Source organism: Sycon ciliatum, chromosome 4 (assembly GCF_964019385.1).
Source record: "Sycon ciliatum chromosome 4, ocSycCili1.1, whole genome shotgun sequence".
Lineage (NCBI taxonomy): Eukaryota > Metazoa > Porifera > Calcarea > Leucosolenida > Sycettidae > Sycon > Sycon ciliatum.
Window position 1 is genome coordinate 21588455 of NC_088646.1, and position 70464 is coordinate 21658918.

Sequence of the window (70464 nt, forward strand, 5' to 3'; positions counted from 1 at the left end):
AATTTGATCATTGATTTTCTGGCTTGCATCATTCTGCCAACTCACACTTTCAGAGAAAGGAGCAGTAAGCTGGTGGCCTAATTTCTTTAAAAAATACTTCGAAATTCTCCGTGAATTTCAAACGTGAAATTGCTCCAAACAAGTCCTTTTCGAAAATTGAGCTTAGTGACAGATCAAATACCTTAGAATCCCGCACAAGCTCATATGGGCGTCTGATTCAAAATGGCCATCGGATGGGCCTCTGTGTGGGCATGGGCCTGTGCGCTAATAGAGACACAGCAACGTAGTACTGCTAACATGCGCCTGCGCATTCTGCCAACAAGATAGGAAAATGGACTGCAACATGATGTAAGCCCACAGACCTGTATGCCGACACATAATTGTGTACGACCGATGTGTAGACATAGACTTGTACGTGGCTGGGCTTACCCGCGAGATTCAACAACGGCAAAGGTACTAATTGTTCTTTATCTCCCGAAGAGGCGCCGTCACTTCCGGTCTCGACTGTGTACGCATATCATAATGTGTGTATGTATGTGTGTACATGTGTTTAATGTGCAGTGGTGTCATTGCCGGTATCGACTACGCAGCAACGGAGTGCCGCAGTGGAACCAGGAAGTGCGTCGGAAAGTAAGTACTACACTGGATGTCTACAGTATAGGATGCTCACGGTCTAAAACACACCTGTCGTCGTCTGGATGTTGAGTCTGGGTCTGTTGGTTCTCGGACTGGGTGCAATACACCAGTCATCCCTTTTAATGATTTAGTCAATATTACTCCCAGTCAAACAAAGTCACATTTCAACGTGTTTTGTCTTAGCTGGTCACCAGCAGATGACGTATTACAGTGCTGCTTAAAATGAAATCCGATCACATGAGTCAGGTTTGCGTCCTGCGCGAGTTCCCATCCCAGTGTTTGCAGGTCTAGAGATACACAGCGCCCGACGTTCCACTTGACTCTCGCGATCAGATCTCTAAGTTGTGCTGCTGCACTGGTGAACGATGTGCATCATCAGTTTATGTGTAAATAATAGAATATGGTCACTGTTGATTGATAGTTAGCTTTTTAAACGGTTGAGTGGTGCACATGTATCGTATCGTTCTCGGAACTACACAAATCGATTCAGCGGCCAGCAGATTCTGAACGTCTCATCTTCAGCCTTCCTTCTCAAAATGATGCTTCAAGTCACACGGAATTTTTCAGTACAAATCCCAATGTACATAATAGGTAGTAGGGTACACACTTCTCATCCTGATGGAGGTGCATGAATTCAGAATAAGGGATGATGATTATTATTAGAGCATTGCATCTTCCTCGGACCAACATCATTCTACTCAGCAACCAGAAGACGACAAGCAGCGGAAATTTAATCCCCGTAGATATGCAAAGGACATTACTTTAGTAGCGGCTGGCACTAGCCAGGGTCCACAATGCTTCAGTTTTGCAGAATGCCACACAACCATACACCAACTGCTGCTCGGTTTCCGAGATGCCTCAAGCATGGTTTCATGTTGTTTCTTGTACTCGCAGCATGTCCCTTGGTGGTGGATTCGACTCTGCTGTCAACGCTGCCACCGATGCTTCTGTTGATGCTGTAAGTACTTAGATACTGCTGTCACCGGCGTATGCGGGGGCTAAGGCTAGAAGGCAGGGTTTTAAGACACGTCTTGATGAAGTTCTGTACATTATAAGCTAAAGCCTAATACGTTATGGCCAAAAAGAATTAGCTTTGTACAGTTATAATAGTATATGATGGTGTGAGCTTTGATGTCTACACAACTCCGTAATGTTACTATTAGGTTGTGTCATTATAGGTACACGTCGAATGTTTCAGTATGTACATGTAGTTTTGCCTCCTCAGTATGCAATATTCATTGTGACTCGGTTTGCCTCACTGCATCACGTCCTGCGCCACCTTACAGTTACTTGGCGTCAGCAAATGACTAAAATAACGAGTTGTTTGAACTTTCGTGTGTGTGTGCGTGTGTGTGTGCGTGTGCGTGTGTGTGTTCAGGGTGTGTTCATGGCTGTTGCCGCCGGAAACAGCTACGGTGCCAATGCCTGCAACTACTCCCCAGCCTCTTCCAACAAGGCGTAAGTGGACAACGTTGATACACAGCATGTGGACACATATCCAAATGTTTTTAGTGCATATCAGCGCCAGTGTGGTTGCATTGACTGATTCCCCAGAGGTAGTGATTATCCCGATGCCACTCAATTTGAAAATCACACAATTTGGCAGTGTCACGGGCAGGTATTATCACTACAGCAAGCCCGATAGCCTACCTACAGAACGTCTTCCCTGTGTCCACTTTAGCTAATTGTCCGCTTGTCTATTGGTCATCCCAAAATTTTGATTTTGTATTAAAGGTGATTTAAAGTGTATGTCGACTTTTCTTATAATAATCATTGTAGGCAAAAATCACACACTTACGCATCTATGCCAACCGTAGCTGCCCTTGTGCCTATCAGTATGTAGTATAAACGTGTGCTTACGGCTTTTTGAATTTCTCGTGTGTCATTACAGCACCACTGTTGGATCGACTGACAACACCGACGCCCGCAGCGTGTTCAGCAACATTGGAAACTGCATCGAGGTCTTTGCCCCCGTAAGTCCAGTACATTTGCCCGGCTCCTGTTTCACTTACTTCGAAGTACAATCAACCTTGTGAATACTAGTAACCGCCCTGGATCGGACATGAGAGAAGGGTTGGTGTTGTGTTCAGGACTTGTTGTTACTTGTGAGGTTGAACGTGTGCAGGTTACTAGGTCTATCGATAGCATTGGTAGTCACGAGTTGTTTCTCTACCCGAGGCTGGTAACCATAAGGTTGTAGTAGGTAGTCCTGCCCTCCTCAGGACATGCCTATGTCCAGTTTCAGCGCCATATTCTGCACCACTGTTGCTATGGCAGCAGCGGTACCTACCTCCGTGGAGCAACATTTTCGAATAGGTTCAAACATACTCATATCTAGAAGAAGAAAAAGAATGAATATTATAGCTATGAACACGCTCAGCTGACCTTTCGTCAGTGCTGCATGCACCCACCACCAGCATCACTGACGCCTAACGTTATTTTCTTGTGATGTGCGTGTTTCTACAGGGTACCTCCATCACCTCCGCATGGTACACATCTGACACTGCCACCAACACCATCTCTGGTGAGTACTCCTGGTTGCAGAGCTCTAGCTTACGAGAGTTGCCTGCCAACGGCCTACATCTCTCGAATCCATATAATTATTAGTGCGAAACTATGCACATGAACTGGCTTGTTTGAAACTACTTCCGAGTATGTCACACCGTGTTTGAGAAGGGTCTCAAAAGCACAGCACACAGTAAAGTCACGTATGGGGAAAGACCATGAATTCACGCATGCACAATCTCGTGAATGCATTGTGAGTAGTAATATCACAACTACTCCGTACTTCGGAAGTACTATGTATGCGACGTCAGACTAACATGTTAACACATTACGGCGCCAGGCGTAACAGCTTGTGCAAGTAATACTCTTAGATATGGGTGTGTGAGTGTGTGTGTGTGTGTGTGTGTGTGTGTGTGTGTGTGTGTGTGTGTGTGTGTGTGTGTGTTTGTGTGTGCATGCAAACATGTGCTATCATTATTTTGTTGATTTCTGACAAGTCCTATTACAACATCCTTTCCAACATACCTCTGCTATGTTCTATGTTTTGTTGTTTAGGTACCTCCATGGCCTCTCCTCATGTTGTAAGTACAGCTAGTTGATCAGTAACCATGTGCCGGTGTGAAGCAAGATGTTGCAACTGGCCATTACGTCTAAATCTTGAACACCTACTCAGTGTGTCGATTGCAGCAGAAGCCAGATGGTTGTGTCCATGTGCATGTCTTCTTGTGCAGGACTGGGGATTGTCTAAAAGGAACTTGAAAGTACAGGAAAATATAATCGTGCAATCCCCCTCCCCTGTTGATATCCTACCTTGGAAGCCACAGTTCAGTATAATACATCACACTCAGGCGCGTGCTCGGCGATGGGCACAGGGGGCACGTGCACCCCCCAAAAATTTTCAATCTGGGTAATTGCAATTGTAATGTATGCAAATGTGCTCTAAAATTCAAGAAAGGTTGCAAACAAATTGCAGAAAATTGCCGGGGGGGGGGGCTCCCCTCGGCTCCCGTGCACCCCCCTAGTTGGGGGGCCGAGCACGCCCCTGACACTACGGTATTGAATTGACGCCTGCGCTACTGCAGACAATGGAGGCATTTCTACATGTACATGTAGATGGAGCTGTACCCAATCCAGCACGTCTAAATATATTTTTGCATTGGTGTCCACCAGACTGCACTTGACTGTCCTGGATTTATTCCCACTGTATGCCAAGAAAGGAGCTGGTACGTGATGGCCGGGAATACAACCCCCCGACAACCCCCGACGACACAATGGTATTTTACAGTATTACGTTGGCAGGCTTTGCATTTGCTCAGTGCGAATATTCTGTGTGTGTGTGTGTGTATGTGTGTGTATGTATGTGTGTGTGTGTGTGTGTGTGTGTGTGTGTGTGTGTGTGTGTGTGTGTGTGTGTGTGTGTGTGTGTGTGTGTGTGCATGTAGGCTGGCGTCGGTGCCCGTGTCTTCAGCGCCAACCCAACCCTGACTGCCCCAGGTGTCGAGGCTGAGGTTCAGCGCATGTAAGTAATTCTTTGATCAACATTTAAAAAAACTGTCATTCCTTCCTACCTGCCTGCCAGAATTTACACTTCGTGGAATGGCAACGGTTGGTTTCCACCCCAGTTGGAGATCATGTGGACTACATTATAAACGTCCATGGCAAGGTTTTCGTTGATGTTTTAAACTTGTTTTCTTTTGTATTTTTCTCCTCCAGTGCCGCCGTCAACAAGATCTCCAACGTTGGTAGCGGCTCACCTAACCTGTTGGTGCAGGGAACCTGTGATCTCCAGCCCCCACCAAACATGTAAACATCTCTTTCGAAAGATCATATTCTTTATGTTCGTAAACATGCTTGAATGTCCTCTCTCACTCTCCCACTACTTTCTCAGTAATATAATTATGTGGTTGATCCTTGTTCTTTTTCTTTTTTAAATTAGTCACACCCTGCGTGGATTCTTATTTTAAAATACATGTAGAAATATTATGACATCCTCTGAAACTCATCTGCATTATTTGTGACAGAAATTACGTATTCAAGGATATAATATTGTCATGTAATTTTTAGTACTGTACGAAGAATCGGGATGACTGTAGACAATTGGTGGCTATCACTTTTCCCAAGAGTACATGGGGGTTATGTACTCTTGCTTTCCCTGAGACGTCTTGTTTGCACCTGGCTGTATGAAATCTCTGGCGGACAGGTCACAAGTTTTCGCATTCCATGATGGCAGCATTTGGAACCTACCCAATGTACTGGAAACTTCACAAAAGCCATTGTGGATAGGATACTACTTGGTCCAAAGAGTACAGCATAACACAATATTTCATCATGTACCCCCCCCCCCCCCCCACACACACACAGGGTCATTCAGCCATAAGAACTACAATCATGTAGATGATACTGCATACATGGACAGATGAGAAAGGTTGAAGCAGCCCACAACTATTGTGTTGTTCACTCGATCAGTTCTCAGCACCAAGTCCGTGCCAGCCTTCATTGATCACACTGTTTACACCTAAAGCTGTTAGTAACCAATTGTAACCCGGCAGAAGGAATGTATAATGCCAAGACGATCTCCAACAGTCCACCGCCTCCCTCCAAGGGTCCCTCAACAGTCTTGAGGAGTGGGGCCGCAAGTGGCGCATCTGTTTTGAGCCAGCCAAGACACAGCGCATGACTCTACATCGCAAGCACGTCCCCCCTGCACTCCACCAGTCACCTTTGGAGGTGAAGCACTCCAGGAGACAGATACCCTGAAGCTGCTGGGAGTCATGCTCGACCCTACTCTCTCCTACACGCACACTCGCAGTGTTGCACTGCGCGCCTCCCAAAGGCTGGGTTTCCTACAAAAGGCAGCACCCATCCTGGACGACCATGGTCGAGTGACGGTCTACAAGGGATTCCGGTGCGACCCCTACTTGAATATACCCCACTGGCCTGGTCGAGCGCAGCCGCAACTAACATGGCCCAGCTGGACAAGGCTCACTCGCAACGTGCCCTGCATTTCCTGGGACCTGGAACCATCCTCCAAAGTCTTCAGCTTCGTCGGATGGTGGCAGCCCTGTCATACTTGTTCAAGCTGCACTACATTCCAGGGCCTCCCCAGGTAAAGGCCATGCTGCTACCAACCAAGCCCCCTGCCGTAGCTAGCATGTGCACACGGCAAAAACGTCAGACGCACCATGGCCATGCCTTTCAGCTGAAGTGGACACCCCCTCGCACAGCCCCTGACTACCTCCTGCGATCCTTCCCCTTCTTCGCCATCACACCCTGGAACAACCTGCCTGCGGACCTCCTGCTTCACGAGCCTCATTCAAGACGCCTCCAAACCTTCAAGGTCAACGTATGTAAGGATCTAATCCGAAAGAGATGGCTGTGGTCCACACAGTACCTGTCACGATGATATTGAGACCCATTTAGTATTTACCTCTCTACTAGTACTTGCTGTTATGATTATTGTTCTCTTTCTTCATTTTCCCTTCTGGTTTAGTCATTACACGTATTTATATTATTTGGTGCAATACTAGCGCCCCTTTCTCGCACCAAATTATTATTTTTGCTACCTGACCATGCAACCCCCCCTTTTTTCGATGCCAGGTTGCAACGCTAACGCCGAGACCCCTGGTCGGTCGAGTTGCTCCCTGTACATCGGCACGTCGTCCCTACATCCCCTGTGTCTTGTCTTGTGTTTGTCTCCACATGTCTCTTTGTAGGGCTGTGTTCCCAATAAAATAAAAAATAAAAAGAGTACATAACCCCCAGGGGTTATGTATGTGTACTCTTTAAAAAATAATACGAATACCCGGGTATGCGCAATGCTTTTAAAACTCACTTTCTCCAGGGGTGTGTACTGCGGGTGGTGATTGGAAAGGAGTGGGTCGTTAGATGCTCGGTTGTACACACAGAGGAACGCCCAGCGTCGGTCTAATACTAGTAATAGGCCTGCTATTCTCATTGCTTTTGTGCAGTAGTAAGCTGTGGAAGAACAGTGCATCGCCCGGCTCCATTTCCACCTACACCTCATCCAGTCTCTGCAATCGGGAGGGAGAATAAGCACAAGGTCCAATCTAACAATCATAGTGTCCAATATTCCCAAGCGGCAGGGCCATTTTGGCAACTACGCTACCTCTTTCGTTCGAGGCACTTAAAAAAGTCTTTTACAGTCTTTGTTTGGAGATGACTCAGTCACTGAGTGTTGTGCAATAAAACTCAAGAAAAGAACAGGTTTCAGGAGATCCCCCAGATAGGCGTTAGCCTTTGGGTAATCCTGAAATAAAGATTATTATACTTCAGTACACTGGCTACTCACAATCAACACTTGCATACCTCAAAGCTCTTCCACTACAGTCAGTAGTGCTTTCATTGCCTTCTCATCAGGCGGAGTACAGGCAAACCCGTGACCAATTCGGCGGCCAAGCACATGATTATTACGATGTATAATGCCATCAAGACAACCATCAAGACAAGTCACAACCATCAAGACATCCATCAAGACAACCATGGTACCAGGAACAGAAGTGCGGTGGATGATCCGAAACCATGTCGCCAGTAGCCGCTCACTCAACCGATACCCGAGACGCCGCGCTGACGATACTTCCGCAACTCTTCCAATGAAGTCCTGATCTCGGGTGGTGTCTCGGATATCTGTACAGTAGTCAGTGGATATTATCGTCTTGCGCAAACTGGTCTCGATGGACAGCTAACTACTACCATCAACATGAAGCTGCTTGTGCTCCTCGCCCTGCTCCCATGTGTCCTGGGAAGAGGTGAGTGACTAACTGAAGCTTATAAAATATAATGCACTTTTAAAAAATACCAAGAGTTGATGAACTCTTCTTGATGTACTGATGTTTTGTGGAATACCAATGTAAACCAATTTACCGTATTCATTTTTTTCAAGCTACCTCTACCTCCTGCGCTGCAGCCCGTGCTTTTTGGAGCTGTGCTTGTGTTTGTAATTTCAACGGTATAAGCTCATCTTTGAACGACTCCCTTTCCTGGTTGACTCACTTTCTTTACTTTTGTGAATGTGAACATCGGTGCAAAGCCGATGCCATCGGCGATGGGCGATGAGCCTGGCCGGCCAACGACCTGCACAAGAAATGCCTGCTCCACGCGGACCACGGGTGCTATTTCACACGTCCGACTTTGCCAACTACCTGCGCACAGCTGCACAAGTAACTAATTACTTTTTGTAGTCTACACTGTAGACTACAAAAAGTAATTAGTTACTTGTGCAGCTGTGTAATCATGGTAATAGCTGAAGAAATGCCCGCTCCATAGGTGCTACTATAGTATTTCACACGTCCGGCTTTGACTTTGCACAGGTCGATATGGCACTGAGTGAATTTGCGCCGAAAACGGAGTACAGTAGCGGGTCAAGGTCAAGTAATTAGTTAGTGGCAGAAGCCAGCAGTTCGACGGGAATGCGGCATTTCTCCATTCGATGCACTGTTTTTTTTAGAGAGTAGTTCAGTGAGACTTGCTCCGCTTTGCGGTATCAAGCATTTGAGCAGGGGCCGTTTTGATAAAACGATGGCATTGACTTTCTGTGCTTGTTTCGTCATTCCGCTGGCCTCTCTCCTCTTCTCCACAACATTGTTCGCCCACCCTCTCTGATATCGAGAGTACTCTTGCTGATATGCATTTCTTGGACACGAAGGTAAGGGCGTTCGGACCTTAGCACGCTGGTGCGGTAGTGTGTATGTATTTCTGACATTTCCGTCCCGCCAAGTCGAAGAGGTGGACTGGCCCAGCGAAGCAGATGTGCATGTGGTGCTAGAGCTAGCATGATGACGGTTCACTGCCAGTACTGCAGTGCCTGTGTGTTCTGTTTGCTTGTTGCTCCTCTCCTCAACCAGGAGGCAAAGGAAATCTTGGAGAACGAGTACTGTCGCACAGTTTATCACTCCCTTAGTACTGACTCCCATAGATTTTCGCCATACCTAAGCAGTCAAATATTCCTGCATATTTCACTCCTTAGGGCTATGTTCCGTATTCCCCGGAACCAGGTTGCATCAGTACCGTAACTGTAATACCGACTGCGGATACTTTCCGAACCCACGTTCAACAATGGAGACAAACTTTACTGGTTCGAGTTCTCACTCTCAAAACACCAACTCCATCTTGGATTATCTTGGATGCACTCTAACAATGCCCTAGCAAAATCTATCAAGAACCTAGCTAGAACTGACTGTAGAACAAAGAATACACAGCTACATGTATAAGCAAGCGTCGATGTGTATAGGGAGTACAAGCAACACTGTCAATGGTGAATGCGTGACGTAGTCTAATGAGTACGTGTTGGCGGTCAGACACTTGACCTTATCGTATTATGGTATGAGTCATGCACATGTATGGAGCTTGAGGCAGTCATGCATGGCTACAGGTGTAGTGCTCGATGAATGCACGCAAAGTGCAGTCCTGTAATGTGACCTGTTGAAACCTGAACGGTACCAGGCGTCACCACGACTCCGACAGGCTATATTGACCGCTTATATTTGACTCCTTTTTAGCGATTGAACACAGGCTTTGGCTAGTCGTGATAAATCTAATATTGACTTCGTACTTGGTCAGTATAGGAAATAAAAGACCTCGTAAAAGACCTCGGCTTCGCCTTGGTCTTTTACTCGGCTTTTATTTCCTATACATGTATTGACCTCGTACTCAGTCAATATGTATTATAATACAACCCAACAGCACGCTTGTACGTGAAATATAAACCGACATACAAACCAGGGAGTAGTATAACACCGGTATTGTACTACTCCCTGATACAAACCGAGGCGAAGCCGAGGTTTGTATGATGGTTTATATTTCACGTACAGGCGTACTAGTGGGATGTATTATACTTATGCTGACCTTCAGACAAACTGACAGTCAACTTCTTCCTGTTTCTATGGTGGTGGTCTATATGGGGTTTGTATGGGGTTTGTATGAGGTTTATATGCCCAGTATAAGCCGCCAGCATGATGGGCAAGTTGACTGGAAGTTTGTATGAAAGGTCAGCATAATAGATACATATCATTGTTGTTTTCCACAGCACTCGGCAGTATCATCATGTTTCAGAGTACAACATCGAAGGACCCATGCTGCAGTTCCGCGTCTACTCCGTGGGCACCAGTGCAGCAGCAGCATGTCTGCTTGACGCACCCGAGGTCGACTACATAGTCATTGGACTGAACCTGAACTGCAGAAGGTCACAGGCTCTGCTCTGGACTGTAGACTTGCTACTTCTTTGGTAAGCTCTAACTAAGGTAGTTCGCTACAGTTTCAGCCATCAGTGTCGCATTATGCATTGGTCACCAAGAATTTCAATTACAGGACTGTACAGTAAAAATTTTCCGTTAGTCCATCGGCCAAAATCGAAAGTGGCGATGCACTGAGCTTCCAAGTAAACGCGACCATACCCAGCACGTAGAGAATATATCGGAGAACACTATTCCGTTTGTTGGACGTGCCGAATTCAGTCAAGGGCGTCGATACGAAGCGTTCTTTGTCGCCGAGTTTTTTTTTACTGTGCGCTCCATTTGAGAGTGCGCAGAGTTCTGATCGAGAGTTTTTTTAGCAGATTGTCAAATTTTTAAAGCTTTTAGCTGACAGCTGTCACGCTAAATGGCAATGTGACAGGCAATAGGTTTGGGTGCCTCCGTATGCCTTCTATCTTCCTTCGTTTCCCTTCGCTGCTTGGCCCACCACCTCAGGAGATGACGGCGAACCTGCACTAGTCAGCTCTCGCTAACCCCGGCAGTCTCTCTTTCTCCGTCTTAGCGCTCGTCATTCGTGTCCTTCTGCTGGGGCGAGCTTGATACTGCTGTGTCGTAGTTTTTAGGCAATAGTGGCTGTTGTTCGCGTGACGATCAGGATTTATGGAGAAAGACGACGACTCGCCAAGTTCTCATGCAGCCACAGACGGCGTAGCAATTCTTACCGCCAACCCTTCGAGCAACGGAACCGGCCTGAGTAGGAAACCGTGTCTGTGTAATTGTGCCACGATACGGATGAAACACACAGGCTCACATGTGACGAGATGAAGATAATCTCAACAGGCTCACGGAAATCCAACAGGCTCACGGGAACGCTGCAGTTGTGGTCGGAGACACAAAGTTATTTAGTCACTGGTAAATGTTGCATCGAGTGCTGTGTGCTCCAACACAATTGTAAAAATTATGAAAAAGCGAAAATAATGCAATGATGGGGCTGAGTGGTGTTCTGTGGAGGGGACGCCGCTGTCTCAGTATTCAAAGCCGGACCCTATATTTCAAGCCTGTGGTCATGCTCGATCATAAGTTCCTGTATGGCTCCAGTGCCTTCTCAGCATTGTTGGCGGGTAAGCACCTGGATCGCGCCCAAGTACTGCGGCTCTGGTGGCTTGAGGGATGTACGGGTGCTCGCCGTGCGCCCCTGCCGGCAATCTGCTAGTGAAGCCTGGTACCTACTGTGTCAGGGAGATTTTCATCCAGAAGCTGATCTTCCTAGGCTGGAGCTGCTACTCCTGTGCTAGCCCTCAACCACTGGCGCTCCTACTCGGCTCCAGTGTGGGCCATTAACCACCCTGCCCGATTTAGCACTGTTGCTATTCTACACCGTCAGCATTTAACTCTGAGGCCAGACCTTGATCCCTCCCACCATATGCTATCTGTCTGTCTGCTTCTCTCTCTCACACACATATGTGCCCGCATACACATAAACGCACATGCACACACACGCACATGCACACACACACACAGTGACACACACATACACATAGCCAACGTCTCTGTTCAGGCACTGTTTAATCCATCCAATATGAAGATAGACACTTCGCTTCAAAGGTCCAATAGCGGGATCGTGAATAACGCTGGTCCGATAACCCAGCCACCTTCTGCCACCTCCATACCGCCAGTCAAGAACTCGGCCGCACCTTCCCAAGGTACTGCGACGCCGATTCCGGGCAACAAGGGTATGGTCAATCCGACGCCAGTGTCGTATTTTGGGGCAATGCCATTGCCCTCTCGGTCTTCTGACGGTCAATGCTGAGATGCTTGTCAACGCGGACGCCACAGGAAATGGGTATCACCCATATCCAGTAGGTGAGGCTTTACGTTGACCTGCGTTTCGTTTCTAAATGTCTGTTAGGATGCAAGCTATTGGGAAATTAGGGGCCACATGCCACGTAAAACGGTAACGGTATTATCTAGCACAGCATTGAACTAAACAGTGCGCGCTGCACTCTGCCTGCATGATGCAGTCTAGTCGAGCACTGCGCGCTGCACTCTGCCTGCATGATGCAGTCTAGTCGAGCACTGCGCGCTGCACTCTGCCTGCATGATGCAGTCTAGTCGAGCACTGCGCTGTCCCAATGTCAGTATGTCAGTACAGTGTACACGTACTGCAGTGCAGAGAGCTGGCCCGACAGCATGTGCCGTGCACTGTTGGCTAGTAGTACGTGTAGTACCGGTACTAGCACTCAGTGGCAGTGCATGCGGCTATACGGTAGCTAGCAGCATAGCATTGGCCGGATTGTTTTGCCAACGCATATAATTATTATAGAACTATTACTTAGAAGGCTTTCCAAGTTGGAAGGCTGTTGGAGTGTGCGACGGAGATGTGCTGGAGCTGATTGCCAGTTAGTGGTAGAGAACGTCAGCACCGTTGCGTTGGTCAGTGTCATGCAATGTGATTATGTCATCGCATGAGCGGATTGGCCAGTAACTGATGGCGTAAGTGGACTGTGTAGGCCTAACTTGTAGTTTCTTGGCCCTTTGTCTTTCCTATAAAATATGGTCACGATTGCGATTGTGTACGTTGCACATTCACTGTTTCTGGACAAGTCACTACTGTAGGAGTGTTCACGTCATGCGCATTATTCCTCTCAATACATGTATTGCCAAGGGTGGATGGCGGTATGGCCCTCGCACAACACTGCCAACTGTTCCTCGTGCCGACATCACTCAGGCTGGTCCTGTGGACAACGTAGCCTCTCGAATGCGTCCGACTTGGATCATCTGCATCACCTGCGTGAAATCGCGCCAAGGGTCGCCTTCAATGGCAACATCTCGAACCGATATCATCATTTTATCCCTAATAAATGACTGAAACATTCAGTTGATGATCATCATCTGTTTTCTGATGTGCAAGCTCACCTCTGATGCCGATCACATCCTTGCTTAGACCCGGTCTGCTATTAGACCAGTCTGCTCTCCCTCCACTCGCTTCTAAATCCTACTTGGAGCAGTAAGGCTGTCACTGCTCCTACTGATGTCATTGTTGTGAAAGCAATATCATCGCCATTGGTGGTAATTTTCCACCATGAATGAATCATTAACAATCATCATCTATGTGTCACGGCCCAACCATCCTCGTAACTCCCCTCATTGTGACGAGTGCTGTATCGTTGACACCTACTTTGCTTCAATGTATTTTCGCTCCAAAGCTCTTTTGTTGCATAGTGATCTGACACAGTGTGCTATCGGGCAATATGGATAAGATTAGTACAGTCGGCATCGCCTATCGAGTGACCAGGTATAAGGATACTAGTACATGTATACCGGCTAAACGATATCGGAACACAAATAGCACTATGTGTACAATATTCCTTTCTAAGCTCACACTGTGCGTTGCGGATAGGTCATGCGTCGTTGCCAACTTGCCGCATGCAGTATGTTCATGTGCAGCAGGAAGGCACCACATATCGACTACTACTTATACTGTACAGCATTGTGTGCTTACATGCATCTACGGCCTTGTGGATGCAATTGAGTCTCACATACATGTACATGAAATATTGCTTGTAGTGCGGCATCAGGTGTTAACATACAATGGCTGAATATTTTTCTCGCAATAATGATCGTATTCACCACAAGTGTGTTTATGTCCAGAGCCAACTCAAGTCCTGTATTATTTATGACCATGACAACAAGTACTCCGGGCTGAAATTCTTCTATGACAGGCATGAACACTTGCCTTACAATTTTTCGTGGTTGTACGAAGTACATATCCCCAGTTGCATCAATTTTGCACCGTTTACATTGTAGTGCCACTACGGCCCACTAGTGGTATCACCTGCATGCGTATTGAGTCAAACAATGTTACCTCTGTATAAATGTTGGGCTAGCTTTTGGGCTAACCCTAGTTAGCGATAAGACCGATGCGCTGCTCTCTCTCTCATGCTAGCTGCGATTGAGCTGGCTTTACACGTGCACTCAACTGCTGCGCATGCGCGCCCAAATCGCCTTGGGTAGCTCTTGCTCCACCTCTTTGTTAAGATTTGAAACGTTTGTCTTAGCCACGGACCCATTCCCTGTCTCACTCTCCACACAATAATCCTCTCACTCATAAAAAGATGATCTTCACAATGACGTTGATCGGCAAGAGAGCAGGAGAAAAAACCCGAACTCCTAAACGACTACTTGTATAAGTCATGACTAGGATGTTGGTCAATAGTACTAAATTAAGAAAGAAGAAACGGCCAATACATTACGAGTTATGACTAACAGTCCACCAAGGTAACGCAGTCAGATAGTGCGACAACAAGGCACAAAACTGACAGGGATATTGAGACATTCAACGACCTGACACCTAACCAACAACCTTCCAACTTGGAAGGCTCCGGTTAAGTAAGTTCTGAAATGGGGAAGGAAAGCGTAACGAAAATGAGCATGAGCTACATGTATGTCCCACAGCAACAAAGAATGTGCTCATTACTGGATGATGACGAGACTAGTAAGACAATGGACACATCGGCCTCACTACAACTTGACGACGCAAATCAACAGACCACCCAACTTCGCTCAAAACTTGAGCCTCTCAAGAAAATAAACAGCGTTGCTCATTGCTCCTCTACTTAAACATTTTTGGATAAAGTAAATTAAATAAGCCACTTTACACAGGAAATCTACATATCTTCGCAATAAGCAAAAATGAGAAAAAATGGTAGAAAACTTCTGTGAGACCCACCTGGATGAAGCCCACCTGGATGAAACCCACCTGGATGAAACCCACCTGGATGAAACCCACCTGGATGAAACCCACCTGGATGAAACCCGTGACCCGATCATTTGTGACAGTAAGTGTGCATTTTAAAAGTAAAATCTAGTACGGAGGGAAATTGGGATGGTTGCAAATAAAATTAGTGACTACCGCTTTCCTTCAGAGGTCTTGTCGGTACCAGGCTGGAGGAAGTCTTTTCCCGACAAATCGCTGAAGTTCTCACATTCCATAATGGCACCATTTGCAACCTACACCAGAAAGCACAAAACCAATTGATTGTAGATACAATTTTCACTCAAATTATTTTATCACTAACTCCCCAACCCATCTGTGCGTGTGCGTATTCGCAAACTTTTGCGACAGTTTGCTTGCATTTCTATAAACACGTCCACCAGTCTGTTTCTTTCTAGTTAACACTGTGATGCACTGCTCTCACTCTGATTCTTGACTGGCACCATCAGCACTCGAAGCAGGAACCTTTGCCCTGATTCTTGACTGGCACCATGAGCACTCGAAGCAGGAACCTTTGCCCTGCCAGGTACGCTCTACAAGCCCAGCAGAAATTGCCCAATTTTTCAGCACTCACATACCACACACAAACTACTTCGGGGCCGCAAGTTGGTGAAATCTGACCCCAAATACAATGCTGGGGCCCTGGACCCGCTCCAATTGGCAATTCATCACTCTATTTTTTACAGGTGTAGTATGTTTAGCAGCATTCGTACCACTTGCATTGCGTCAAGGGCTGTCCACAGTGTGCCAAATATCCATTTTGGGTTGGATCGTTGTATTTCTCGCCGGCCGAGCGCAGCGAGATAGGCGAGAAATGATTTCTCGCGAAATATTTTCAGTTGCAAATATATATGGCATCTGGTGTGTTCTTTGTTGTCGCTTCTTTTCCTGAGTCTCACCAGTGTCATTGCCCTCCCACCCTTTATTTCTGTGCATATTATCAATGCTTTTTATCACTGTTTGCCGTGATGTGCTTGCCATGCCTACATGATGACTAATCGCCATTGGGGATATACACCCGTTTTTTTCCCTCACAAATGCGTCCGTCGGCGTGAGGGTTTTTCCCGGCTGGCTCGGTCCAGGAAAATTAATCTGACGGTCCCAAGTGGTTCTGCATCATGGCCTATTTCTGCTATCCACTGGCACGCCTATTCTATCTGAGACACTCTGTTCTCAGTCCTTGCTTGCTTCCATACCTCACTCGTTATCCGGTTCACATCTGGCTGCGGCCAACTACCCTTCACTTTGTGTGTTGTCGCTATTGCTGTCTATGTCTCTGTGTATGCCAGTATATGTGGAGCGAGAATCGCCTAGGTTAACTGTAGTACGTGGGGAGACCCAATGCAAGAAATACTGTCGACCTAATGTTTACGTCACTATTTTTTTTGCGATCTCTCACAACCAGCGAGTTTACGATGGCAAATGTTCGCGGAGCACTGTGGCCACACATATACACCCACTGTTGCGTTATGCTCTTCTTGTAGGGCATGTTACGGGCAGGATGAAGGTAGCACACCGTACACTAACCCGTAAGTACAGTGTCATACTGTTGCTTGTGGCCTCAGTCTTGCTGGTGTAGTACGAGTATACTGTAGCCTGCTATACTGTAGTACAGTGTTGCCCATAGTAACAGTGTGTACATCCCCTTGGTTCTTTGCACTGAACTGTTTTTTATTCTATTTCATTTTCACTGAACCGTTTTTATTCTATTTCACCTTCCCATAGCCAGGGAAGGAGTACTTTATCCCACACACCCGTCCTGCACAGATCGGTGACCTCAGATATGACACTGTGCACAAGAATGATGGCAAGCTGCAGCCCCGATATGTAGCACAGTCGCACTTGTTCATTTCGTCAGTTTAACACCCCTACCGCTCCTTGATTTCTCCGTTTCGCTGGCTCTCAGTGCCTCTCAATGCCTCGGTCTCTCTCTCTTTCTCTTTGACTATCTGCCTTTTCCTCTGTCAGTGTCTCGGTCTCATTAGCTACAGTAAGTCTACCAATTTCCAGGGTGTCTAATCTCAGCCTCAGAGGCCTAAATCAGCCTCAGAGGCCTAAATCAGCAGCCTCCGGCCCAAACAGATTTCAACCTCTGCCTGTCTACTGTGTAGCTTCAGCCGCAACAAAATTTAGGCCTCAAAAAGGCTTAGGCCGAAAAGAGCCAACAATTGTTGATTTACAGCATACAGCTATTACAGGCTCTTTAGCTACTACATGTAGTATATGCCCACACCAGACTTGTAAAATGCAATAACTCCTCTCCTTCTCCTTCTCCCCCCCCCCCCTCCCCTGCATTCCTTCTCTCCATATCAAATTCATTGGGGCAACATTGCTACATGCTCATAATTACCTATTTCACCAGACAGAATTCAAGAAAAGCATGACTTGGCTCACCTTCTCCAGGGGTGTGTACTGCGGGTGGTGATGGGGAAGGAGTGGGTCGTTAGAAGCTCGGTTGTACGCACAGAGGAACGCCCAGCGTCGGTTAGGACTGCTATTCTCATTGCTTTTGTGCAGCAGTAAGCTGTGGAAGAACAGTGCATCGCCCGGCTCCATTTCCACATACACCTCGTCCAATCTCTGCAATTGGGGGAGTCCGAACAGAGGGAGAAAAAACTCACGGTCTAATTCTCCCAACGCAAGGCAAAAGACATACTTTCTGTGTGCTTTCTGTGTGACATTTCAATTCCATGGTAACTGGCAAAGGAGGAGGAAGTGATATCCCATTCTCAAAAGTGGCCGTTCATAACACTGAGAACAACAAGTACTTGCACATCTAATGGGTAGGCGTGTAAAATATTTCCGCTCAAGTCCCTACTAGCTACTGTGTCTGTCAGTAGTGACTGACACAATGTGATGATCACTGCAAACACGATACTTAAATGTGCTACAAAAACTGGCTTTCCTCGAAATATGGGATGCACTGAAAGTTAGTTTGTTTGTGCATGGAAGGGCTCAACTAATAGTGTAATGCAGAAGATCATGATGTATTCTAAACGGAGGACCCAGTGGTGGGCCTCTCTCTGAACTTACTTTCTTGATCAGTTCTATGCGCTCAGCGTCCGCTCCTGTTTGTCCCGCAACTCTCAGGTGCTCGATGCGTCCCAGCAGGTTGGAGCCAGGGATTACCTGAAATCAGCCAGGCAATTATTAGCACACAACGTAGCATGCAGGTTTCATATGAGAATGAATATCAGAAAACCATAGCACCGAGCAAGCCAATGTGCCCTGTTAGGGCCGCAGCACAGAGCCGGTGCATTCCCACCTATCTGCATGATGCCTGCTACACGCCCTGCACAGTAGGGCAATACTGCTGGCGTCCAAATGTGCAGAAATGCCCGGGTGCCAGGGATACACATACTGTTACATACTGTTACTTACATACTGTTGTTGCAATGAGCAAAGATGCCAACCAGCGCACTTCCCCAACTGTGAATATCCATCTAACATACTCGTCCAGGGCTGAGTACCGAGGCCCATGGGTGGACGGCACCACGGCATTGTATTATTGGAGCCTACCGTGACCGACTCCATCCAAAAGTATATACCAACAGTGACGCATACATAGTACAGTCCCTACTGGTCATATCCCTAACAGTGGCCTTCAGACACACACCTGACGTTCCGTAACTACTCTTCTGTTTACTTCCCCAAAACCCACAGGCCTCTGGACTTGTTGCAGGAGCTCAACGCTTCTACTCAGTCGCAGGCGAACAGAACCACTGCGTCCTTTTACGAATATGGCTGGGTTCTAAGTTCCAAAGCAAAACGGGAAGCCCCGCAGAGCATCAAAGCTAACCATTGTGCAAGGAGTGCACACCGTGCTTCTCTTCGCCTGCCTTACCTGCATGCAGCCATTCTCCTTCTTGCACATGTCAACGGCAATGAATGCTGTAGCCATGTGTGGGTACAGGCAGCCGTTCATATACCAGTAACCATAGTCTTGGTGCCATACAAACGCACCGCCCGTGTATGCTTCTTTCATCATCAGCTTAGTGTGGTAATGGTAGACCTCACCACCTAACAGCTGCAGGGATCAGGCAGAGTAGTTCGCCAATCAAAACACAACCATAGCCTCATAGGCTTAACACGATCATGTACTGCATGCAGGATCCGGCGGGTGTGAACAAGCGGATATCCCAAGTCACCTACTGGTACATGTGCTTAGGAGAGATGACTTCACGGCTGTACTCAGTCTTCACATGATCGGCAGCAACGGTGGAGAACTACATACACTACATGTATGTATGCCCCCCCCCCCCACACCCACACACATCCACACATGGACACACACACGGCATATACACCTTGACAAATAACGAAAAGTTATATGACTAAGGTGCACTATAAATTACAATATTCAACGCTGTAGCAGACTGCTGTTTTTGGCCAAGGATGCCTCATCAGTGTAACTATGAGCTGAAATAGAGCTGAACTGCCAGTCATGGCACTAGTGCTTGGTTAAGGTAATACATACCTGCTCCATCGTTCCTGCCACTTTCTCTGCCCGGCCAACCATACCAGTCACGTCCGTACCAGGCTGATTCCACAGACACATACGCGATTGTCGGCCAGTACCGTCTGCGACAGCTATGGACTCCTGCATGATGGCGCCATTGTCCTCCAGGCCGAGGCGCACCCTGGCCAACTCGCCTGTGCTTAGCAAATTCCTGCAATACAACCAGACACACAGCTAACATGCATTGGTATAGACAGAGACTGTGGCAAGGGCAGATAGGTATAGCATGGTGTGAAGCACATTTCCTCAGCACAGTGGCATTGATTCGTTTGAACTTTGATCGGATCTCATTGAGCAGCACCGTACCGTGATCGTTGTTATTCAGTGGAGAATGGAGATATGCGCACGCTTAACCATGGTAACCAGCAGCTGCAGTCTATGCACACATAGTTACCATGGTAGTTATAGGGCTTGACAGTGATGACGTCAGAAGCCAATATATAACGACTTCTGGGTCGAATCGGATCCACTCTAACCACAGCAAAGCACAGTATCCTGTGGGTAGGCTTCTCCTTCCTCATGCTGGCATGACTTTCTCCTGCACCAGCATGCAATGGGTCTCCAGCCGGGAGGGCCCAGTTCAGGCACTACTGGTGCATGTGTCTACCTACCGATAAGGAAACCACTCCAATGTGTATGAAGTTATGAATCCCTGGGGGTAACGGGATCCAAGCGGGTCCAAAAGTCAGCGTCGCCATGAATCAGGCTGGGCTGGTTGTGACGGAGCACTTGTTGTAGGCCTAATCTACTGTATTAGTAAGGCCTCTGACTGGCACTGGACTCATCAGACACTGGACTCATAGAACACTTGCAAGGGAGCCCGAAACGGCATCCGAATGAATTAGCTTTCAGAATCAGAATGCGAAACCAAAACTGGAAGTGAACTGAATCTGAGTCAGAACCCGAATGAAAATGCTTAGACCAATCTCGTGGTTATCAGGCTGATTGAAGACTCTGGGGGGTCTTCAACCAGCCAACCAGAGCATCTAGATTATAGTATAATTATAGTAGTTTTAAAGAATCTTGGGGTGCTGGAGTCTGGGAGGGGGTGTCTAAAGCTCCATATACATGTAGAAGATGTGTACAATATTTATGGTACAGTCAGTATCGCCTATAGCGTTGGTGTTTGATTTTGAGCATTTTATCACTATAAGCGATATATTACTATGACCGATACTGCATGCAATGTATGCGAGTGGGGTGTCAAACGACTCAGCGCGCCGTGCACATACGCACTACATACATGTACATGTACAATGTCATGTACACGTAGCTCCTGACAAACAAAATCAGGATTTCCTCATGATGGAGGCATATTTTGGCAACTTGTACAAGCAAAACTCACCAAACAACACTCACTGGACAAGTTCTTCACGAAGAAGTAACACCCTGTTCTCCTCTGACATCGCTTGATTTTACATCAATCACTATAACCGATGCGAAAATAGTGTAATAAACGTCTTTTGAAATATGAATTTGATCACTATAAGCGATATATTACTATAGACGATTATTACTATATGCGATAACTGTGTATACTTAGTTATGGCAAATGAAAATGAATTTGAGAAATTGATCACTATATCCGGTATATTACTATAGCCGCCAACCTTATAGGCGATACGGACTGTAATACTATAATCTACAACATAAAAGCTTACAGGATCACCATACCAAGCGTATACAAACATAAACTTATCCTGTCAAGCAAGAGTACAATCATAGTACATAGCTCCATGTGCTCTTGTGCCAAAGCACATGGTCTTATGCCTTTAAAAGGAAGAGGGTATTTATGCCTTAAAGGGAAGAGAGTATTTACACCTAAAAGGGAAAAGGGTGTTATGCCTAAAAAGGGAAAAGAGTATCTATGCCTTAAAAGGGAAAAGGGTGTTATGCCTAAAAGGGAAAAGGGTATCTATGCCTTAAAAGGGAAAGGGGTAATTATGCCTAAAAAGGGTATTATTCTTAAAAGGGCTTAATACAACTTGCTACACACTTTCAAGCCCCATTACAGAACATTCTGATGTCTTCTCACCTGAAGACGACAAAGCCATTCTCTTCAAAAGCCGACTTCATTGCACCAGTCACATCGAGTCGACCACCATCATAGAGATAATCTAAACACAATACATGGGGTGAAAGTGGGACATGATATACGGTAAACATGTAATTTTAGGTGCATTAAAATTTCGTCGCCAGAGACCTGCCAGGTTTCAGGCGTAATGTAGAATTAGGTGACCAGCGTTCCCTTCACACACGGTGCATACTCTAGTGCCTTTTAGGTGTAGTTTAAATTTAAATGCCTGGTTTCTCTACCGAAATCACCGAAATTAAAGTTACACCGGAAATTACATGTTTTACAGTATTGCATGTGCTGGATTACGTCACACGATATGACTGTGATCAGCTGATCACATAGTGTCCACAAGACTTTTAAAAGTGCAGTTCAGGTCAGGGAGTAGTACTAGATATTGTACTACTCCCTGACCTGGTTCAGGTGTACCAGTCATCTTGGCTAGGTAGTCATACCACGGTTGTATCAAGCCACTTTCACGGAGTCCCTCACATGCATCACACATGCATCACACATGCATCACACATGGTGCTATCTGCCGTCCAGAAAATTAATCACACCATATTAGAGATCGAGCCAGCTCAGAACAGACATACAGGCAGACAGACACAGACATCGACACGCATGCATGAACATGCAGAAATACTGAAATTCCTTTGGCAGCCCGTCATGTATTTTATCTTTATACACGACACATACCGTACTCGCGCGATTAGAGCCCTTTCTTGAATAGTGCCCTATCTCGAATAGTGCCCTAGTCTCCAAGAGCCAGTGAAAAATAAAGCCCTCTCTTGAATAGTGCCCCCCCCCCCCCCCCCCCGGTCTTGTAACCAAGCCCATGTGCAAGTTTGGTGTTCTTTTGCTAATGTTCTTGGCCATTGCTTTGCACTGGTGTTTTCAGGAACAAAATCGCAGGTCTTGTTCCCGTTTCTGTGGAGTCGTGAGCGTTTGCAGTACACTTTAGGCTCTGTTTTTCTTTGTTTTATGCTGGATGACGCAAATGTACCAGCAATGAAACAATAGTGCCCTCTCTTGAATATTGCCCCATCTGTGATGGACATTGAAAAATAGTGCCCCAGGGGCACTAATCGCGCGAGTACAGTATCCGGGTATGACCGTGCTCATCACACCGGGACTTCCAGGGTTTTTTTTTTAAATAAATGAGCATTATCTTCGTTTAGACTCATGGTCTCGTACTATGAAGAAGAGAAATACAGTAGGCAGACTCAGAACGATTGCCAGGCAGTTTAGCGGCTTCAAAAGTCAACCCCATTGCCTCGGCTTAGTTGAGCACTCTTTCTGGTTAGTGTCAAAGTTATCCGGCAGACCTCATGCAAAGCTCGCTGTTTATGCTTTTGATGCTTTGAGCAGCTTTAGACATGCGTTATTGTTCACTGCACCTCAAATCATTGCGATCGGTTCGGCCAATCACTCTGAGCTCCACTGATGAGACCCGTAACAAGCGGTCGAAGTAGCTAGCTGTCCGGAGATGGAGTAACTGAATCATACTGTGATGGGCTATGAAACGTAGCCATATACTTAGCTATGTTCACATGACACTGCCGATGTTGCAGTATCGTACAGTAAAACGGGTAATTTTTGCACTGGTGATATTTTAGCAATTTTAGCGAAAGGAGTGTTTTGCGAAAGTTTTGCTGCGTGATCGTGTATCAAAATTTTGCATGTACAGTACTCATCCTCTTTTTTTTAAACTCTGAAACTCGGATCGCTAAAATATTTCATCGTGAATAGGTCCAGATAGACAATGCTAAAAATTTACCCGCTAAAATTAGCCGTTCAACAGTAATTTTACTCAATCTGCGGACAGAACTGTTTCGTCTTTTTTAGCCCATCGTTGCAAGAATCGTTTTGCTTGGCGTGCACAATATTAAATTTTCTAATTTTTGTACACCGCCGGACTAACCTGTCCCTGCAGGGAGCGGGGAGGAAGGGTTGGCCGACAAGCACCGCCATTGTACGCCCACACCTGAGCTTGCCAGACGCCGGGCCTGGCTGACGTAATGTCGTAACATAGTCGCTAGATTCTTGATGGTAGCGACAGGAGAATGTTGGTCAGAGAATGGTCGATAGAAGTCTGATTTTCATCACCGAGTGAAGGTGTCCGGAGTCTCTGTACTGCTGTCAGAACGTGACCTGGTGAGCGCGTGGCTCCTGCAGAGTCCTGGTCTGGTCTCCCGACATAGAACAAGAGCTATGGAAGCGACGGCACACAGCCCAAACGACAGTCCTGGGACTGTCTGTGTCAGGTGCGCGTGCCATCACTGAGAATGCACGAACATGCAACACTACAAAGTACAAACGTTCGAATTTCGTGTGTGACAACAAAAAGCCAAAAAGCTGATTTTCGTAGTGAAAGCTTGCGCCGCCAAGGCGTCCTGGTCAGCTGGACTTGCTTGCGGATGCCACCACAGACCACCACAAACACTAAAATCACGTCCATTTGTACATTACGGTGTACTGATACCGGCAATAGTAGATCTACTAGCGGAGTGCACGGGTAGTCGGGTACCCGTGCTACCCGTAAGGACCTCGGGTAAATGGGTACAGAATAGTAACCGAAATCCCGAAGTCGCAGATGACATCATGATTGTACAGTGCACGTGTACAAATTCATGTAATACTCCGCATGTCTACTCAGTGTGTAAGGGAAGGGGTGTATTGTGGTGTTACCATGGAAACAGCACCCGATCGGGTACCCGTGGAAAACTACCCGAACCCAATACCCGAAGAAAATGCTCAGCGACCCGACTCGGCCCTAAATAGTACATGTACACACTCAATCTGGGCATCAGCCTGATCAGGTCCAAATAATGAGACAAGTGAAAAAAGGTTTTATTGAAAAGAGGAAGAAAAAAGAACTGTGTTGAAGGCAGCAAATAGACCTGATTTAGTATGGCCTGGCACCCGGTCGTACCGGATACATTACATGGGGGGTTAGGTCCTGAAAGTGTGTGCGATAATGAGCGTTCAGGTAGGAATCATTGAAGAATGGGTTAAAAAAAGGAGTGAAAACCCGGGAAGAGACCAGCTTATCCATCTAAAACAGCATTGCGGAAGAGTATGTTGAGATACATTGTACTTAAGAATGGTGCTACTCCTTGGACTACTGAGCAGGAGTATTGTGGTGAGGTGGCGATGATCAGTGCATGGGACACTCACAGGTAGCACAAGCAATGCCACCGCTGGGCATGACGTCAAAATCAACAACACAGATTAGTATGTGCACTGGGTTGTATTTTACTGAAAAGAGCTGATTCCGCTTGTAAATAGAACATTGAACTAGGCAGAGGCCTTCTTTAGACCACACGTGTATAACTTTCATGTGCACTCAACCGGACAAAATATTATGTACAAATATTTTCATGATTACTGCAGTCTCACTAATAGTATTAGGCAGAGGCATCGAAGAAGCTGCGCAGGATCCTTTCCACATCGGTGACCTGATGGCGAATATACTTGCTAGGGTTCTTAGTGAATGGAAGATTTCCATACCTGTAAACAGGAAGAGGAACACACACATACACACACACACACACACACACACACACACACATACACACACACACACACACATACACACACACACACACACATACACACACACACATGCGCACACACACACACACACACACACACACACACACACACACACACACACACACACACACACACACACACATACACACACACACACACATACACACACACACACACATACACACACACACACACATACACACACACATGCGCACACACAAACACGCATACACACATACACACACATGCGCACACACAAACACGCATACACCCCGGGTGTACATACACACACATGAACCGCACCGTATAATGATCAGGGACGGGTAAAGGTGTCCAGACGGCATACGTGTACCGGCCTCGGATCATTGGGTGGTGCACTGTATGAGATGTGAATTGGCAAGTCTTACCAAATTCAATCAAATGCATATGTACGGTTTCCTCACTACTCGTTTGCTTGAAGCCAGAAAGGGGTTTACAATAATGGTCAACTCCATCCAATTGAATTATTGCCGCGGGAAAATGAATTATTGCCGCGGGAAATCAAACTGTCTCATGAATAGAACATAGGCGCAGCGGCACTCACTGCACAGCATAATACCCGCAGTCCTAGGGCCACACACTGGCCCTCCGGCTGGTATTGTATTGATCAAGTCAGACTTCATGCAACAGCACTGTACATCTGCCCCCTCCCCGGGTGCTGTGTGTACGCAAGTACTTCAGTCTTTAGTGCATGGGCAAAGAACCTCTAAAGACAACTCTAAGAGTCATGGCTAATTGAAAGTAATGTGCAGTTAAAGGTACAGAGAGAAAAGTGTGGCGTTCGTCAGTATCACCCAAGACTGCAACTCAACTGTACATGTGCAGTGTGCAGTGCACACGCAAGTGACATGCACATTCCTTACACACATCCATCTACAACATGCATGCACTGGTCATGAGTCATGACATACCTTTCTAGGAGAGTGCGGTAGAACGGGACTATCAACTCAATGTTCTCCTGCCGAACACTTTCACGGAGACTTTCGTCAGGAATCGCATAGGAGCGCTGAATGCGGAAAAGGTCATCCACCTCCGTGTTGAATCCCTAGGAGATCCAGGTGATGGCAAAGGCAGCAAGGAAACAGAACAATGGTTATCATCATGCAAGACAGCAACACAAATCATTCATGAGGTGGCTTCATTGCATGCATGGAACATAATTAGGTTACTGTCAGGGAACATCGTTTTGGCTGTGCCTCGCATGCGTAGCAGATTCAATGAAAATTGCATTGTTCTCATTGTTTGACCCGCCTCCTGCCAACAAATTCGGCCAGAAAAGATGACAAAAAGGGAGTCAGAATTCACACCATGCGGCGGACAGAGTTAAGACGGGTCCTAATATAGGAGTCACATGTCTGAATTCATAAAATACAGGAGTAGACTTTTGAACCATTGTGCACTGAGCCAAAATGGGGTTTTCAAAAGCCTTGAGAGCTATTATTCTAAAATAATTGAAAATGACCGGTACCTTGAACTTCTCCTTCACGCCTTCCCGCTCACTTTTGCTCATTGTCTGCAGCAGAAAGGAAAACAGCGAAAGAACATCAAACTAGTTAGGAACACATCAGTCTCTCCCTCTCTCCTCCCCCCCCCCCCCCCCCCCGAGAGATATTGCAGCCTGTGAAATGAATAAGCATCAACAGCACTTCAACGTGTCTCAACTTGCATGCATGTCACACTTCCCTTCGAAGATGGTTACATTGGAAATGACTCAAATGAGTAAAAAAAACTGACTGACCTCCTTCGGTAACTGATCGGACACCATAAGACAATTTAACGCTTTGCTCCACCTAGCACAACAAACCAGAGAGCAACACATAAACAAGTCTTGTACCCCCTACTGCATGTAAACAGTGTCAAGAGTACATCATAGTAGCTATGGTAACCACGTTAACCATGGTAACCATGACAACACAACATCTACACTCCATACCCTACCGTAAAATTGGGATGACCAGGCTGGGTCTAATCACCCTGCTGTGCTGCACCATGCGACACAGAATTGAGCCATTGTTCGTGGGCATGGATGCATTGGATGCCAATGCTGATCGAGACATGGCTATTTATAGGTTCTGGGCAATGAGCATTTGAAGTTCGTCTGCCTGTCAGCCAAAGGCTGTGCACCATGCAAACGTGAGATTCTAAACGCCTCGGATTTAGCAGCTTTTCATTCATGCCAATGATCACATCCCACATCCCACATCCCACATCTCTATCCATTGATAAAGTTGTGGTATGCGGCATGTGATGATCAGTCAGTCTAGTCTGAACTAGTAGATGGATAGATGGCTAGATTATGGATGACTTGATCCATCTAGCCGTCCAATGCATTACAATGAAAAAAAGCTCACACACACACGCATGCGCACACACCCCTCCTTCCTCGTCCACGGCTGCTCCAGCCACCAATATAATGGCGATCGAATATTATGGTGGCGGGCACCCGCCGACTATTTTTGCAAAATATCAAAGCAGCATTATTTTGCATGTATATGAGGATGGTGGACAGTTAGTCATAACTTGCAACATTTTGCTTTTTCACCATTATTTTTACGATAAAATTTAGATGAGTTCCTTACATTCTTCCACAGTTTACTACCGCTAACCTTACATTGTGTGTGGATAAATCCCCAAGGAGAGACAGCGGACATGTCAAGCAACAGTTTGGCACCAATCATGCCTTGCTTGCTCGAAGGAGAAGGAAGTTGCTTTCTGTTTTGGCGCAGTGGAATGTACAGACTGAAATTGGCGTCAGTACATTTCGTAGCTAAAGTACTGTCATGGGCCACTTCTCAGTCATCACTTGCTGCTTGTATGGTGTGGGTGCATTTCTGTTAGAACGAACTTTGGCTATAAAGAACTAATTCTCCAGCACAATGGTGTACGTTATATCAGGAGTCGACTGTGCGTGCACCCAATTGCTCTTCATCTAAAAGAAAACTATCGGTATTCAGGGATGTTAGACTTACACTTTCTGGTACTTCATTCTTTCCCTGCCAACCATATCATTGTAGTTGTCCTCAATATCCGGTGTGTTCTCCTCCAGCACCAGCAAGACATCCGTTGACCTAGCAATACATTGGCAAAGGGCAACACAACATCACATCATGCAGATAACAGTTGTTGTAAAAGCCATATATATATATAACGAAGTGCTAACTCTAACAAGTTAACAAGGAGAAATATGTCGTTAAAATAGAAATCGATACATATATTGTCCTATTGAGCGTTGAGAATGAGTGAGAATCTTTACCTTTGGTACACGTAAACTAGTCAATTTTGGGAAATGGTTATATATGCGCCAGAGTTAGAATAATGGCTGGTTTACAGTAGTACAATGGTAACAAGTGAAATCCAAATCCCAGCGTGTCACAGTTGTACCAGCTTTAGGGGGGGGGGGGGGGGGAGATACCAACCCAACACGTACTTTGAACACAGTGCATGCAGCACGCGGCCGCTGGATTTCACTTGCCAGCCTTGCGCATGCAACAGCGCACGGGCGGCAAAGTCAAGCACAACGCCAAATGCAAGGCCTAAGTCGAAACTCTGCATGGAGTGTTGCTAGCGACACATGCACTCACGCGGCTCTCTTTTCCGCCGGCAAGTCTTAACCGCCAGCCAGACTGCTTGAGGCGGTGCCCATTATTTCAGAGATCTCGTATGCAAGAGGTAGGCCGTGTACAATACAAAGTCTTGATATTAGAACCATAGAGCCAGGGAGAAGCATTCCTTATAGCTGAATATCAACATGATTTTCACCAACAGCAATAGAGAGGGGACAAAAGGAGGAGGAGGAGGAGGAGGAGGAGGAGGAAAGGCAGAGAGAAGGAAGAATCTATTCCTGGTGCAGTTCTCACATACCCTGGTCAACAAGGGTCGTGAAAAAAACCTTCAAACTCGTTCATGCTCCCCAGTCCCTTCTTGTCTAAACTGAACACTGTCGTTTTGCATTGGTGTGCGTGATCAAGAACTAGTAAGTATGGCCCAAACTCTCAGATTCCACCAGTATTGCTAACCAGTGCTAATGGAGGAGTTTCACCACCAGACTTACTTTGTCAAAGACTTGTGTATGAAGTGGAAATTGTTGAGACGGAAGATGGTCTGCAGTGCCGGATTTTCGTAGCAATTTGATTTGTGTTCCAGGTTCTGTGTCAGGACATGCAGTACCTTGTCTGTAACAAGAAGAACATTTGTTTACCACATCGGTAAAACAGTACAAACTCATGTGTAGAAAGAAATGCCCTACCAGTTGAACGCCAATCAATAGTACGCAAAATGCCGCTGGGCTGGACATGCATCGGCAAGGTAGTGGATACGAACTGAAGTCATGAGGCTTTTCACAATCATTCTTTCTTATGTTGCTGTGTCCAGGCCGTCCGTGACATTGCTGGAGGCAACACTACATCGGTTCTGGGAAGTGGAGCACTACGGCATGAGCGATGGGCTTTAGGAGCATGGCCCATGGTCACGAAATGATGAAAAGGCAGTCAAGACAGTGACAACAGGCCATGGAGATGGTGCATGGTCAATACCAGGTCTGTATCCCATGGAACAGCTGGTAAGATAAGCCGAGTAATAACTTAAAGCGAAGTTTCTTTAGGGGATGATCCCTGTCACTGGACATGCTATCAGGCAGTGAAAGTGCCTACTAGTTCAGTGGATGGAACAATGCATTGGACTACAGGGTTCTAGCCAGGTCAATATAGTAGGGGGGGGGGGGGGGGGTGGTGGGCATGGGAAAAAGTTAAAGTTACCCCATGACCCATTTTTTCCATTGTCCAAAATTGTCTTGCCATGCAAAATGTAACATACAGGGTGAACCCCGACTTCACCCCTCACAAATGTGCCTTTATGAACCCTCTAGTAGTGACTATCGACTGTATTTTCGTTGAATGGCATGAAAAAACACAAAAATCGGAAAATGAGTAGGGGGGGGGGAGGCACTTTTTCACAGGGGGGCGCGCAAACGGAGTAGAAGGGCGCTGCGCCCCCTACCCCTCTTTGGCTAGAACCCTGGACTATGATCCAAAGACAAGAACAGAAACAACTGGTAATTAGTACAGCAAGTTCCGAAACAGAACAGGTGGTAACATCAGTAAAGGAATGCCATGACCGGGACCAAGACTCACTGAAGTAAGAGCCAAGAGCCTTGCGGGATGGTGCGCATGTTCGACTTGCCTGCGCTGCTGCGTCTATGACAAAAATACAAACAACATCACAGTGGCATTCATTCACTCCACAACACTTGACAAGCCAATCAAGGCTACCCAAATGTAACAACCACCGAGAGGAGATCAAGTGAGGATGGATACCATTGGCACACAAAGTTGGCGTTTGCTGCTCATAGCATTCAGGGTGCTTGCAACACTTACCATGAGGAAGAAGAAGCTTGCCGATGACATCCTTGAGCTCCATGCATTGTTGAAGGAAAGATATCGTCTACAAAACAAAAGCACGTTAATTTAAAATGGTACATGGCAAGCAGACGCCCAGGTTCACACAGGGAACAGAATGTGGGGTTAAAAATGGCACACTTCATTTCCCTTGCTACACGGTGAGTACCGGACAATGGCTAGGCTCAGGCCTCTGCTCGTAGGGTGCTGATCATGTGTTTGTACCTTCCAAGATACTGTGGTACAACCCTACTTGTGCCGATGAGACTAAGCGGGGACACAGCCAAACAGATCACTACTAGTGCTGACATGCTAGTGCCTTAGATATGCTGCATGCTCTGCACACACTTGAATCATGCATAGTACTGTGTACAGTCCACAGTTCAGTAACCTGTTGACTTACACTGCTGGTAAGCTCATGCACTGTGCCATCTTTGGGCATGTTAGAGACCTTGTCTGGATCAGCCTGCAACGAGTGAAGGAGGATAGATGGGGAGAGAGAGAGAGAGAGAGAGAGAGAGAGAGAGAGAGAGACGGAGAGAGGGAGAAGAGAGAGACGGAGAGAGGGAGAAGAGAGAGAGGTGAGAGTGAGCAAGCAAACCAACAAGAGCGGCATAGTTGAGGAATGGTATGCGAGGAGGAGCAAAAAGAAGGAAGAGGAAGAAGACAGTAGGGACAACAGCTAAGTCTGCCAATGGGCAACTGTCATAGAGCATGTTTGAGTAGTGACAGAGCATTCGGATGGCAACTGAGAGGCACCATGGGGCAAGGATAAGAATGGTGTACACAGTGGAAGGAACAAAATGGACACAATATACAGGCCAGGAGACCCTGCATGAGTACTACGCTATAGCAAAACCATTACAAACATGCCATTCAAAATAGCTATATTCTTTAGCTACTCATGATGGACTTGATGAAGGGTGGTTGGCATTAAGAAGGGTGCAGATGCATGTATAGAAAGTTTAGGAACATACCTTGACGTAATCACAGAATTCCATAAGAGATTTATGGCACTGGAGAAACACAGACATTTATAACAGAGAAGTAGATGTTAAGAGAGAGCTGCCATGCAAGTATTATAGTTTGCTAGACAGACACGTAGACACTGCCTGCCTTCTGTTGTGTACTCACCCACGATAGTACCCCCTCCCCACCCCCCCCCCCCTCCCACCCCCACTCCATAGTGCTTGTATAGCAACTGTGCCCAGCAGCTGCAAAGCCGGGCCATTACCAACAGGTTCCAAAAACACTCTCCTCTCTGCTGTGCAGACCTTCAACACACAGTACCAAACTAGCATAGTATATCCATATACCAACAAACTATGCCAACCACCTTCTAAAAGCCCATGAACTGACCGTGTTCTCAAACAATGATGTGAGTACAGAGATGCGACTAGCTGGATCTCCCTGCAAGCCCTGTGAAAAAGAGACAACAGAAGGGAGAGAGCAGAATGGTAAGGGCAAAATATATGTCTGCAGACCTGGTATACACAAGACCTGGCTACAAGACAAGGTCAAAGGACACGGGGGGGGGGGGGGGGGGGTCGGGGGGGCCGGGGGGGGGGGGGGGGGGGGTGCAAAGTAAACACAGTGAAACGCACTTCGTTCCTCCAGCACAAAATGCATTTTGCTCGCAGGTCAGCAAAAGAGCAATACAGGAACACACAAGCGTCTCTACTCTCATGCTTGCCTTTCTAGTCTCTCACTGTCTCTTAGCACACCACTAGCCTATAGCCAACCAGCCAACAAATCTACCAAACTCTTGCTCAAAGAGTTATGTTTTATGATGCTTCATTTCCAAAGCTTCATTTCCGATGTAGATCCGACGATAGACACTCATACCTTCATCAAGTCTTGATACTGAGGAAGGAGTTGCTGTAGATGCTGAAGGATCTTCAGACCCGACAGAACCGCCTGGTAATCGTTCCTGGATAGTACTCTCTTCACAGCACTGTTGAGATTCTGAACAGCACATGATAGTATCATTCAGAGAAGAAAACAGAGGCAGAAGAATGGCTGTTTGCTTCTTCGTACACTTATCATCGGCTGGATGCTGAAGAACGGGGTCAGCATCGTAGCCTAGGCCAGTCCTATTTTTCATGTACTGAAGTTGAGTTGAGTCACTGCATACATCGGTATGTTGTGCTTGGTGATATCGTAGTATGTTCAGCGTTCTTTGGCACCCAACAGCTCTGTGCCGCATAGACTAACTTGTACGCAACGTTACCTAACGGAAATCTTCATAATGCTCACTATCAACAACTTGAAGTAGGTATGAAAATACATGTATGCAAGTACAGTGCTTGAGCTGCCAAGGCAGAGCGGTCCAATAAGCGGCATGCAGGATGACTGAACGCCGGATAAGCGACATGCAGTTGTACATCCATGATATCCATTGCTTGTGCAGATCAGCGGAGCACATGACAACACGTGCATCGGCACAACAACCGCATACCTCTCCCTCCGCTATGAAGAAATCCAGCGGCGTGGAGAGCAATTGCTGAAAACAGGTTTTATGGTGCTGGGGTGGTATGATGGCCTGCATCAGTTGACGTTCGCTCTGAGAATGAGGCAAGTAAAGTGGAAAAAAGCAAGGATAGGTTTGGGTTTTTGTTAGCAGCCAGGATCTCAGTCAGCGCTGCATAAAACCAGCGCCCGGGCCGTCTATAATGACACGTATTCTCCAACTCATCACGAGTTGCTAAGCGCAGGCGATCATGCATGCACACAGTATAGTTAGTGGTAAGGGGCTTAAAGGGCTTAAAGGGCTTAAAGGGCTTAAAGGGCTTAAAGGGCGGGTGTAGCAACCTTCTATTGTTGATCTTAATGCATGCCCAAATTGGGGAGCAGCACGTTAAATATGTGACCAACTTTCTCTCTCTCTCTCTCTCTCTCTCTCTCTCTCTCTCTCTCTCTCTTGTTTTTAGGTTCCTGTATCTTTGCATCTTGCCATGGTTGGCTATCCTTAACCTATGTCTCTGGCTCATCCCGCTATTCGTGGTCCTTGTGATTGTGATTGTCACTATAGCTGTGACAGATGCCATAAGCACAATGTTCGCCACAATATTGAAGGAGCACAAACCAGAGCACAGCGGACTATCACTTACCACCAACAGCTGGTAGAAAACAGAGCAGCTAGTCACAAAGGCGTAGGTGCCTTCCACGCTGTAATGCAACACAAGCGAAAACTGTAAGCTCCAAATGCCAGCGTGCATGCATTGCGTAGAGGTATTACGGTGATTATTACACAAAACCAGAGGCGCTGGCAGTGCAGATACAAATGATTGGTGCTTTTTTGTGTTGAATCATGCACATGAGAACTGCAGGTAAGTCAACTTCAACATGGATTTTCTTCACCGGCATAATGATATTACTGTCAGTTATCAAAGAGTGTCAGTCGTCATCAGGAGCATTAGACACACACTGGTTATATCATGGTTCAGCACAATGCACTAATAATAATGATTAGCAGTGTTTTAAGCACACCCCATGTACCAATATACTGTGAGACTGCAGATTTAGGGAATTTCAAGCTGGAAGCAATGAAGAGCAACATCCGGGAAATACATTGTTGGGACAGGCATTTAGAATGATCAGCACAACCGGTCAATCGAAGTAAGTTACACTGCACCGTTGGTACTGTGGCTGTTTAAGGTGGTTAACATGCACAATAAGCGGCATGCATCACCTGTTCCTCAAATGCAATGATAAGATCATACGTACATGCAAGGCACCGATCATCGCCTAATAGCATGTTTGCATGCAGTTCTGATGGACAGGTTATGCAAACCAGATACAAGTATATAGAACCACGCAGACATGCCCACATGCGTGCACAAACAGATACACACACACACACACACACGCACACCTCAGACCTCAGACATGCCCATCGCGGAAGCGATGATAGCGAACAGCTATGTTAGACATAGCAACTTGTGCTGGGATTACACCATACACACACATACACACACACACACACACACACACACACACACACACACACACACACGCATGCACACACACACACACACACACACACACACACACACACACACGCACACACACACACACACGCACACGCACACGCACACTCACACAACGATACACACCTTCCCCAGTCCTTTCCCAAGACGGTTGGCACAACATAGCTGCATATACATGGTCAAGCAGAACATGGCAACATGTTAAAGGCAAGGCAAAGTAGCATGATCATATTGCTACACCTTGCCTAAACTGTTATGTTGTGAAGACAGGGCAAGCCGCTCTTCTGTCAGGACTCATGGCACAGGTATATGCATAAAGTGCAATTTAATACGCACACATTTTAGTACCCCCACTGGTAGCGTCTGTGTATTGTGTTGCAGCCACAGCATTCCCCTGTGCCTGGTCTGCATTGAATACAGTCATGTGTGAACTAGACAAAGAATGCATTGAAACAGTGTACTTGCCATTGTAGACAAGCTACACATGCAGTGCACAGATTGTCATAAAGTGGATGATCCCACAAATTCAAATGTGGTATTGTTTCAAACGATAACTTAGCATAGATCTCTATCAGAAAGCGTCTTCTGCCGCTGGATAACTAGAAACATCACTAATCACATGGTCTCAGGGATCTTGGAGGTTGGAAAGTGAAGATTTTACTGTAGAAGACAAGTACATGTACACTGGCAGTCAAGTAAGAACTGGAACTAGAACTGGAACTAGAACTGGAACTAGAACTGGAACTAGAACTGGAACTAGAACTGGAACTAGAACTGGAACTAGAACTGGAACTAGAACTGGAACTAGAACTGGAACTAGAACTGGAACTAGAACTGGAACTGGAACTGGAACTGGAACTAGAACTGGAACTAGAACTGGAACTAGAACTGGAACTAGAACTGGAACTAGAACTGGAACTAGAACTGGAACTAGAACTGGAACTAGAACTGGAACTAGAACTGGAACTAGAACTGGAACTAGAACTGGAACTAGAACTGGAACTAGAACTGGAACTAGAACTGGAACTAGAACTGGAACTGGAACTGGAACTGGAACTGGAACTGGAACTGGAACTGGAACTGGAACTAGAACTGAAACTAGAACTGGAACTAGAACTGGAACTAGAACTGGAACTAGAACTGGAACTAGAACTGGAACTAGAACTGGAACTAGAACTGGAACTAGAACTGGAACTAGAACTGGAACTAGAACTGGCCTTGACTACTGTAGCCAGCACACCGCAGCCCAATGGACCTTCCATAGAAGCATGCGGTAAATTTGTTTATTGCGGCACCGCACCCAAGGAGCATTCCATACTTCATTGATCAGTACTCTAGCACATTGGACTCCTCGGCAGCATGACATTGTTGCCATAGCATTGTGGCTATGGCAATATTGCCATGATAGTCAACACTCTGCAGGCCGTAGTGATTACCAACCAAATCAGGATATAAGAATGACCACTCCTCCGCGAGGTATTATGTATGTAAAGAAGAATTCACCACGTCAGTAGGTCATTATTCAACAGTAAGAGGAGTGGCAATACAGCAATACAGCAATACTGCAGGCAGGTCAAATGCACAGGTGGTAGAGTATACATGCTGTATTGCGCTTGCCATGGTTATGAACATATCAGCATTGACAATCATGCAACGGCAATGGGGAAAGACACGACTTTCATACGCATACCCAACATCACAAACATCACTCTCGATACTGACAAAGGGATCGATTATGAGAAACACAACCTGCCTTACCTCTCCTCGAGTGGTACCTGTGCACTGCGAGATGCTGAAGGGAACACAGAACAGAAGAGCAACAGCTCAGCAATAGCAAATATTCTTAGCACCATGCATACAGAAACCAATCTTGGTGACATCATCACAGTGAGCTGAACTCTTTACCAAGTACAATCGATATTAATTTTTTCAAATATAAAAGGGTACTGGGGGGGGGGAAGAGAGAAATGGAGTGTTCTTTATGCAAGCGCCTCCTTTTGAGTACCGTAATCTCGCGCATATAAGACCATGGTCTTATAATCGAAAAGTCGCTGCTTTCGGTCCTTTCATAAAGTGCATTTTCATTCGATTATAAGACCATGGTTTTATATGCGAGAGACAAACATCGCATCGACATGTACATGTGTCAGTACGCATATTATTGGTTAATGCCAGTACAATGGAACCATGATGAACCTCGCGTGGTTTTGTGATGTTCATTCACGTACAGTCAGACCTTGCTTATCCAGTCCTCGTTTATCCGGGTCCCTCGCCATCCGGAAGAAAATCGCTGGTTACCGATGTGCAGCACATGTTATGCATACAACATAACCGGATCTCGCGATCCGCATACCAGTGCATGATTTTGTGTACAAACTGGTTAAAATGTGTACAAAAAGCTTCGTCGTATCCGGTTGCATGTGGCTTGCAGAAGCTAGAATCAGGGAGTTGTACAAGCAAATGAGGTCCTTGACCTGCTGGGTGCATGCGGACAGCACTCAGTTGCATGCACGTGTCATTTTTCTCGCTTGTTTTACATACTGTGCACGCTAGTTGTACTGCATAGGACCCGTCTACATGTATGTACGATGCCATTATTTTTGACATGCCACATGCATAATTATACAGTATGTGTGTTCAGTTATCCGGTTCCCTCGCCTATCCGGATATTTTGTGGAAAACAGATGTGTGCGGTTAAGCGAGGTCTGACTGTATACGTGCATGTTCTTATAAGCGAGAGTGCTCTTACATGTATATTCGAAAATAAGAACACGTCCTTAAATGCACGAGATTACGGTACATGTACTTGTTGGATAGTGACCAGACTTGCTCTAAAGTTAATAAACAATTCATGGATCCACTTCTAGTAAACATTCCCATGCCCGGGTTAACAAGATATTTAGCTGGCAGCCTATGCCGAACGGGGGCACGTGGGTGTATTGCCCTTGACCGTCAAGCCAGAGTACGACCCGAGTAATCACTGACGGAAGGTGCATTTCAAGGAATGATCCGACTACAGCCTACTGGTGTGTGTGTGTGTGTGTGTGTGTGTGTGTGTGTGTTGATGCAAATAAACAATACCTGCTGTAGGCGTGTGCGTCTTGTCTCTGAGCGACATTCGGCGAGGCCGCTGAGTCTGCCTGTGAACACACAATACATTAAACACACGACAGACTGTGCTTGGAAAAGTACACAAGTGTGAGAGACCGAAAGAGATTACCAATCGGAGAATCAATGAGTATGGAAGTAATCCATGAAGCTTGCTTGGAATAGGAAGCAGGAGGAACTTTTAAAAGATAATTACCGCCGGCATGCAATCAATCCATGGACCAGACTTTCCAATTTTGAGTCCTCAAGCTTATGAATACACACAATCCACATGATCAAACAATACTCTCGCAGTGACTGGTATGTGGTGGTTATGGTGGTTGAAATTATTGTTATGCTAGGCATTCTCTGGAGGAAGTGTTTACAGAAGAAGTTAAGAGATTCCGTTCACAAAAGTCTTACTCTCTCCGAAAGAGGTTGGTGGCGGGACGGCGCTGTGGTGTGTCTTTGGCTGCGCACAAACAATAAAAAGAATAATGATGCTATCAAAATGCAGTGTGACTTCACCAATTGAACGGGCGCGGTTGCCTTCTAACCATCCCTAGGGTCGATTCTCCTAACCATCCCTCGGGTCGATTCTCCTAACCATCCCTCGGGTCGATTCTCCTAACCATCCCTCGGGTCGATTCTCCTAACCATCCCTCGGGTCGATTCTCCTAACCATCCCTCGGGTCGATTCTCCTAACCATCCCTCGGGTTGATTCTCACAAAAAGACAAGTACAGCAAACCTGCCGGTGTTTGCCGGACACTGTACCAAGTGTACCAAGTGTAGCAAGTGTACCAAGTGTAGCAAGTGTACCAAGTGTAGCAAGTGGAATCCTGCACTGACCACACAGATAATCATGGATCGAACGAGCATCCATGGATCAAGCGGAATCCTGCCAAGCCAGGACAGTTTCCGCTGCACCAAGGGCTTGCGGTTAGCGGGGCAGGTTTTACTACACATGTAGATGATTGGTATGATATCATTTATTTTTACTTGTACTTCAATAAGCGAACGCATGCACTTGGCAATGTCACTCAAGAAGCACCAACGTGACCGTGCTGAAGTCCCTTTCGTAATCGTAATTGCTTAAATTCAGTAGCAAGGAGTGAAGCACATACCGGCATACAGATAATATTGGTCATGTTCAAGCTCGCATGTTACAGATATTTCAGTCGGTTTGAGGAACAGGCTAATGAGGTGGATGAAGGACATCTTAACTGAATAAATCATTTTAAACTGCAGTACCTGATGCTGGCTTCTTGGTGGGAAGCTGGACAGAAAAAAAAGAATCCATACAAGCCATGGGTATTCCATTACTTATTTAGTAAGTACATCCCCTTCCCCCCCCCCCCACCCTATACACACACAGACACACACACAGACACACACACACACACAGACACACACACACACACACACACACACACACACACACACACACACACACACAGACACTGCCCATCGCCGAAGAAATGACAGGAAACGAACTATGTTACACAGTCATGTCAACTTGTTCTAGGATTACACCATTCAACAGCTTACCAGGATGAGGAATTGACCACCACTTTCTATTTCACCCAGGTAACGCACCACACAGCCGCTTCAAAAGAGGCTTTTCTCAAGTGACCCCCCCCCCTCCCTCAAAACACACACACACACAACTAGCACACACTTACTCATCCCGGCACATGCAAGATCATACCACACTGAATGACTAGGTCTAACTGAGTCAACAATCGCGCCCATAAAACAGTCCTTGCAATTTACCGTATCTGTACTTACATTTACACCGCCATGCCGAACAGCTTCTCGGAGTCTAAACAATAGCAAGCAGCGAGAACAAGTACACATAGAACAATGTAGACAATCAGCTATAGGACATTGTGACATGTAGTGCATGCTGGTAGTTTAAACCTTGAAGTAGGCTGCTTGTGCTCGAGCTGCCAGGTGTAAGGACTCTAGACACATGTATACACACATTGTCTCATTGTCTTCTCCACTTTCCCTAACCGTGAAAGTTTCAAAACTGACGGAAAATACAACTCTCGGTTCTCATCGAATATGAGTATTGGAAGGTGGGTATGTGTGTGTGTGGGTGCGTGCGTGTGCATTAAAGGACAAGTGGAAGACCGGAGAGATTTCTTACGCCGTCATAGAGCGGTTTAGCAGCGTAGATCTTGACTGGAAGTATACGGCAAGAAACTCTGAAACAAACAAGAAACAAATTCCCAGCAGCGGGAGCAAAAAACTGAGTCAGGATCAATCAAGTCCAATAGCACTTCTCTGCAGTGTGTAGCACAGCAGTATTCACATAGGCGAGCACAGTGTTGATGTACTGCTGCACATGTCCTGCAGAGAGTGCATAATAGACGGTCAGATTATAAGGATAGCAGCTATAGGTAAGTGTAAGTGAGTAGCATGCCACATCCTTATAGCCCTTCCAGTAGCATGCCACATCCTTATATAGCCCTTCCAGTAGCATGCCACATCCTTATATAGCCCTTCCAGTAGCATGCCACATCCTTATATAGCCCTTCCAGTAGCATGCCACATCCTTATAGCCCTTCCAGTAGCATGCCACATCCTTATAGCCCTTCCAGTAGCATTTCCAACACCTGACACGGTCAGCCTTGTGTTAGATTCAGTGTGATAGTGGATGCCGGGTGTGCACACAGTATGGAGTCGCAAACCATATTGGCTATTCTCAAGACCAATGAGAGTGTTGCCGTATGCGTGACGACCAACAATCATGAGAGGATGATGGGAGCACTATACCTGTGTTAAATGCAGAGTTCACCAGCCAGTTCGCAATCTTTGTCAGCGTGTCCTGGATCCGACCTATCACAATAATACACGTGTTCAAAACGAACAATGGCAGCCATCACAACAACATGATACAGTAGTGAACAAAACGCCACAAAACTCAAACCCTAAAATGAAAACAAAACAGCAGGAGCAGCAGCAGCAGGAGATTGTAGGGAAGGGGGAGGACGAGGACGAGAAGATGAAGATGGAGGAGGTGGTGGGGAGGAGGAGGAGGCGGAGGAGAAGGCGGAGGGAGGAGGCGGAGGGAGGAGGAGGAGGAGGAGTAGAAGAAGAAGGAGGAGGCGGAGGGAGGAGGAGGAGGAGGAGGAGGAGGAGAAGAAGAAGAAGAAGGAGGAGGAGAAGAAGAAGAAGAAGAAGAAGAAGAAGAAGAAGAAGAAGAAGAAGAAGAAGAAGAAGAAGAAGAAGAAGAAGAAGAAGAAGAAGAAGAAGAAGAAGAAGAAGGAAAGTAATTCGCACCAATAGAAGAAGAAGAAGAAGAAGAAGAAGAAGAAGAAGAAGAAGAAGAAGAAGAAGAAGAAGAAGAAGAAGAAGAAGAAGAAGAAGAAGAAGAAGAAGAAGAAGAAGAAGAAGAAGAAGAAGAAGAAGAAGAAGAAGAAGAAGAAGAAGAAGAAGAAGAAGAAGAAGAAGAAGAAGAAGAAGAAGAAGAAGAAGAAGAAGAAGAAGAAGAAGAAGAAGAAGAAGAAGAAGGAAAGTAATTCGCACCAATAAAACTGGTGGGTAAAAAACCGTCTCGACTGTTTTTTAGGCAGTGACGGAGAAAGTAAAAGGAGAAAAGAAAAAGAAGCGGATGCCACTGTGGGCCAATGCCTGAGGTTGAGCAAAAACGGTGAAGGCTAAAAACCTCTTCAGAGCGGGAGCAGGCCAGTGCTCAGCGTAGTGCAATATGGACGAGACACTTGTAGTGAAGTTGTGGACGAGACTGTTGTAGTGAAGTTGTGTTGTGGCGTCTTGCAGCTAAACAGCAGCTTGGTGCAGCGAAAGCATACAGCGAATGGCAGCGCGCAGTGTTGTGGCTTTGTGCAATAGTAGCTCTATGCGGCGAAAGCATCTACTGATAGACTCGCTCCAGCGCGGCGTAGGACAAGCAAGTAAACTAGAAAAACGAAAAAAAAGAAGAAGAAGAAGAAGAAGAAGAAGAAGAAGAAGAAGAAGAAGAAGAAGAAGAAGAAGAAGAAGAAGAAGAAGAAGAAGAAGAAGAAGAAGAAGAAGAAGAAGAAGAAGAAGAAGAAGAAGAAGAAGAAGAAGAAGAAGAAGAAGAAGAAGAAGAAGAAGAAGAAGAAGAAGAAGAAGAAGAAGAAGAAGAAGAAGAAGAAGAAGAAGAAGAAGAAGGAGGAGAAGGAGAGCAGTGTACGTGTTCTGTTGCTAAAACTATGGCAATGCATTTTCATTCTTTCGTTGACTGATCGGGGATAGTTGCTATGCTATTGTGCGGTCCACATGCTGCTCACAGTGCTCAGGTATACATCTATCAATGACACAGCACATCAGTGAGATGATGATCACAGCACATCAGTGAGATGATGATCACAGCACATCAGTGAGATGATGATCACAGCACATCAGTGAGATGATGATCACAGCACATCAGTGAGATGATGATCACAGCACATCAGTGAGATGATGATCACAGCACATCAGTGAGATGATGATCACAGCACATCAGTGAGATGATGATCACAGCACATCAGTGAGATGATGATCACAGCACATCAGTGAGATGATGATCACAGCACATCAGTGAGATGATGATCACAGCACATCAGTGAGATGATGATCACAGCACATCAGTGAGATGATGATCACAGCACATCAGTGAGATGATGATCACAGCACATCAGTGAGATGATGATCACAGCACATCAGTGAGATGATGATCACAGCACATCAGTGAGATGATGATCACAGCACATCAGTGAGATGATGATCACAGCACATCAGTGAGATGATGATCACAGCACATCAGTGAGATGATGATCACAGCACATCAGTGAGATGATGATCACAGCACATCAGTGAGATGATGATCACAGCACATCAGTGAGATGATGATCACAGCACATCAGTGAGATGATGATCACAGCACATCAGTGAGATGATGATCACAGCACATCAGTGAGATGATGATCACAGCACATCAGTGAGATGATGATCACAGCACATCAGTGAGATGATGATCACAGCACATCAGTGAGATGATGATCACAGCACATCAGTGAGATGATGATCACAGCACATCAGTGAGATGATGATCACAGCACATCAGTGAGATGATGATCACAGCACATCAGTGAGATGATGATCACAGCACATCAGTGAGATGATGATCACAGCACATCAGTGAGATGATGATCACAGCACATCAGTGAGATGATGATCACAGCACATCAGTGAGATGATGATCACAGCACATCAGTGAGATGATGATCACAGCACATCAGTGAGATGATGATCACAGCACATCAGTGAGATGATGATCACAGCACATCAGTGAGATGATGATCACAGCACATCAGTGAGATGATGATCACAGCACATCAGTGAGATGATGATCACAGCACATCAGTGAGATGATGATCACAGCACATCAGTGAGATGATGATCACAGCACATCAGTGAGATGATGATCACAGCACATCAGTGAGATGATGATCACAGCACATCAGTGAGATGATGATCACAGCACATCAGTGAGATGATGATCACAGCACATCAGTGAGATGATGATCACAGCACATCAGTGAGATGATGATCACAGCACATCAGTGAGATGATGATCACAGCACATCAGTGAGATGATGATCACAGCACATCAGTGAGATGATGATCACAGCACATCAGTGAGATGATGATCACAGCACATCAGTGAGATGATGATCACAGCACATCAGTGAGATGATGATCACAGCACATCAGTGAGATGATGATCACAGCACATCAGTGAGATGATGATCACAGCACATCAGTGAGATGATGATCGTGTACTGTAAGTCAACTAATATTCTGCGCATATTTATTTTCGGCTATTTTCGGCCTGGGCAATTTTCGCCTAAAATTTGTTGTGGTCGAAATTTTGTTCTGCAAGGTTCAGTGTGACAATGTATACAGGCAGCAGCAGTACAGGCTGAAATTTTAATGCGGCCGAAATGTGTTTTTGCCCTGGGAGGCCGAAATTTGAAGGCGCCAAAAATGTGTAGACTTACAGTAGTTGCCAAAGTAACATGGACCAAGTGTGTGCATATACTGTATGTGTCTGTGTGTGTGCACGCGCGCGTGCGCGAGTGAGTATGCCATGTTTTCTTCCTTTAGGGATACTCTCAGCAAGTAGAGTCAATATTCCAAGATTTACAATAGTGAAAATGAAAATCACAATGCAGTGCAGAGCCACCGTACCTGGCAGATGTTCCACAATAATTTCTGCAGGTCAATTCAGAGAATCGGATAGCACAAAAAGCACCAAATGTGACCATGGATGAATGAATAGATAGATGGATGGATTGCTGGATAGAGGGATGAGTGGATGGAGAGCAGTTAGCACTATGTAGCTATGAATCAGTGCAGTCACTGGCTAGTCACAGTGAGGTGTGTCTCATGAACATCAGCAGATACGAACACCAACATAATTATTACAATGCTGATGGTGCATGCACCCACGACACTAACAATGTTAACCCTCCGCTTCACCACCGTGCACCACAAAGGAGTTGAGGCACGCATGCACACACGCACACACATGCTTGTTTCATGCACACATAGTATACACACACATACATGTACATAGTACACTTGCAAGCGAGCACACGGAACTCACCATCATCAGCATTACCAGCTGCCATATCCATCATCAGTTTCACCGGGACAGTTTTTCCGTTCTGCTGTAGAATCGTACGGAATTCCTTGAGCAGCTTCTCTACGCCGATCTTGAACGTCTCCGCCTGTAGAAACCCCACGCAGCATCAGCCAGTCAGCTCATAATTTCACAACCTACTACCACTCATGATACATTAACACTACAGGTGTCCTTCTATATCAAGGGTAACTTAACACATGCAACTCGTGGGGCAGCTTGAGCCAACTGACATCAGAAAGACAGGACAACTGTGGATTGGTAAACTCAAACATGCAGATTACTGTACTTGCACTCAAGGAGAATCGATACTGGTGGTGTAAGCAATGCAGCTCATTAGAGGGTATGGTACACATTGCATGTACAGTAAACATCGACACTGAGAACAGTACTTCACCTATCCAAACAGCTGGTTGAGTTCACGGCCATAAAAGTTCACAAGAGCACACAACTCCCCCCCCCCCCCCCCCCATCCTCTCCTAAGTGCACCACCTTGACTCGCTGTCTGGGGAGGGCCCACTGCGTTCGCATCACCATAATTATGATCCAGCAATGCTATACTGCACTGCAGAATCTACGTGCAAGTAACTATACCTAACACCTGATGATCTTCTTTCCTCCGAGTTGAGGATCAAGACTTACACCACAGATACAATAGCTACACTGTGCAAGTATGAAAGGCCTTACAGCACTGACACAGTAACTGTGCTGTTGGGTACAAAGGGGATTACCCCCCCGCATAAGTAAGTTCACTGCATAGCCTAGTGTACAGTACTGTGAGAAGACCTCTCATCCCTCATGTCATCCATGTCATCCCACAATCATCCATGTCATCCTTGTCATCCATGTCATCCCACAATCATGGGGTGCTTTGACGCTATGTTACACTCACACCCGGTGCTAGGGTACTGGTCACCCCCCCCCCCCCTCCCCCCTCTCTCTCTCTCCCTCTCTATCTATTCTGGTTTCAATGAAGCAACTGCTTTCCATGCACATCATGCTGAGTAGGTAAAAGTGCGGCTGGGTAACAATGTGGCTTTCTCGATAGACTGCCTAGTCTTCTTTCTTACAGAGTTTGCTAGTTCCATGCTCCCGGGATTGTTTTCTTGAAAGAAGCTCTTGGCCTTGTCCACACGATCCATTAGCTTCAGATAGGACTCAATGTCGCCAACGATAGGCCTGGGCAAAGAGAAGCAAACACTTATCAGCCATTACATGTACATCAAGTAGGAAGTACAGTGTACTCGTACGGTCTGCTATATAGCGTGACCTTGGTCTCAGAGTCTAGTACAGACGGTTGAGGGCACTCATTACAGCAACACCCTCACAGAAGAGAGACAAACATTAGGTGCAGAAGAAACTGCAGTACAGACTTCTAAACCATACATAAATCAGTCTCCAGCGTGCGAGATGTGAGAAACATGCCACCATCATTGTCTATGATAGATAGAGTTATGAAAATACACATAGGTCCATGCAAACAGCTACGGGACACATGTGAGGACTGAAAAGTATCAGCGACTGTGACGACAGAGGACCCCACCCAGTAACGTGATAAGCGGTAGGCGTGAAACGGCAGCACAGATAATATACATGCACTGCAACACCATTGCCGAGTACGTGCCGGGTGGCAAGGCCAGCACACCAACCAGGTGCTCTAAAGCCTAAGTCAGGAAAACCACTATCATTGTGAGAATGTCTCTCAGTGCAGTTTTTCACGTTGGGTTTCACAGAAGTTCTTGAGATGGCAGCAGGAGCAAAGCTGCAGGTAAACTCAAATCCTGTGTATCACCCCTCCACATACTTGCCAACCCCTGGCAAACAGTTTCCATGACACTGATGACGTTTTTCCTTGATTTTGCCCATTTTTCCTTGATCTGCAATTTTTACATCATAATTGTGCAAAATATTGTATATGACATCATAGTGACGTCACCATGACCACAAAACATTCGCAAATAGTACATGTACGAAAAAAAAGTACTTTTTCATGCGCTAACTCAAAAGTTCTCGCTCGCTACACCTTCTTTTTGGGCACATCACTGCGAGCGAGGGTCCAAAACACTGAAAATCAACAAAAAAGGTGTTGACGGACATTTTAGAAAATCCGGTAGATGTTATACCTTTTCCGGTATACCGGGAAGAAAGCGAGTTTTCCTTGACTTTCCCGGAAATTCCGGTAGGGTTGGCAAGTATGCCTCCATACAAGATCAGTACATCCACTTTGTTAGTGCAACGAAGTACTGCAACTGCCAAAACCCGGCAATGTGACACCGTGCATGGCCGTATGCAGCCCTTACAGCCCTAACCCGGTCAAGGAAGACTAAACACTAAGTTGCAGCAGCAGCAGTCAATGCCTTACCCATCACGAATAGGCTGGTCAACTTCATCGGCAACATGATGGTACTCAACGATGCTGCCCAGCTCACGGAGGGTGATGGCTACATCTGTAAAGAAAGCACAAGACGCAAATGTGCAATTGCTATACTTGTAGGCTGAACTTCTCTTTCACTGAAAATGACCTTTGCATACATGTACATCATACGGTACATTCACCAGCACACACTGATGCTAGCCAAAGTTGCACTAGGTCACAATGAATGAAGTGTACAAACAAGTCTGAAAGTAAATTGGCTGCTCCCAGCTTACTTTGGAAGACTTGACCTTACCAAGGCTCACACGCCCAAATTTTTTAAAAGTTCTGTAAGATCACATCATTGTGACCCTATCCAGCACATTCCCTTGAATTGAGATGTTGTCCAGTGAAATACAGTGTACGGCCGTCTCAAAGAAGTGTACAGGGTGACATCGTTTTCCGGGAGACAGCTCAACTCTCTAACATTCTGGTGCAACCGGGCAACAAGCTGCACACTGGTATATCAGTCTCCGCTAGCTCACTACTTTGTATGAATGGGATCAAAAACCCAAACAAAAAGGACAGAAAGACATCGATTGTACAAGAGCACGCGGTGGAAATTGCAAACTGTTTAACATAACGTTACGTACTGTCCTGGAGCCTGGTCAAAGTCTGAGTGCGACGATAAACCGGCTGAACGCTGTTTTCAAGGCGCAGGAGACGATCCTCGAATGAGTTCAAAATGGATGCCTTTGCATTCACAAGGAACAACAGAAAAGACACAGGAAGTCTGTTGTTATCACGGCCACATTGAAATTGGACTCGGGAGGAGAGCCAAGGTTTAATTTATAAGAATAACTGAGGACCAAAGAACTACAAGTGATGCTACAATGTCCACTAACCCCACCAAGGCGTAGAACGTCAGTACCGTTGGTCAGTGCCGTGCAATGTTATCGCATGAGCTGATTGTAGCGTAACTGGTGGTGTTGGTGGACACTATAGCGTAACTTGTAGTTCCATGGTCTTTCTCTTTTATCCTTATACAGTACATTAAAATTAGATTATATCTACGACTCCTGGTCGTCGCACATCCAGGGGAGCATCAGTTTAATACTGACCTGATCGGGCACAGCAAAACCTTGAAAGAAAAGGTGATGAATCTCTATGCTGCGTGTTACTGGGACCTAAAGCGCATCTGTGGATAGCACATGTACGTGTGTATGAATAATTCTGTGATTGGCAAGGGTATGTGTATAATGCAGTTTGTCAACAACCGGCGATCTAGTTTTAAGGCCCGCCATGCATTTTCTGTCTACGAGTCGAGCACGTTCAGTGCTTGGAGGTGCTAGATACACTTTAGCAGCGGACAGACATACCGAAGGACACACACACACACACACACACACACACACACACACACACATCATGAAGTATTCAGTGAGCTGCATCTTGCTGTAAAGCTGTATACCACTATAGTATCGCACAGCATGCATGGATGCAGCGTACACTGCTGCTGCTTTTGTGAACAGCTACTCTTCATGTGTTTGTGAACAGCTACTCTTCATGTGTTTGTGAACAGCAGCTACTCTTCATGTGTTTGTGAACAGCAGCTACTCTTCATGTGCGGTTTGGCACCATCCAGCAAAGCAGCCAAGTACTAAACTACATTCCTTGATGAAGGAGTGAGAGCAATTTCGGTTGTGAGCGATGGTTGGGCCACATAAGTCACCACACTATCTGCAGCTCATCCAACTCAAAGCTATAACCAAGTGTGTAATTTTTGTACGTGTAACTGTTTTACAGCCCTGCTTTCATGTTTGCTGGACTGGGGCACATTTCAGCATCCACAAACCTATTTTGCATTGCACACCAGCGTAAATCCACCAGCGCAGCTCCGTCCGTAGCGAGCACAAGCAGCAGCACTTACCATGTTGGTGCTGAGCGCTGCACTCTTAGCCATAGCATCCTTGATGTTCTGCAGGTTTTGCCTGTCCTACAGGTGCATGGTCAGAGAAAAAGCTTGCCATAATCACATTACACGTAGGCCTACGTGATAATGCCCTTTCGCATACTAGCAAGTAGCACATTTTGTATGCAGTGACAATGTTCAGGATAATTGTAATCAATCGCTAACCCGCTCGAGTTTCTCCTCGTACTCCAGCCTGCGCGATACTACCGACTCCTCCATTATGCGACGACGCGAAGATACTGATCTAGCTGCTGTGTACCTCAAGTACACGACATTACTACAGTTTCGTAATATAAATTCCAAACGATCCACCAAAGGCAAAGGCCAGGCACCCGAAACCAGAATCTTGCAAAGTATTAAAAAGCCAATAATTATTTCAACTGTATAACTAGTAACTATGAACTTACTTTGACAGTGACGTGTACGTCATGCATGATCATGCAGATGAATAATTATTGATGATGTACACGCGTAGAATCTACGTGCTACGTGCATGCAAGCGCATGTGGACGTGGTAGACGTATTCATGGTATTTTTGTATCATGATCAAGACAAGACTTGAGGACTCTGAGGAGCAAAAAAGATGACTGCATGACTGATTGACTGTATAGGGGGGGGGGGGGGCACATGTCCTGCCTGGGGTACTTGCTCAAGCTGGGGGGAAAACTGACAGAGGTCTGGTCAGTATAACTTATATTGTTATAAGTATTTGCAAACTGCACATTACAGGCCCTACCGTTGAAAGTAGGCCTAGCAACGGAAAATGCTAATATTTTCAGCAGCATAGCATGGAACTCTTCCTCTCCTCTCCTCCATGCGCTCTCACAGCCGACTCACTGCTACCCTCGGTACCCATTAGTTACACACACCAACAGCCATAACATAGCATGGGTGTCAAATAATTGTGAACGGTACCATTCGGCGGTTCAATAATGTAACAACCTCTCCTCTTCTCCTCCATGCGTCGGCTGAGAGCTCATGAAGGCGCCGAGAAGGAGAGATTGTAGCATAGCATGAGAGGTGGTCTACTGTGAACAGTGGGTCATCTGTAGTGATATTCACAGCATTCAGTTGTCTGTGCCCAACACACCGGCACTCACGTGACAATCCTGGACTGCCAACAGTGGTGCCTGGCGGCCTGATCTCGGACATTCCCACACCCCTTCACGCTGTTCAAGACGTTCTTGTATTGTACACACAATGCTTGAAAGGATGAGCATTCGGTTGGATAAAAAAGAATAAGCCAAGAAGCACAACTACCAGAAAATGGCCGGACAGTCAAGGATAGTTAATTGTATTCACTCAGTCACTTTAGTGGTGAAGGATATGAGTGAGACAAAGACAGTACTTAAAAAAATCGGGTTACTCAAACAGTTTGTGACCAGCCACACTGAGCGTGTCGGATGTACTTTTAACGTTATTTGTGAAAGATAAATGTAGATATGTAAGTCCTGTAAGGCCGACTGGCCTGTGCAGCATGTCAGTGACGAAAGTGTAAATGATCTCACAGGGGAAAATGAAAAACCCTCACCTGTCCCCGATACAGGAAAAAAATAATCCGGGGTTTGACTTCCTTCTTGATTCAAATATAGCAGCAGCGGACCGACATGACAAAATTAATAAGTCCCAATACACGCATTACACTGAATGCTTGACAGGTGCACTAACATGGGGTAAATACCTGGAAACAACACAAATCAAGTGAATAGAGTACATTGTAAGATGAGAGTGACAATGGGTTGTGGGAGGGCAATTCTAATTACAATTGCTCAGTACTGTGTCTCAAATAAAACTGGTCCTAGTCCAATGCATGCACTAGCCAGAACAGACGTGCGAAATTTGCTAAAATGCTTCTGGAGGTGCATGGGTGACAAGGAATAGCTTTGAAAGTGGCTAGCTCGTTGATGGTTGATTCCAGAGATAGCGGCATACCAAATGACAATTTGACACCAGTCACTTAGCACACCAGTTCAACGCGAAGCTTCCACAGCGTGTCCATGACGAGCATTCATACCGATGTGTCCTTTGAAAGTGATTCCTGTAGATGCAGCAGACAAAACGGCATGACAAGTTTAGCAGGATTGGAATTGTCTTTGTTTATTCACTGGCAATTTCCAGCTTTTGCACTGGTGAACCATACATGAAATTGGTCCATAGTATACAGTGCACACATGCAGTAGTCTCCGGTGGTGGACTATGCATCGTCGTTGATATACATCGATGTCATGCCAATACACCATGATTAATCAACCCCTGTGTAACTGCTATTCACACTGCCAGCAACATTACATTTTTGCACTAGAGCCCACTTACAGTTCTGACAACGTGCCATACAAAAATAATTACTAATTAGTAACAAAAGTCAGTAGATGTCACGCAGCAGTGTGTATCTGTTTCACTCAGCTAACACCATGTAACATTGAGGGTAATTCTGTTGTCATCTGATACAGTGTTATGCTTCTAGATGTATTACAGTGTACACCCGTGTACTTCAGAATTATGCCGAATACAGACCAGGTTAATGAGTGTAGGAGACAATTGTTTCGCGGAGAGTGTCGGGCTAGATCAAACTCGAGGGAGGAACATCTGTGCGACGTGCAACAGACCGTATGATGTAGTTTGCAGACCCCGCACAGGCCAGTGGAAACAAATGAGATACCATGCATGGTCTGTGTGCGATTTGCCACGCAAAGTCCACCAGTGCATTGTGGTCATTGAACAACAGACCTTGGGAATTCCCCAGAAGGCTCACTGCGTTTGCCAAGTGCATAATAGAACTTGGAAATGCTTCAAAATGGGCGAGTACAAGCTATATCGTACATAAGCTAGCCTAGCCACTGTACGTTCCGAACTGCATCACCGGGTGTGTATACACTACTTGCAACACGTATAAGCACGTGTTTGATAGTACCGTAAAGTACCGCCAGAGCGCCCCGTCTCGCGAGAGCGCCCCACCTTGATTTTACAGCCTGAGAAAGGAAAATCGTATGGCAGAGTGCAACGAAGTTTGTACGATGTGAGAATCTTAGTGTACTAAGGTCACGCTTGGCAGGGTTTTGTGTGGAGCTTGTGTCCGCTCGAAGGTACGGATTTTCTACAAACCGTGCAATATGTGTACAAGGTTCATGTCGTATGACCTACAGACAGCAGACCACCTCCACAAGACGACCACGAAAGGACGAGATGGTGGGGCGCTCTGGCGGAACTTTACGGTATACGCTATTGGGAGTGTTCCTTACGCCTAACACTCTAGCTCAGCTTAGGCGTTGACCGAATGCATCGATCTCATGAAGCACACAGTATTGCTTACCAGTTGGTCTTTGACAGCTTTGTACTCATGGTATGGCTTGGGCTTGGGTGGAGGTGCGCTGCTGTTGTACATGAAACATTGAAATAACAAGGAAAAATCAATTTTAGGAAAATCATACAGAATTCAAAATCACCGTAGCACTCCTCAGTATTTCGACACTTCAGACAGTACGTTCAGTACAGCAAAGCGCCCATAACCTGACTGACGTCGATGGAAAAGGCCACAGCACGCACTAACTGCTCACCCACTGAGGCATTTCAATTTTCTTAATACCAACAGTAACAAGCCAATTCCTAAGGCAGGTATGGGATGTACTTTTAAGTTTTAAGTTTTAAGCCACCCTGAACAGGAGCGTATGAATAATCACTGCAATACTGCCAATTAAGCTCTGTTGCTAGCTTGAAATCGCTTATCGAACCATCACCCAGTGGCATCATACACGATGAAACGTTATTCACACAGGGAAGCACAGTGGAGGCAGACTCTGATCATGTGCGCCTGATGTCTCTTCAGGATCTAAATAGGCGCAAGCCAATTTCATGAAAATGGAACGTCCGTGAGAGCATTTCAAACATTGGGGGCATTAGCCCTCCTGCCACTGGTTTATGGTAACACGGAGGCAATAATGCAACCGGTATAGCCACACACAAATCATCTAGCCCATTGACATGCAGCTAACCCACCACCAGGCATTACAAACACAAAGTCTTTATGATCTTCCACCTGTGGGCAATTCTCAGGACTAATCACTCCATGCATTCATCTAGCAATCTTGTAGTTCCTACTCAGGGCTTTACATTTGTACTTACACTGTACGGCTTGCATTCTGTTTGGCTAGCTGGCTGGCTGAAACATGCATAGGCGATGGCGGTGCAGGCGACGTACTCGTACTGCTGCCCAGTGGACTTCTCTGCAAGGAACTAACGCTGATGAGGTCTGCACGATCGCCCTGTGTGTTGCCTGCACCACTGGCGGAACCAATTGCGTTAGTGCTAGGACAGCTTATACTAGAATGGCGGCCCGAGTGCCATTGGAAGCCTTCAGCTTGGACGAGGGTCGACCCTCTCTCCGGTAGCGACTGCTTGCGGTTCAACTTCGGACTGTCGCCTTTTCCGCTGCTCGCCGCATGCGGCGAGTGAGATCTGCCAGGGCCGATCTTGGAGGCCAGGGTGCTAAGGCGTGAGCGCAGACGCCCAGGGCTCTTCTCATCGCCATGATTGTTATGTGGCAAAGTCTTGGCATCTTTTGACGCCTTCATCTTGTCAGTTCCAGAGTCCAGGGATGTTGCTTCGGATCCTTGAAAGCTGATAAAATTCCTGCCGCCCCGACCGATCTTGTGGATGGCCCCATCTGAACTGTCTCTCCTCAGTTTTCCTGGTCCAAAACTGTCATCAACCTGAACAATTCTTCTGCTCTTCTGGCTCAATGACTGTCCGCGCAACTTGTCTGTATAGCGACTCGGACCACTGGAGTTGTTGCTGACTGCTTCATACGGCCGGGCACTTGCCAGGCAGCTTTCTGAACGCCAGCTATCCGACGAGTCGCCGATTAAATGCGAGACGCCGCCGTCGCCTGCAGCCGGCAGTCCTGCAAACGCGGTGTGCTTGCTACTATGGCGAAACGACGGGTCCAGGGTGGCATAGCGGTACGATGCCAGCGAAGCAGTGTAGTCGTCTTGTGGCTGCCGCCGAGAGTCAAACTCGGCGCCAGGGGTTTGCATGCCAGGGAGCAGTGCGGCCGGCCTGTCGCGGCTGCTTCTCCGCCGAAACGACGGATCGAGCGTCGCGAACTGTCGCTCTCCTGTGTAGCGCACGCTCTGCGTCGAGAACGAGTTCAGTGCGTTCTGACTGCGTGACATGGCCGCACTCTGGTCATCAACATACTCGCTAGCCTGCAGGACAGATATGTTAGGCATGGACGGTGTCCTTGGTAAGGATGAGTCACTGTCCGGAGGGCTGAGCGGTAAGCTTAGAGTGTGAGGTACGGCATCAGCAGCTTCGAAGTGAACCATCATTTGGGAAGAGGAGTAGGATGCATTCGCTTTCGACTGCTTTTCCAGCTCATCAAGGTCGGCATAATCACTATCCGGACGGAGCATTCTTGATGGCGGTGCTGGATGACACGGTGGCGGCACCTCACCAGGAGTGCATGCCATGGAAACTACAGCCAAATCGTTGCGCTGCTCTGCTGTCATCGTAGACTGCAGGGTAGCCATGTCCACGTATTCATCCTCCGAAACAAGGCGATCTCTCCCCTGCTGGTCCGGGTTGGTCATCAGCTCCGTGTACCTGCCGGCACTAGTAGTAGTACTAGTAGGAGCAGGCTGGCCGAGTGCAGCTCCTAACACTGCTGCTGACTTGTCATTCTCCGCCGCCGCTACCATCCTCTTGTGCGTGTCCAGCGCCAACCGGGCTGCTCCCATCTCCATGTAATCATCGTCCACGGTCAAGCCCATCATCTTCAACAATATGCGATTCAGCACACGAGTTTCTAGATGTTCAAGACTTGTAGCCACGCTGATCGAGTCGACTTCGCGTTCAATACATGGGATCAGATTTCGGCAATGCTGACGGCCGAAATGCGGTCCGCCGAAATGGTGGAACGATGAAAGAACCACTACACAGCGCTGACCAAACTCACGTCGTTAGGCTGCCACCTGTGTCAAAAGTAGTCGAGCTAAACCTTCACCTTTTTACTTGCCCTCTTTCACACCAGTCATGATCCCCTCCCTTTACCTTTTACTGATGGCACCGAAACAGTGGGCTGATGTGCAGTGTGGAGATCGCTAAAGTGACCAGAGGGCAGCTGACTGCCAGAAGTGCGATTTCAGCGTCCGTGAGTCCGTCGCAACAAATAGCGGTGCACGCTACACAGTCGCGTAGTGTCTGACTTCCTTCCGCGAAGGTGTTGCGGGTGAAGCCCACCACCGCCACCGCCACTTCCGTCACAGTGTCTCGACTCCGTGAAGTACACGTAGTGAGTGAGCAGGATCTGGGACCGGCAGCTGTCCGATTTCTCGCTCGCAGCGGTTTGTCCAACTCCGACCCCGTCGGACTCCGCGATCCGACGATTCCGAGGTCCTTTAGTCTTTACTTCTCCTGACGTAATACACTGTACTATTACTCAGTCTTATACTAGGACTCACGGATCTGCACCCCGATCCAGTTCAAACCTAGGCTAAGTGCTGAGCACTGGCAGTGACTGCATTAGGTTTTAGCTACAAGACTGGTCCCGACTCGAGTAGAGCTACACAATGTTTGCTGCGACGTCGAATCCAGAAAACACGGGGTAAAGCGTGTGCATTCCGTGCGGTACGGACGAGCGCAGCAGGATCTAGGAGTGCCTCGAGTGATCCTGAATTCCTGATCCTGATCCTGCAAAGCACTCAACAATAATGACATAATTATTGTTGTAGCCATGATCATGAGGCTGTATGAAGATGATCGGCGTGGTGGGATGGGCTTGATCTCGTGCCTAGACTCCACTACTACTAGTGCTAGTACTACATAGTCATTGTAGTAGTACTAGTAGTGGTATTTTTAGTGGTGCTTCCAGAGACCACATACTGTCATGGCGATCGATTCACACCTCATTTCCCCAGATAAGATGAGACGGCATACATCATTACATGTGATTGTACCAGTAACGTTATTACAATAATAGTGTGGTCAAAACTAGTGTACGTACAATGACTACTAGTTTGACGTCGCAGGAATGCAGGCCACGAGAGAAGACCCATCGAGAGACCGGGCCCTGTACATGGTAGTTGCACAGGATGTGTAGACCTACGTAATGTAACTCTGGTCCGAGCCCTAGCTTTATAAGTAACAATCACAAGAGGTTTTCAATAGCTTGGAGCACGACTATGTTTCGAAAATGGACAAAGTGCTGACTGTAGTGTAGTGTAGCGCAATGACACGGCCATACCATTACCAGATCTGTGTGACATAGTCATTGACAACGCAGGTCAGGGATGACCTTGGCGAGGCGTGGGCGTAGCACAAGAACGAGATCGAAGGTCACAGCCACAAGGCGTGTGGTGTGTGGCTTTGTGTTGTTCTCAGTATCTGATTCTGAACTAGCTGAGCCTGAGCTGAGTCAGATGATGCATGCTGGCTGCGGCTATATCCTTGGCTGGCCTTTGGCCTTGACTTCGCTCGATGCAAGGTACTGGTAGTGAGTGTTTCGCGTGCCCTTGTATGTAGCTCTTCTTGGACAGGAGGCCCAAGAAGTTAGTTTACGGGCACACAACGACAGCCTACTGCTCGCTATCAAACAGTCACACTCACACCGCCACCGGACTGATCACATACATGTACCTCAATATTAGCGATATCAATCATAGGCGATGGAAGTGAGGGTGAAATCCGGTAAATCCAAGGACGAAAAGATTACTACTACTACTAGTACAATGTAGTTCTGTTGGACTTGGTAAGTAGGCAGCAAGTGACTCAGTAAAATATGCAGAGCTGGGTATGTCTCGTCTATTGTGGCCACGCCACCCGCTGTTTAGTGTAGCGCGGCACTCTTTTGCCTAATGTACTACAGTACTAGTAGTATACTAGGCCCAAAGAACAACGAGAACAAAGAGCATTACATGTACACGTGTAGTATGATTGTCTTGATTTATAAAAATGCAATATCGCCTACATGTGCATCCCTAGCCCTGGTCAGTTGTGCCATTCATGAAAGCCAGCGTGGTGCTGGGTCTGCCCGTGCCGTTTTGGGCGTAGCGACATGAAACGCTAGCAACTGTCGATGCTACAAGTAGCCGTCCTATGTCTTGTTGTTCCGGGACAACCAATGATCAAAGAAGCAACTTCTGACTTTGGGCGTACTAATACATGTAGTAATACTGACTATGCAACAAACCAAAATGATACCATTCAATAAAATCTTCAAGAACAGAACACAGACACTCAAGAATAGATCTGCACTTGTTTCCAAGTGTCCACTACTTCAATCCCACCTTTGATGTAACTATAATTGTTTCTTCCCCCTCCTTCTTCTTCCTGGTCGCTGTACTGCTAGTACCACCGTACCACCACAGAGCTTAGCCATTACAAAATGACAATGAAAGCTGAAGGGTAACGGACTGAAACATAATTATTATAGTACAAGATCTAGTATATGAGTGCTGGCGCTTCTGAAGTACACAATGGGCGTTGTTGAACAGTTCCCAACCTCCAGTGCTTTTCTCTCTTTAGTAGTATAGCAGGGAGTGGTATCACCCAGGCACACGGCACGGCTGACTGACCAAACTCTATCTGATGCAGTGATGGCTTTCCAGTCAAATCCTTTAGTCTTCCACAACAACTAACTTCACTGCCTAGTGCCTACCCACCGTGCCGTAATACCAAGAGTACTCTAGGTAATACCAATCTGATCAGTGTTTTGACCGCCATGCATTTTTAACCGCATGCGGTTGCAGCAAGTGCGTTGATCTTTCCTTTCAGAAACCTGCTCCCTGCCTTCAGTATGGATGATGCAGAGCTTATTATTCTTCATATCCACGATGGCCCATGGCCAATAAGGAAGATAATACGATTCAAACCAGTCCAGAACTTCATATAAAATCAGTCCAGCAAGTAAGGAAACCAACACATTGCAGGGGGATGGGGTTCCGATGGGGTACAGTGCAAGCTACTACAGGAGCATATGGATGATAGAATGAGCTTCTGGATGGAAGATTAATGTACTCTTCCTGGGGCTCTTCATTAGTACCTTTTTTGGGAATTTCAATTTTCTTCCCTCTAGTATCCGACAAGACTAAGTTTATCTCTGTACAGTCAACTTCGCTAATAACGACTGCGGATATAACGACAATTCGCGAATAACGACAGAATTTCCATGCCCAGAGCAAAGTCCCATCCCACTGTAACTGTACACTACTACATCAGTTACATGTGCTGCGCCCCCCCCCCCCCCCCCCCCGATGAGTACAGTATCTAGGGCCAGTAAGGGGGGGGGGTACTTCTCCAGCTCTCCAGCCCAGGCACTCATCACAGTCATGGCTTGAGCTGGACATCGCTAGTCACCCGTGACTGGCTTCACTTTCTTTCTTCTCCAGCGAATCACATCTCAGTGCAGCGACTCCATTCATGGTACAATACTTGCAACTGCACTGGTCAAAGCTTGCGCCGCACATACTGGTACGCATAGCAGAGAGTGCTGGTGCGATACCTGTTTTTCTTCCTCTTTGTGACGCCCCGACGGCCTAGATAGGGGCTACGGGATAATAATACTTATTGGCGATGATCTGAGCCGGGGAGCTCCATGTGAATGTAGATATCAAAAAGTATTCTTTCTAGACCAAAGAGTGGTATATTTGATAACATTTAATAACGATAGAAATTTTTACGATACTTCTCCAGACGTTTCGTTGTTCTGAACAACATCGTCAGTGGATAAAGAATGGAGGGCTTTGGGTGGTGGCACGGGTTAATAGGGAGTAATGGTGGTGAGATGAGGTGAGGTGAGAAGGTGAAGGTGGGAAATACATGTATCTAAGTTAATGGTGAAGGTTAGGTGCGGGTCGATACAGGTGGGAAGGGGTACACCCTTCGGGTAGAAGTGTAGGTTGGTAGAAGGTGTTGGTGTGCGTAGAAGGTGGAGTGCTCTTCCCACCTGTATCGACCCGCACCTAAACTTCACCATTAACTTAGATACATGTATTTCCCACCTTCACCTTCTCACCTCACCTCATCTCACCACCATCACTCCCTATTAACCCGTGCCACCACCCAAAGCCCTCCATTCTTTATCCACTGACGATGTTGTTCAGAACAACGAAACGTCTGGAGAAGTATCGTAAAAATTTCTATCGTTATTAAATGTTATCAAATATACCACTCTTTGGTCTAGAAAGAATACTTTTTTGATATTACAATGAGAGTGAATAATCAACGGCTTGTCCACCAACTCTTTGAATGTAGATAGTCAGCTCCCTGATCTGGCCAGCGGCTGGGCCGGCCGGGGCCACCTGGTTACGGCCCAGATCGCGTACAGAGTAGATCACACGTCACGCGGAACTTCCAAATCTGGATAGGAGTCCCCCTGGGAGGGGGCTATGGACTCTTGTTCCGGGCATAATTTATGGTCTAGAGTTTCTCCCTACCCGTCGCGAGTCACGTCAGTCAAGTGAGAATTCAAGTCAGCAGGAAAATGCAATCTCCCACATAGGGAGTAACCAGGGAGTCGTATGGGTCTATACGACTCCCTGGGAGTAACACACAATTCCCCGCGTTTCTCTCCCTAGATGCTACAATCTCCTTAGTACATGTACTGTGATGTAGTACAGCAGAGACAATTAAATTTTCATTTCAGATGAAAAAATACATCTGCATGTTTCACTGCTGTGCTGGGCTAGACTAGAGGCACGGTGACCAGTACATGGTGTCTGGGCTAGAGCCGGCACGGTGACCAGTACATGGTGTCTGGGCTAGAGCCGGCACGGTGACCAGTACATGGTGTCTGGGCTAGAGCCGGCACGGTGACCAGTACATGGTGTCTGGGCTAGAGCCGGCACGGTGACCAGTACATGGTGTCTGGGCTAGAGCCGGCATGGTGACCAGTACATGGTGTCTGGGCTAGAGCCGGCACGGTGACCAGTACATGGTGTCTGGGCTAGAGCCGGCACCACGGTGACCAGTACATGGTGTCTGGGCTAGAGCCGGCACGGTGACCAGTGCATGGTGTCTGGGCTAGAGCCGGCACGGTGACCAGTACATGGTGTCTGGGCTAGAGCCGGCACGGTGACCAGTACATGGTGTCTGGGCTAGAGCCGGCACGGTGACCAGTACATGGTGTCTGGGCTAGAGCCGGCACGGTGACCAGTACATGGTGTCTGGGCTAGAGCCGGCACGGTGACCAGTACATGGTGTCTGGGCTAGAGCCGGCACGGTGACCAGTACATGGTGTCTGGGCTAGAGCCGGCACGGTGACCAGTACATGGTGTCTGGGCTAGAGCCGGCACGGTGACCAGTACATGGTGTCTGGGCTAGAGCCGGCACGGTGACCAGTACATGGTGTCTGGGCTAGAGCCGGCACGGTGACCAGTACATGGTGACCAGTACATGGTGTCTGGGCTAGAGTCGGCACGGTGACCAGTACATGGTGTCTGGGCTAGAGCCGGCACGGTGACCAGTACATGGTGTCTGGGCTAGAGCCGGCACGGTGACCAGTACATGGTGTCTGGGCTAGAGCCGGCACGGTGACCAGTACATAGTGTCTGGGCTAGAGCCGGCACGGTGACCAGTACATGGTGTCTGGGCTAGAGCCGGCACGGTGACCAGTACATGGTGTCTGGGCTAGAGCCGGCACGGTGACCAGTACATGGTGTCTGGGCTAGAGCCGGCACGGTGACCAGTACATGGTGTCTGGGCTAGAGCCGGCACGGTGACCAGTACATGGTGTCTGGGCTAGAGCCGGCACGGTGACCAGTACATGGTGTCTGGGCTAGAGCCGGCACGGTGACCAGTACATGGTGTCTGGGCTAGAGCCGGCACGGTGACCAGTACATGGTGTCTGGGCTAGAGCCGGCACGGTGACCAGTACATGGTGTCTGGGCTAGAGCCGGCACGGTGACCAGTACATGGTGTCTGGGCTAGAGCCGGCATGGTGACCAGTACATGGTGTCTGGGCTAGAGCCGGCACGGTGACCAGTACATGGTGTCTGGGCTAGAGCCGGCACCACGGTGACCAGTACATGGTGTCTGGGCTAGAGCCGGCACGGTGACCAGTACATGGTGTCTGGGCTAGAGCCGGCACGGTGACCAGTACATGGTGTCTGGGCTAGAGCCGGCACGGTGACCAGTACATGGTGTCTGGGCTAGAGCCGGCACGGTGACCAGTACATGGTGTCTGGGCTAGAGCCGGCACGGTGACCAGTACATGGTGTCTGGGCTAGAGCCGGCACGGTGACCAGTACATGGTGTCTGGGCTAGAGCCGGCACGGTGACCAGTACATGGTGTCTGGGCTAGAGCCGGCACGGTGACCAGTACATGGTGTCTGGGCTAGAGCCGGCACGGTGACCAGTACATGGTGTCTGGGCTAGAGCCGGCACGGTGACCAGTACATGGTGTCTGGGCTAGAGCCGGCACGGTGACCAGTACATGGTGACCAGTACATGGTGTCTGGGCTAGAGCCGGCACGGTGACCAGTACATGGTGTCTGGGCTAGAGCCGGCACGGTGACCAGTACATGGTGTCTGGGCTAGAGCCGGCACGGTGACCAGTACATGGTGTCTGGGCTAGAGCCGGCACGGTGACCAGTACATAGTGTCTGGGCTAGAGCCGGCACGGTGACCAGTACATGGTGTCTGGGCTAGAGCCGGCACGGTGACCAGTACATGGTGTCTGGGCTAGAGCCGGCACGGTGACCAGTACATGGTGTCTGGGCTAGAGCCGGCACGGTGACCAGTACATGGTGTCTGGGCTAGAGCCGGCACGGTGACCAGTACATGGTGTCTGGGCTAGAGCCGGCACGGTGACCAGTACATGGTGTCTGGGCTAGAGCCGGCACGGTGACCAGTACATCTGGTACATAGTGTCTGGGCTAGAGCCGGCACGGTGACCAGTACATGGTGTCTGGGCTAGAGCCGGCACGGTGACCAGTACATAGTGTCTGGGCTATGGATGATGCACAAAGTACAGTCATAACCTTGCACGTTACCATGGTTTCCTGCTGCCCTTGCTCACAAATCGATTATTTACTCCAACATCAATGCTGATTCAATACATTGTTGGTTGACAGCATGTAACACGGTGGTGACCACTGGCACTGTGTTCGGAAACAGTGACCTTACCACAACCATCCCATAGATTCCGCCCTCTCCTGGTCTCACCATGCTGATCATGTGTCGTCCAAAGTATGCCGATCTGTCGGCATAATGTCAAGTCACTTGTCCCATTTGCCCAAAAATTGCCGGATTAATTTTTATAAATCATACATTCTTCCCCTCTTCACGTACGGCGTCCCTGCCTGGTCCACCATTAACAAAACCCACATAGGTAAATTAGAAGTTCTCCATCGCCGTATACTGCGAATCATATTCCGTACTGATCGTTATATCTCAAATCTAGACTTGTATGCTGCTGCATCCACTACCACTCTGCAACATTACCTTGATGCTTCCAAGTGCACCCTGGCACATTCAATTTTCCTTGGCCAGCACCCTGCTCATTTACAGTCCCTTAATTGGTTAAATTCAGGTGGCACCACCCGAAGCTGCGTTCGTCTCCCCCTAGCTAGGTCTACCCTATTCGTAAATTCCCCTTTCTTTTCCTCCTACTCCACGTGGCTCCAACTGCCTCCCAGTGTTAGACAAGCTCCAGATATGCCCAAATTCCGTACCCTCGTCAGACAGCACTTCAGTATCTCCCAGTAAACAAAGTCACAGTCACCACTTCCGCTGCATAGCTCGCTGAGCATCCCATTGCTTTGTAAGTTGCTAATCCCTTCCCACTTTGTGTACGTGCTCTTCATTTTCTTTTTTCTCTTCTTCCGTGGTTGGTCTCACCCTCTCCTCAATTCAATTGGCTGTCTTGACATGCCACGAGGTGCAGAAATAAAATAAATAAAAATAAATCCGCGGTTGGTAGAGCCCCGGTCTTCACGACCATCTGAACTGTATGGGTTTATCAAATACCATGATTCAATACATGTACTCGAAGTAGTCTCAACGGGGCCAGACTACACACCCCACTCCCCCCCCCCCCCCGACACACACACACACCTGTCCTTTCTTGAACAGGCAGCTTAGTTAGCGTTGGGTTGTTCTTCAAAATTAAAATCCTACGAGACCTCCTTCCACAGTAGGAACATTATGCTGATGCCAGCTTGCACATTGCCTGAAAGTCAGGAGATTTCTCCAGTTCTACACTCTTCTGGCTAGCTTCCACGAGCTCGGCAAACTAACTTAGTAACTTGCTATCCGGTTGACTCAGTTCTAGCTGTAATCGCTTTAGCCAAAGCTCTTCACAGTCGCTGTACTTAGTGAGAAGACTGTCCATGACTTTGATAGCAGCTGCAGGATGGCCAGTGAGAAGTAACCATTGGTAACTGGTCCAGCCAATGCCTTCCGACGGACAGTGACACACTGTCTCTATCCAGTGCTAGCTGACATGCAGTGAACATCTGCCGAAGAGCAGTCTCCAGTAACTGTGTATTGCTTCTCAAGCGATGATGCTCCACGGCGGCAAACCAAAAGCGGCAGTAGAATTCCCACAGCTCAACCGACGGGCTCTCATCCAACGCGGCACGAAACAGCTGATCGCAGTCGCACTCGCGTTCCGCACGCACTGCTGCACTTGAAATCGTCTGAGATGCAAGTGGACGATTGCATCTGGCATTTACAGAGACCGGGTGATCGGGATATTCCTCGGCAAGCTTTGCATACACAGCATCACAAGATTTCTGCGCGAAAGAAAACCGGAGGAACAACGACAAGAAGCTCACATGCACTGCCACATCCTCAATGCGCTTGGCCGCCGCATGGTATATCTGATCGGCCACCTTGCAGGAGAACTGCTCGCCTTCCAGTAGCTTTTCCTCATCTACATGTGTCCTATTAGACTTCTTGCTCGGAGCAACGGTAAGGACGTAACGCTTCCTCAGCTTGTCCACGTGCAGGAGCTCCATGCGACAGTACTCTAACCATATCTTGTGCGACTTGGGATGGGCTCGTAAGGCTGCCATCATGGTGAGGCGAGCACTGTCGATATCATCACGCTCGAAATTGTTGTTGTTGTTGTTGTTGTTGTTGTGTGTGTGTGTGTGTGTGTGTGTGTGTGTGTGTGTGTGTGTGTGTGTGTGTGTGTGTGTGTGTGTGAGAGAGAGAGAGCGAGAGACAGACAGACAGACAGACAGACAGACGGACAGACAGACAGACAGACAGACAGAGACAGAGAGAAACAGAGACAGAGAGAGACAGAGACAGACACAGAGAGAGACAGAGAGAGAGAGACAGAGACAGGGAGACAGAGAGACGAGAGAAATATAGAGACATTATACAGTTGTTCCTTTTGAATCCGCCACTAGATGTATTCAGTGCCCAGAGCGTCAGGGCTTTGAGAGTCGCATTTAATTGCAGCGCAGGGAGTAGGCAGCGCTAGGAAGAAGCCTGCATGCACATGCATGTACATGTACGACGGGTACCGCGCCGGTATTGGTGTCATGTAAAACACACAATAATGTATATTAATGGCGGAGTCTTCAGAGGCTCTAACCATTTTACTTAGCACTTATGACAGTTGTGCCTGGTCGGCCAGGGTCCATAACACGTCCATTCTGCACCATTCGAGTCTTTGTGTGTTCGCTTCTCACATAGAATGTACACTGCACATGTATGTGAGTTACATGTACAGTGTAGTAATAGTTGAGTGTTATCATGGTTATTTGATTGTTCACACCAGGGAGTCGTAGCCTTTGGTTTACGCGACTCCCTGCCCCTGGTTCACACCTTGCGCCAGTATCTTCTGCATAAAAATAGCATTGCTCTGCAGCCAATCTCCTGACAGCTAGCTGTTTCGACCTCGTTAGAGTTCGGAGGGGCTCAGGGTTACTGGCCGAACCGACTCCAAAGAACTTGTCTGATCCAGATGTACTCATTACTGTTTTTTGATGATCGCTTAGTGCGTGAAACTCAGAGTTAAAACACTTTCTCTTCCCTCTTATTGTTTTTACACTGGTGTACTTGTTGTTGGTTTGACAGCATGAAACAAGGTGGAGGACACGGTGTTCGGATTTCGGACACAGTGACCTTTCTACAACCATCCACACGGTTGGTAGAGCCTCGGTCTGTTGAGACCATCTGAACCGTATGTCCTCCACCTTCTTTCCAATGCTGTCAAACCAACAACATGTGTGAACTAAAACAAGGTTTATCTACATTGTAATGCTGGTGTCCTTCTATTGACACTGCTCCTTCGCTACCGTACCAGTAGATCTACATCACTCATAAGCTGGGCCTGGGGAGTTATACTCTTGGTAGATCTACATGACCACAGTCTTTGTTGTCATGTTAGGTCTGAACCATGACCGCAATCACTGACTGTTGATGTCACACAGTTAGTTATAACTAACTTATGATGACGGCACGAGCGGTCGACTCGATGATCCTTGAAGCTTGGTTCCCCGCTCTCTTCTGCCTTCTGGGATGAAGTTTCTGCGGAGTTCTGGAGAAAGAAGGTCCCAGTGTGGCTTCCTAGCAAGGACGCCAGTCAGTCGCGGGTGACGGTGCTGGACCTTTGACTTTCACGCCACCTAGTCCGATAGTCCCGGGCGATACTGAGTATAGGATGATCAATTACCGGGTGGCATTGCAAGTGCCTTTCAAGTAATTGCCGCTGTTTAGTTGCATACCGGTAATTCATTTGCGGAGTGCCAGGAAAACGTTGATCATTGTGCATCGTGACCTGAAGGCTGTAGTGTAGACACACGGGGAGTAACCATACTCCATAGAACAACGACCGTAATGCAGGCTGGCAGGTTGCTGGGTAAAACTACTCGAGCTATTCAACGCAGAGCCGGGTAAGAACACACACACAGACTTGATTGAAAAAAAACGCATTGTATATGTACTTGTATGATTAGCGGATTGTGTACAAAAATAATATTGCTGAATCAGCTGATACTGTTCCCGCGGATATGACAGGGTGCAGGGCCTCATTCAAAGGGTTTACACTACATGATTTTTGGCATTGCCAGCTGCAAGTGCAATGCAAAGAATTATGTATTGCCAACAGTATTGGCCATTGTGCAGACAACCCCATCATCTTGGCATGTACATTGTACCATGATGTACTGTAGTGTGTGCATGTGCATGTACTGTATTTTCGGGAGTGTTAGCCACACCGGGTCTAAGCCACAATCCCTAAGTTTTCGGCGTTGATGAGAGCTGATTGTGAAAGGAGTGTGACTCTGTGAGCAATGCTATGAACATGTATGTTATGTTGAGATGTTATGCAGTACATGTACAATGTGCACATGCACTAGGTGCTTTGAGTACCATCACAGTCACCAAGTCACCAAGTCGCTGCTTCTCCTTCATGCCATGGTTTGGTTGTGCTAGTTTGCACGGCGCGGCAATGGCGGTGAGAAGTTCATCAGCGTTTGCCGACCGCCTGAAGGAGCTGTCACTAGCCAAGACAGCAGCACAGTGGAAGGATAATCATCCAAACCATGGCAAGTGGAAGGAGCAGTTTGCCACCAACGGATATCTGGTAAGAACGTATTTACCAGGGCAGGTGTAGAGGTTATGCGATTACGTCATCAGTTGAGATGCTTCCGCCTTCGGCAAAGTCGCGGACTCGCGGCACAGCACTGTACTTACACTAGCGACTAACGCTGCACCCTTATTCGGAAATCTGCTGACTCACACTCGTATACTTGTGCCCATTTGAAAATCCCGATGAAACCATTCGCGTGACATCTTTATGCCTTTGAATTCTGATAATGCAATTATACCATCCAAACTCACGTACGACTCACAGCTTTCTCCAGGGTTTATATCAGGGAGTCGTGACACCTAGGGGGATGACATGGGCGACTGGAATGTGAAGCAATGAGGCCTTCGCTCCCGGTCGTCCTGTTACAGTCGCCCTTGGGGCAGGGCCGGTTTATACACCCCTCTCATACAAGCATAATCAGTGGTCTGGGTTGCTCTTGAGCTCAGCAGGTCAAGGCCACAATTAGGAGTTGTACAGACCATGTTACATGTACTACGTAGCAGCTACACTGTACGTAGGGCTTCCCAATCCGGGGTCAAAATGCACACCATTTTGGGTATTAATCGACGTGGAGACAACAATTTTATAATAGCAATAAAGAGAACAAACTCCACTGATAAATGTGACAAGAAAATTAATTCTGGTAAACTTTCATGACTTCGTTGTAGTGTGGCGATGACTGCGGAGTTTGTTCTCTTTATTGCTACTTCGAAGTATTATAAAATTTTGGGTATTGTTTTTTGTTTTTTTTAATGTTTATTTGAATTCGTATTGTGATGCTACGACTCCCTTGTGTACATGTAGAGTACATTTGCCTACACGCAATACAAACAGCTTAGACGGGCTCACTGACAATCCGGCACACGTTGCATTGAATGAGATTTGCTGCTGCATGTACGGTATCTATTATGCTGGATTGTTACAAGTGTTGATCTGTGCCAGAGCCTCATCATTCGACTTTCCAAGTGACGCATGGATAACATACGTGATGGTGTTTCGCATTGGACGTGCTCAGTATCATTCTGTGACTGACTGACTTTGCGGTGCAGGTCATTGAAGACTTATTGGACCAAGAAGAGCTGGACGTGTATAAAGGTACAGAATGATTTCAACTGCACACAGCCATGACATGACATGAGATCACACCCGGCGGTGCAAGACTATCTGATTGCCTATACGCTTGAATGAAATTACTTTTTTACAACCGTGGCATTGCTTTAATACTTGTAATGTGCACAAGGCATTAAATAATTTATAATAAGATCCCAAAAAGTTTGCTCAGAGCTCCTTGCTCAGTGCCGCTTTCTTCTTTCCGTCCGGCCAATGCAGAAATCTACCGTCAGCTAATGGAAGGTGAAATCGACTCCTCATCACATCGCCATGACCTTGGCTCTCATGGTAGGTTGTTGTTGTTTGTTTATCAATTTATTAGAGTCGAAGAACAAACAGGCAAATTTGCCTAATTACATGATATCGACTAAAAAGGAGAATAAAGTATAAATTATTTGGCCAATGAAGGTAATGATACTGAGTAGAGTGGGTAATGAACTAATGATACTGAGTAGAGTGGGTAATGAACTAATGATACTGAGTAGAGTGGGTAATGAACTAATGATACTGAGTAGAGTGGGTAATGAACTAATGATACTGAGTAGAGTGGGTAATAAAGTATCAAAAGCCAGTTTAATAGGCCAGTAAAGGAAATGATAATAGGTGTTTAGCTGAATACTGCCAGGGACTGCCAGGGGATTCAGGGCCATCTTGTGATGAACTGGGGTAATCAATAATGTGCATGACGCCATGGGCATCGTCACGGCTGCTATGTGTGTGTGTGTGGGGGGGGGGGGGCATCCATCCGAGTAGCTCTTTTGAAGTTATGATCGTATTAACTACTAGTATAGGATGACTTACAATGCATTAATCTGTCGCTTCTGGATGCTGTGCAATCTGCTTCTGATAGAGCTGCTTGGCTCGAAATTGTTAACAGATGCGTTGACCTCATGCAATGAGTGAAATGCGAACTGTCATTATTATTATTATTATTAGGATATGTATTGTATGTGTATAACAGTTATCACTGATGTCACGTTAGAATTGGTGAAAGTCATGAGCCAGATCTCTGTGGCCCGATATTCAGCTGTATTTCTATTGATCTGAGTATGCACTGTGAAAAATGAAAAGAGAGTCATCATGACCTCCAGTGCAACCACCCGACCTCTTCAGATGAATATTTCATAATTTTTTAAACTTTAATTGGTCGCTCTTGTATAGCATTGAAACTAAATTTGCGAGAATTGTGCTACTGCAGTATGCGTGTACAGAGCTGATCACACATGCACTGAGTACCCACTCTGGTTCCCTTGATGTCGCGTACGTTTATGTATGTAGTGGAACAGAAGCAGAAGGGCGCGGAAAACGTCTGCCAGATCATGTGGCCGAGTGTGTACGTCGATCAGCTGGAGTGTGTGAGTATTGAGCGTGGCAGAATTATGTGGTCACGACACGTGCAGATTATGTTGGTACTGCTACTGCTTCGTTGTCATCCGGATGTTCGGCAGTATGTTGTCGTGGGGATACACTTGAGCAACAAGACCACGTGCATCAGGCCAAAATCAACTCCCATAGCTGGATCTGCTTCAAATCGCTGTGCCGCTTCCGTCCGCAATCAGCGGATTGGCGTAGAATGAGAGGACTCTATGGGTGCACATAGCAGTACTACCGGCCATAATTATTATTGTCTTTGACCATACGTATATGCTGTGTCCGAGAAGCCTCTCCAATGGAGGCTATACAAACTACATCACTACAATCATATGCTTTGCAGAGCATGGCAATCCAGTGCTTGTTGTGCTATTCCACATAAAACAACTAGACCAAACCCCGATGTAATCACAATATCTCCATGCACGGGTAAATAACCGTTGCAAAGAATCTAAAATCGCTATAGACAGATACATTATATCTGTCTACAATTCACTCCATACAGGGACCATTACACCAACGGACAGGAGAGATATCCAGAACGATACTGGGAGATGACCTGGACTTTGACTTTGATATGCTGATTGCCAAGGTGAGATTCTTCTTTTCTGCGAAGCCCAGGTCATACAGTCAGCAGGTAAAAATAAATCTTTTTACAACTCTGCCACTGAACAGTGCTGGTACCTTGTACCCGATATCCAGGAGAATGGCCTTAAATGCTTGCTAATGTCAGTCATCTTATATACCTGTATGGAGGTAATGCTTGTTTTAGATGGAGGTAACTTGCGCATCTCTGCAACAGGTACTGGTATATTACGTTCCGTTGACCGTCTGCGTTTCTTTCTTTCTCGCTTGCCGTCAAGGATCCCGAGACGAACACGCCAACACCATGGCATCAGGACGAGTCGTACTGGCCCAGTATGCCAGATAAGAGAGCGGTATCCTGCTGGGTGAGTGTCACGGCCCGTGAGTGAGGGGACCAGGTTAACACGTAGTGGGTGCGGGCGATTACTGCCATGAATCGATTCATGAATGGAATCTCGCCGCTCAATTTCATTTAATGAGCCCTGGTATCGGTTAGGAATCCGTTCACCCTATTCACATGGGGTGATATGAATAGCCGGGGGTGATTCATGAATGGATGCAACATCGATTCGTGGGCATAATCAAGCGCACTCACTGGTACCTTGATAACATGATAGGAAAATAGGCAGCGCAAGCCTGACTAATCAACTGTCAATTGGAGCAAACGCTTGGTAATACCAGCGACGACGTACCAGCACGAGTCCAGCCACATACAGCTGTCGATTGGGTCAGACTCGCATCAGTTGGTTCGACTCTCTTCTGAGCCCAAGAACTATGTCAAGATTATGCCTAGGCTAGAGTCCTAGACAGAATACCTCAGGGGCGTCGCACACGGTACGGTCACTACGGTATTGACCGTACCACTATTTGCCCCGAGTACCCCGTGAATCAATAAAATGCACTGATTTGGGCTCTAAATTTCCAAAAAATTCTGCTCAGCCACCCCTCCCCCCCCCACGAGTAAATTGTACTTCAGATGGCTGACCGTACCACACTAAATTACCTTCCGATGCCCCTGTACCTGCTTGACCTGCAGCCAATGCCCCTGTACCTGCTTGACCTGCAGCCAATGCC

General features: G+C 46.9%; 5 protein-coding genes and 2 long non-coding RNA genes across 11 annotated transcripts in view; 4 read left to right on the forward strand and 3 right to left on the reverse strand.

Moving 5' to 3' along the window:
* LOC135815020 (aqualysin-1-like) overlaps nucleotides 1-5223 on the forward strand; it is a 10919-nt gene extending 5696 nt beyond the window's left edge. Inside the window, exons 9-16 of the mRNA XM_065328240.1 lie at nucleotides 562-630; nucleotides 1531-1594; nucleotides 2015-2094; nucleotides 2528-2609; nucleotides 3103-3160; nucleotides 3697-3722; nucleotides 4584-4660; nucleotides 4855-5223. Of these exons, the coding sequence (XP_065184312.1) occupies nucleotides 562-630; nucleotides 1531-1594; nucleotides 2015-2094; nucleotides 2528-2609; nucleotides 3103-3160; nucleotides 3697-3722; nucleotides 4584-4660; nucleotides 4855-4948 (550 nt within the window). The 3' untranslated portion in view covers nucleotides 4949-5223. The remainder of the gene's footprint in view (nucleotides 1-561; nucleotides 631-1530; nucleotides 1595-2014; nucleotides 2095-2527; nucleotides 2610-3102; nucleotides 3161-3696; nucleotides 3723-4583; nucleotides 4661-4854) is intronic.
* A 3327-nt stretch (nucleotides 5224-8550) lies between these two features.
* Nucleotides 8551-12001, forward strand: LOC135815008 (uncharacterized). The gene is made up of 3 exons (XR_010553248.1): nucleotides 8551-8803; nucleotides 10184-10381; nucleotides 11871-12001. It is a non-coding gene; the product is annotated as an uncharacterized LOC135815008 (long non-coding RNA).
* An 8-nt stretch (nucleotides 12002-12009) lies between these two features.
* LOC135815009 (uncharacterized) lies at nucleotides 12010-13618 on the forward strand. 2 transcript variants are annotated; one of them, XR_010553249.1, is made up of 2 exons: nucleotides 12010-12842; nucleotides 13015-13618. It is a non-coding gene; the product is annotated as an uncharacterized LOC135815009 (long non-coding RNA). The 2 variants fall into 2 exon arrangements; XR_010553250.1 differs by having other exon boundaries at nucleotides 12010-12212.
* An 832-nt stretch (nucleotides 13619-14450) lies between these two features.
* LOC135815007 (L-proline trans-4-hydroxylase-like) lies at nucleotides 14451-24013 on the reverse strand. 2 transcript variants are annotated; one of them, XR_010553247.1, is made up of 8 exons: nucleotides 23641-24013; nucleotides 21678-21759; nucleotides 19601-19793; nucleotides 18968-19150; nucleotides 18157-18252; nucleotides 17518-17703; nucleotides 15109-15359; nucleotides 14451-15078 (listed from the first exon to the last, which is right to left on the reverse strand). XR_010553247.1 is itself a non-coding variant. In XM_065328221.1 (7 exons), exons 1-7 carry the CDS (start codon nucleotides 23747-23749, stop codon nucleotides 15258-15260), a joined length of 951 nt encoding a protein of 316 aa, XP_065184293.1. In that variant the 5' UTR covers nucleotides 23750-24013; the 3' UTR covers nucleotides 14451-15257. The 2 variants fall into 2 exon arrangements, 1 of the variants encoding a protein (XP_065184293.1); XM_065328221.1 differs by having other exon boundaries at nucleotides 14451-15359.
* Nucleotides 24014-24545: 532 nt separating this feature from the next.
* Nucleotides 24546-49143, reverse strand: LOC135815010 (exocyst complex component 7-like). 2 transcript variants are annotated; one of them, XM_065328222.1, is made up of 29 exons: nucleotides 48951-49143; nucleotides 48744-48809; nucleotides 47467-47566; nucleotides 46823-46907; nucleotides 45531-45639; nucleotides 44425-44548; nucleotides 44007-44030; nucleotides 40566-40628; nucleotides 39937-39994; nucleotides 39573-39606; nucleotides 39036-39060; nucleotides 38206-38254; nucleotides 37777-37835; nucleotides 36454-36487; nucleotides 34822-34860; nucleotides 33817-33874; nucleotides 33165-33269; nucleotides 32552-32671; nucleotides 32066-32125; nucleotides 31684-31722; nucleotides 31110-31172; nucleotides 30686-30752; nucleotides 30443-30505; nucleotides 29365-29485; nucleotides 28283-28381; nucleotides 27052-27103; nucleotides 26782-26826; nucleotides 26225-26358; nucleotides 24546-25229 (listed from the first exon to the last, which is right to left on the reverse strand). In XM_065328222.1, the coding sequence occupies exons 1-29, from the start codon at nucleotides 49002-49004 to the stop codon at nucleotides 25127-25129; spliced, it is 2052 nt and encodes a 683-aa protein (XP_065184294.1). In that variant the 5' UTR covers nucleotides 49005-49143; the 3' UTR covers nucleotides 24546-25126. The 2 variants fall into 2 exon arrangements, with proteins under 2 accessions (XP_065184294.1, XP_065184295.1); XM_065328223.1 differs by lacking the exon at nucleotides 34822-34860.
* An 805-nt stretch (nucleotides 49144-49948) lies between these two features.
* Nucleotides 49949-55193, reverse strand: LOC135815011 (uncharacterized). Of its 2 annotated transcripts, none has more exons than XM_065328225.1 (3): nucleotides 52905-55193; nucleotides 52096-52153; nucleotides 49949-50823 (listed from the first exon to the last, which is right to left on the reverse strand). In XM_065328225.1, the coding sequence occupies exons 1-3, from the start codon at nucleotides 54551-54553 to the stop codon at nucleotides 50794-50796; spliced, it is 1737 nt and encodes a 578-aa protein (XP_065184297.1). In that variant the 5' UTR covers nucleotides 54554-55193; the 3' UTR covers nucleotides 49949-50793. The 2 variants fall into 2 exon arrangements, with proteins under 2 accessions (XP_065184297.1, XP_065184296.1); XM_065328224.1 differs by having other exon boundaries at nucleotides 52096-52156; nucleotides 52905-55188.
* Nucleotides 55194-65201: 10008 nt separating this feature from the next.
* The window catches only part of LOC135815014 (probable alpha-ketoglutarate-dependent hypophosphite dioxygenase), a 9249-nt gene continuing 3986 nt past the window's right edge, over nucleotides 65202-70464 (forward strand). The window contains exons 1-7 of the mRNA XM_065328228.1: nucleotides 65202-65626; nucleotides 66168-66318; nucleotides 67374-67419; nucleotides 67654-67722; nucleotides 68713-68789; nucleotides 69311-69397; nucleotides 69669-69755. Of these exons, the coding sequence (XP_065184300.1) occupies nucleotides 65571-65626; nucleotides 66168-66318; nucleotides 67374-67419; nucleotides 67654-67722; nucleotides 68713-68789; nucleotides 69311-69397; nucleotides 69669-69755 (573 nt within the window). The 5' untranslated portion in view covers nucleotides 65202-65570. The remainder of the gene's footprint in view (nucleotides 65627-66167; nucleotides 66319-67373; nucleotides 67420-67653; nucleotides 67723-68712; nucleotides 68790-69310; nucleotides 69398-69668; nucleotides 69756-70464) is intronic.

Bases quoted from the DNA above. Each gene is read 5' to 3' on its own strand.
- LOC135815007 (XM_065328221.1), bottom strand. From the start codon at position 23,749: ATGTTACGACATTACGTCAGCCAGGCCCGGCGTCTGGCAAGCTCAGGT. The intron at 21,760-23,640 runs GTTAGTCCGGCG...TATTGTGTTTAG, and splicing joins CCCGCTCCCTGCAGGGACAG to ATTATCTCTATGATGGTGGT. The intron at 17,704-18,156 runs GTAAGTTCAGAG...CCCCAATTGCAG, and splicing joins GCATAGAACTGATCAAGAAA to AGATTGGACGAGGTGTATGT.
- LOC135815010 (XM_065328222.1), bottom strand. From the start codon at position 49,004: ATGGAGGAGTCGGTAGTATCGCGCAGGCTGGAGTACGAGGAGAAACTC. The intron at 44,549-45,530 runs GTAAGAAAGAAG...GGGTTTCTACAG, and splicing joins GCATGGAACTAGCAAACTCT to GCGGAGACGTTCAAGATCGG. The intron at 30,753-31,109 runs GTAAGTCAACAG...TTTGTTTTGTAG, and splicing joins TGCATGAGCTTACCAGCAGT to ACGATATCTTTCCTTCAACA.
- LOC135815011 (XM_065328224.1), bottom strand. From the start codon at position 54,553: ATGATGGGCTTGACCGTGGACGATGATTACATGGAGATGGGAGCAGCC. The intron at 52,157-52,904 runs GTAAGTACAAAT...CATGTACAACAG, and splicing joins CAGAATGCAAGCCGTACAGT to CAGCGCACCTCCACCCAAGC. The intron at 50,824-52,095 runs GTAAGCAATACT...CTGCATCTACAG, and splicing joins AAGCTGTCAAAGACCAACTG to GAATCACTTTCAAAGGACAC.